The sequence below is a fragment of the Parasteatoda tepidariorum genome, chromosome 12 (assembly GCF_982258835.1).
Source record: "Parasteatoda tepidariorum strain Cologne lab strain chromosome 12, Ptep-v5.0, whole genome shotgun sequence".
Taxonomy (NCBI): Eukaryota; Metazoa; Arthropoda; class Arachnida; order Araneae; family Theridiidae; genus Parasteatoda; species Parasteatoda tepidariorum.
Window position 1 is genome coordinate 29,452,560 of NC_141766.1, and position 66,262 is coordinate 29,518,821.

At 29.6% G+C, this 66,262-nt stretch overlaps 2 protein-coding genes across 2 annotated transcripts; one reads left to right on the top strand and one right to left on the bottom strand.

The window, feature by feature from the left end:
- The first annotated feature begins 30,083 nt into the window (after window positions 1-30,083).
- LOC107450200 (uncharacterized) lies at window positions 30,084-34,447 on the top strand. The gene is made up of 2 exons (XM_016065945.5): window positions 30,084-30,262; window positions 33,533-34,447. The coding sequence occupies exons 1-2, from the start codon at window positions 30,245-30,247 to the stop codon at window positions 34,103-34,105; spliced, it is 591 nt and encodes a 196-aa protein (XP_015921431.1). The 5' UTR covers window positions 30,084-30,244; the 3' UTR covers window positions 34,106-34,447.
- A 5,325-nt stretch (window positions 34,448-39,772) lies between these two features.
- On the bottom strand, window positions 39,773-60,744 carry ReepA (Receptor expression enhancing protein A). Its single transcript, XM_016065946.4, has 9 exons — window positions 60,562-60,744; window positions 58,078-58,150; window positions 56,408-56,487; window positions 55,485-55,605; window positions 51,052-51,165; window positions 47,904-48,024; window positions 47,288-47,390; window positions 43,762-43,870; window positions 39,773-41,872 (listed from the first exon to the last, which is right to left on the bottom strand). Exons 1-9 carry the CDS (start codon window positions 60,591-60,593, stop codon window positions 41,810-41,812), a joined length of 816 nt encoding a protein of 271 aa, XP_015921432.1. The 5' UTR covers window positions 60,594-60,744; the 3' UTR covers window positions 39,773-41,809.
- Window positions 60,745-66,262: the final 5,518 nt, after the last annotated feature.

Below are 66,262 nucleotides of genomic sequence, written 5' to 3' on the forward strand. Positions count from 1 at the left end.
CTAATAAGTTGAATTACAACTCTCACTATTGCGTCACCTTGTAAAATCCATCTTTTCTAACACTTTGTTGTTTAACCAAATGACATTATCTTGTCATTTAACTAAGTATCATTAACTTGTCATTCAACTGAGAATCTTTACTTTATAACCACTTTCCGTCACGTAAATAAATAACAAGCACACTTTTGCGGTGAATTATTTTATGACGTGCCGTTACTTTAAAATCTTCCGTTTCATTACCATTTCTTGTAAATTTGGCCCTGTCCTATTTATTTGACAGTATTCATATTTAATTTATTAAAACAATTACCCAAATGATTTGCTTAAAATTTCATGCTCATTTCTGATCTGTTCAAATTAAGATGAATTTACACTGGGGATTAAATTTTTTGGGTGCATCATCATACCTAATTGAAGATTTTAAAACTGAGGTTAATTTTGTTCAGAAAGCTGCAGATTTTTTCAAAGTGATATTTTATGTTTTTTTTTTTTTGTCTTCATTTACAAGCTTCTAAGAAACATATAGGTTTATACACATGCATAAATACTTGTCTGCTCTTTTTAAAATAACATTTATGAAAAAAAAGAACACATGCCTTTAACCCATCACTACATAAACGGAAACATATTATCACCTTCTTAAAACCACTTCCTACGTAGCAGAGAAGTGGAGACACTTAGTTGTAACTCGAGTGAATTGTAAAAAATCGTGATTAGAAATATATGATTAAATTGCATAAAGACTGTAACTAGTGGAACAGATTGTAAATCTTCGACTCGAAAACAGCTAGGTTCTGTGCAAAAATCACATGCTGCAGAAACAAGACAAAAAATTATTCTAAAATGTTATATTTTCGTTGTTTTCCTCTGCGTGTAAAGCAAATTCGGGCGAGTTTCATTAAAAAGTCCTCCACGAATGCAAATTTCTCCCAAAACTTGATCCAGGAGTTCCCTTGTCTTCTGGATTGGGTCAAAATTACAAGGCTACTGAGTTGAACATTAGTTGTCGTAAACCCATAAAATTGCGTCAGTTGTTCAACGACGGTTATTAAAAAAATAGGAGTAGTTTCAGTTTGTTACAGAATTGAAGGATAAAATCATTGAAACTAGGCATAATATTGATGCTACTGTCTTGGCCAAATATTGGTAAATGGTAAGCAACATAACTCATTTCAAATCTTATATAATCGTGAATATTTTGACTATGATCTGGAGCGACTTTATTTCGATGGGACATTTTTTTCTCAGGGAGGGAATTACTTATCATAAATATGTGCTAGACATCGACTTTCTTAACATATTTGATTTACATTGATTTTCTTTGTGACTAATTATAGCACAATATCAATCTGTCTTTATTTAAATAGGATGCCGTGTACAAATCTATAAAAAAATAATCCCCTTCTAATAAATAATCTGACCAAAAATGATGATAACTTATTTTATAACTAATAAAGGTTAAAAACTTTATTTCAAAGTAAAAGAAGAATAAAACAAATATATTGAAATATAGAAAACGTAATGCATATGCATGTTTCATACAATTTAAAAAGTATTACCCCTTTTATGATTGATTCAAAATGTTCCATTTTAATTTTATTATTATTATTTGCCTTTTATAGGTCAAAATTTAAAATGAAAAATCAAAAGTATTGTATATTAAGGCAATGTATTGCTATAAAAAATATGCATACATTTATCTTTTCTTATATATTCATTAGCTACTAAAGTACAATGAAACACGTTTATAGCAAGATTACAGAAGTCGACACCATTCGCTCGTCAAATGCGAGTTGACCAAAATTATCAAAAATAATAGCTATAACGTACAATAATAAACAAAAAAAAGTGCTTTAAAATGGCTTACTTTTTCAAATTTTTTATTACGCAGATTGAAATAACCTTGGAGCATTTTCGTGATTGAATCTCGTCAATACACAACAACAAAAAGATTATAAAATACAAAAAAGGCAATTTAAAAAAAATATATATATACATATATATATATATATATATATATATATATATATATATATATATATATATATATATATATATATATATATATATATATATATATATATATATATATATATATATATATATATATATATATATATATATATATATATATATATATATATATATATATTGTATATATATATACATTTATATAAAAATATATCAAAAATATAGAAAAATATTAAAAAAAATTAAATTTAAAAATCTAGCTGTGCAATATTATAAAAGTAACTACCATAAGACTATTATAACTATATATTGCTATAACTATAAAACTACTATATATATATATATATATATATATATATATATATATATATATATTTATAAACTACTCTAAAAATTATTATTAAGAATATAAGTCTAAGTTTTTGCATAACAAATTTTAAATTTAAAGAGTTTAAATAGTTTAAATTCAGAGTTAAACGAGTTAAAGGAATTTAAATTTACATAATAGTAATAACATAATATTAATTACATTAAAGATATATATAAAGAGCGTCTTAGTCTAGAATGTGTAAAAATAATAGAGATTTCATCGTATCCAGCTGAAAGAGTATTAACTAAAAAAAATTTTTTTTTAAATAAAGAACAGAATGGAAAACATTTAACTACATAGTATAGAAAAAATATTTTTTAAATGTCATATCCCATATTATTTTTTTCAAATTCTAAATGACATCGAATCTGGAAAATAACCTTTACATAATCATATAATTATGATTCCACATTAATATTTCATTACTATGAGACTATTTTATTCTTTTTTAATCCCGACTTCAACAAGTATCCTTCTTGTATATAGAAATATAATAAGGATAATTGTAAAATCTTATTATATCCTTCTTATAAATACATAGTACATTAAATCATTCGCTCAACAATATATAATTTCGAGTAATAAATCCTGTCATACGATTTCCAAAAAAGTAACACTGTTACTTTTTAGTGCTTTTTTTAATTGCTATTTTTTTCTGTAATACTTACGAAACCTTATAAAAATATCAAGAGTCGTTATTGAAGGAAAGCTACTCTTAACTTTATACGAAAGCTTTGAAAGACTTCAAAAATAATTACATATTATATTTTCATGCAAATTTTACAACATTTAACGATGCAATTGTAAATGACCTTATTCTATTTATACAACTTAAAAGAAATCGCTTGGATTATTTCCTTATTTTTAAGGGAAAATACTTTTAGTTTTTGGATTCTTAAAACCATTCGCAAAACTTTATTTTTAATTTCTTTTAAATTAGTTTAATACTAAAATTAAAATTACAAAAACATTTCATTTGGGTAATATTTTTAAATTTTTGATCTGAAAAGAAATAACTTCGTTAGTGAAAATATTTTATTAGTCAATCGTTAGGATATGTACTGTTTATAAACGTAGAATATCTATATATATCTCATCCTCTGATGTTCGTTTAGATTAATATCGTAATGGTGCGCAATTTTTTTATGCAGCATCGAGACCAGCTGTTTAAAAAAGTATCTCTTCTAAATTAACTTACTTTTTTTACAGTATAAATTTTTTTCTCAGAGTATAAAGAAAAACTAAAAATATGAATTTAAAAGAAATAAATTTTAAAAAATACTAAAAGTAGGAAAAAATACTTTTTTTTAAAAAAAGAATGCAATTGAAATTTAAATCTTCATTATTTATTTTTACGTTTTATGCTTTTTTACTATGCATATTCAATATTTTTTTTTAGTTTTAATGAATAATAAACATGTTTTAAAAATCATCGATTGTTATAATCAATTCTTGAATATTATTAGAATAAATTGATAATTTATTCATTTCCCGGATTATTAAATTTAACTACAATTTATATTTTAAAGCTACTATTGCTATTGCTTTTTTCGCAATTTATAGTTAATTACAAATTATTTATTTCTATTTACTATTTACTTTTTAAACTTTTAATTTTTCATGATGTAGTTTCCATAAGATTAAAAAGACATTGATTGATAAGGCATTGAAAATATATCAATTTTACTTATTTTAAAATATAGGTGAAGTAAGTTAAACAAATAATGCATTATAAAATTATGGATGATAAATAAAAAAAGAAAAAAAAATTATATTATCATTTCAATAGATTTCTTTTTAAAACTAAAATTATAATAAACAATCTTTTTTCAAGCTCCATAATTTTTAATGCAAAACTATAATTTTTACGTTAAAAATTAGTTATTCCTAACATCTTAATAATGTGACACAAAAAAAATTTTGTGTCTCTTTCAAGCATTCCATTTTATAATAAATTATTAACGAAAATTGTACACAAATGACGAAATTGTAAAACTCACTTCTCAATAATTTATTATGGCATAAAATTGAAAAATATATCTCCTCTACTTTCTGGTCTTATAGTATTAGTATATTAAATATAATTCTTGAAAAAAATCTCAAATTAATTATAAAAACATTAAGAAAGCGATGGTATATGGTTCTGCAATCATTATTATAATTTTTTTTTAAGGTGAGAGCTAAAGAAATGAAAATTTTAACTTCCTTATTACAATATTGACACATTTATTCGCCGTTTTTAAAGACCGGACGAACCCTGTATTGGGGTTCAAGGGGTTAATATGTTTCACTTCACTAAAGGCTCCTTATACTAAGCAGACCAGCGTCCTCGGAAAAATAAAAAACTGGTAGTAAAATTTCTAAACGGGGATTTTGAAAACTCACTGTTTTGCTTTTTTAATTTACTATTCTAATCAAACCAAAATACGTCACATATTTTAATATACAGTAGAGTGATTATTCGAGCTCCGATAATCAGAGTTTTCACTTTAACCGAGCTATCAAATATTTTAAGGATTTTTTTTTCTTTGTTCCAGTTTTTTTTTCTTTTCTTTTTGAAACTGCATACTATTCTAATCTAAACTAAACTATGTACTATTCTAATTCTAATATACTATTCTAATCAAACGAAAACACGTCACATATTTTAATATGCAGTAGAGTCGTGATTATTCGAGCTCCGATAATCAGAGTTTTCACTTTAACCGAGCTATCAAATATTTCAAGGATTTCTTTTTTCTTTGTTCTAGTTTTTATTTTATTGAAACTACATACTATTCTAATCTAAACTAAACTACATACTATTCTAATTCTAAGATACTATTCTAATCAAACCGAAATGCGTCACATATTTTAATATACAGTAGAGTCGTGATTATTCGAGCCCCGATTATCAGAGTTTTCACTTTAACCGAGCTATCAAATATTTCAAGGATTTTTTTTTCTTTGATCTAGTTTTTTTTTAAAACTACATACTATTCTAATCTAAACTAAATTACATACTATTCTAATTCTAATATACTATTCTAATCAAACGAAAACACGTCACATATTTTAATATGCAGTAGAGTCGTGATTATTCGAGGTCCGATAATCAGAGTTTTCACTTTTACCGAGCTATCAAATATTTCAAGGATTTTTTTTCCTTGTTCTAGTTTTTATTTTTTTGAAACTACATACTATTCTAATCTAAACTAAACTACATACTATTTTAATTCTAAGATACTATTCTAATCAAACCGAAATGCGTCACATATTTTAATATACAGTAGAGTCGTGATTATTCGAGCCCCGATAATCAGAGTTTTCACTTTAACCGAGCTATCAAATATTCCAAGGATTTTTTTTTCTTTGTTCTAGTTTATTTGTAATTTTTAAAATTACCACCGAAAAAAAAATCTGAATAAGTTTTTTAATTATAATATGAATTGTATGTGGTGTACTAGATTAAATTTTGTATTCGTTAAATATATTACAATTATACCTTCGGCTTAACCGAGTTTTTCGGTTATCCGAGTTAATCAGTACCGTCTTTACTCATGGGCACACCTGGACAGTGCCCGGGGACCCCGGGCACTCAAGGGGTCCTTGAGAATCTTAATTCTTACAAATTGCGCTTAAAAAAAGCTAAGAATAAACAACATTGCTTTATATACTTGTCAAGTTATTTCATGAAATATGCCTCGTTATCTTATGGAATTACTGATTACGGTAATATATATGATACTGGACAGCTTACCTTATGCCATACCTATCAGACATGTCCCTAACTGAGAAAAATGGAAAAATATAATGAGAAATATAAAATTATGACGCATTAAGGAAAATATAATACTACGATTTTTGTGTGGAAGATTAGTAACAAAACTGAGATCGACAATATAATTTAAAAGTTTTGAAAAAAAATAATAACTAACGTAAATGTCATGATTCTAAATTAATATATTACAGATGAGATCTAATTTCTAAATTCTCTACTATTTTATCACACTCAAAATCTGACCAGCTGAGAACGCAGAAAGAAAATCAAACGAAACATGAAAAGAAACATGTAAAGAAAATCAAACGAAACGTGGCTTGCTACCGCCATCTACATTCTAAGTATGTAACTAATGTACAACCCGTGAAACTCGCAGAGCTTGTTTAAATATTATTGGCTGATAATTTTCACATTGGTCTAATGCTTAATAATAATTGGATTTACTCATATAGTTTTTAAAAAGAAAAACATTCTTAGTTTTACGAGAAAGTCTTTTACACCTAACATTGCAACATATTTTAGTATTAATATAACTTTTAAACATACCTACATATTGCAATAAACACGCAAATAATAAAACCGCGTCACTGGAATGAAAATTATACGGCAACAAGAACCTAATAATATTCTACATCTATTTGCTTTTATAAGAGAAAGTGAAAATAATCAACGAGAATTCGTAACATGTTATTCGTCCAGATTACTCAATTCAAGCTCCAGAACTGAGGTCCAGAGCCTTAATTTAAACGGGCACTAACAGGAAGCAAAGAAGGTAAGGAGCTTTTCATGCTCCTATACTTAAATGTTGTTTTGTTCAAAAATAACTGGTATATGTAAAACGTTTAAAATGTAAAAATTATTTAAAACGCGTTAAAAAAAAAAAAAAACTAAAAAGGATTTGCATACTTGCCAACTTTCTCTGCTTCCGAGAATGGATTTTCCTAGTGGTAGTAAAACAATTACTGAAAAACAATTGACAGGGTTCCCAGGATCTGGACAAAATAAATGAGTAGTTGCTAAGTTTTTCAAGTCTACTGAAGAATACTTAGATATGTTTTCCATTTGTGAATTGCAAAATGATTCCCGAGTTATTTTTTGCATTCCTATATATTTCCTTTAAATTAAATATTTATTAAAAGCTTACACCATCTAGATATATCCAACTGTTATTACCATTTTAAAACAATTTCCAGACCGTGGGAACCCTGATCTTACTCAAAAATATATTTATATTATGACCAGGTAGAAATACCTTTCCGTGAAGATTATTATGCTTTTATATATTCGTGGTAATTATTTAGATGCAGGTCAAACTCATTTATGATTATTATCATAGTTCAAAAGGAATAGAATAGCATGAGTTTAGCTACCACTTTAAATTTGAAAATAACATTTTCCGGGAAAAACTGGTAGGGTTGGAAACAATGGATTTGAGACATAATTATTCCTTTTGCCATGGGTGACACAAAAAAGCAAAAGGTGATAACCCGTAAAATTCAAAATTTTATTAAAAAACATTAATATTAGCAATTTTTTCTATCGTATGTTTTTTCAGTTTAATACTGAAGGTAAATGGAAATAATATATTTGTTTTAAATATGAATAATTTGAAATGTTTGTCATAGTGCAAATGCAAAAAAGTGCCAACAAATAAAATTCAAAATTTTGTTAAAAGTAATTAAAATTAGCAATTTTTTTGGCATTTTTTTTTCAGATTACTTTTGAAAGTTAATGCAGAGGATGTTTTTGCTTTATATAAGAATAATTTGAAATGTATACCAAGGTTTTACGATTGAATAATACGATTGAATGATCTAAGAGATGAAAATGAATTGAGTTTCTATCAATATTTTGGTTTCTAGTCACCTGCGGCATACCTGTAATTAAATGTTTTTGCTTACCAAAACCAGACAAACCTTTTGCTCACTAAAACCAGATCGATTGACAATTGAACAATTGACTTGTGACTGTGACATTATCCATCTGCTCGTGCTGTTGCTACTCAGCTTCGAGCACACACAACGTACAATGTATACATTTGACAGCTAAAGGCAACACAAGAGCGACCACGAACTTAATACAACTCTCACTATCATGACTCAAAAGTACGGTGATCTTAATACAGCTCTTCCGGCTTCTCACAAACCGGCTTCTCACAATTAGGCTTCTCACAATTAGGCTCACTTCCGGCTTCTCACAATTAGCCAGTGGTATCAGTTCATTGAATTCTATTACAGCTGTAATTCTGGTAGGAGAGTATTGTAGCATGTTTACCAACACAATTCCAATTCACTAGTATGTAAGACATGTTAATTCTATTCTACGTTGTGGTACCTTTTCATAGATGAAGGTTATCATTGCCGATAACTACGATCCCCACAGGTTGTTAAACTGATGACACTTCACTATGACAACTCCAATTTCGAGTAACATGCACTCGATTCGCCATTTCGAATCTGGACGACAGATAACCAACGCATCTTCGGATGGTTGAACCGTAGATTAATTAACATGAAATCGCTAGAAATTATCGTTGACGATAATAAATGACAAACAGAAAATATCGTCAAAATAATCGTCATAATAATAATTTGCGGCAAAAATTAATGAAAGAGCATAAGTGAAATTTTTAAAAAATATATTTTTCCATTCATTATCGAACAATTAACGATATTATTTTATTTTGATACATATTAACACTGATTTATATCCTTCGCTGCTTGGTAAAAATACTCAACATTGGCGCGCAATTATCCTTATTCTACAAACTTCGCTGTTTAATTCCCTACCAATTGGTTAGAACTTTTGTTTGAGGTCGAGCATTTAGCATCGCTGCAATGTGTTAATAATCACTATTTTTTTTTTTTTTTTCATTTTATATTTCTTAGTTCTACCAGTGATTTTTATACAAAACAACTAATAACTTTAAGAACAGCCGAATAAAATACTCTCGATCTTTGATTCTTAAAGGTATTCTTAAAAGGATCCATAATTGGGATCCAGTATATTAAATAGATTATACTCGGTACACTGTTTGGGGGAATGGAAAACGAGGCAAGTAGCAGTTTTGTACTTAAACCATTTGTTCCTGGTCGCATAGTTAAACGGGACGAAATATTTCCCTACATTTTGTGTCATTAAAACTAAGCAAGTGGTCTCAAGATCTATATTGCAGAATTGCCTACTGCTCCAGATCATCAACTTCTACATTAGAAGGCCTCGATACGGTTTTTCATAAGTAGTCAGCTCAGATTATTTAAAAAGTGAACCAGTTGTGCGCATAAATACGAAATCTATTTTAAAAGTAATTGAGAGAAATTTATCATAGATATATGAGAATTGAATCTGTAGTGGTTGACAATTAAATAAGACAAACTAATCATATTCATAAATTAAACAAATTTTTAGACACATATTTGCTACCGCTTTCTAATTTTTAATAGATTTTCTATTAAATAGCTCTTTGGTAAACTGGTTTACTTCCGCAGTGGTCTGATCAGACTACCTATAATAAACCGTGTGAAGGCTTTCAGTCATAGGGCGTTGTCCAGATTCGACAAAATACGTATTTTATGAAACGATAGAGAGCTTTTCTAAGGCAGACACAGTCCCGTATTAGTCATTTATTGCAAGTAGCAACTCACGAAATATATTTTTTAAAAAAATTTTAAAAATTGCGTCTACTTATAAAATGAATGTTCTCATAGGTAACAAACACAATTTATTAATGTCAAAAATCTAATAATTCATTATAGCATTTACATCATTTATTTCATTTCCAAAACAATAAGTAACTCAATTTAAGAACATTACAAATAAATTTAATTACTTGTATATTTTTCGTACAACCTCATTATCATTGTAATAAAAACAAATTTATGTTAATAAATTTGAACTCTTCGTAACAGCTTTTGATTTATGTGTCAATATTTATTAAGTCAAAAATAAAAAATCTTTTGTTTAAAAAGTAAAACTTATACTTCTCTTTTGAAAAGAAACGCATGTCAAAAGAAAATAAAGGTTTAGTTTATGAAGTGAAATGTACAATAAAGAATGAATTTCTCCTCTTTTCAAATAATATTATACCTCCCACGATGTGTAAGTACAAAAGCTAAAAACGTGAAGTTGCATTAGTTTCACCATAGGGGATTCCTTTTCAAATAATAGCAGGTGTAAAACTATTGTGATTTGTTATTATTCTGATTTTGAAGGAATACAAAACCTTCAAGTTATGTTTTCATAGCTATCGTTCAATTTTAATCTATATTGTTACTAAATAAACTATATCGCATGCGTTAGTTTTTATTTCTAACGTAAGATGAAAGGAATCATTATAAATTACTCAAGGAAAGTTTGATTACACTTTAGTTTAACACATTGCATGCGTTATAAATGTACTTACATAACAGTGTTTAACGCGTTGAACAGGGGTGAAAGCGAGACGGAAAAGAGGAAAGGCTGGTAGTAAAACCATTTCAGTTATAGCTAGTTTAGGGGAGGAGTTTACTTATTCTTTTTTTAAATTTTTCAACAATATCTACTTTATCTTGGAAAAGAAGCAGTTTTATATATATGCCAGAATTATAAAAGAAATCTTGATAGTTACAGATATTTCATTTTTTTTGAAAAAAATGCTGGAATGAAATGTTTTACGTACCAGGTTTTTCTCTTTTCCGTCTTGTTATATAAGGGCTTTCACCCATGGCGTTGAACGCCATGCTAATTTTACATGTCTTGCCCGTCAGGCCACAACTGTAAATATCTGCAAACTAAATTTGCAAATATTAGACAGATTTTGCTAGTTTTTAAAGGGTTTAGCATGACATGTCTGAAAAAAGTGGTGAATTATATAAGCCTACGAATTGTTTAGAAATAGTGGTGGATAAAAACCTATTAAATTGAATTTATTAAACCAAGAATCGCAACAATTAAGTAAATTTTGAATAAATTTTCTGCAATTCCATAAAAGAGTGTAAATTTTATAGTTCTATATCATGTTATACGCTGTCAGTCAGCTGTTTTTCGAGGCCTATGTGAAAGGTCAGTGTCAGCAAGCGGTGGCAAACGCAGCTTAAATGTAATTTCAGTGTCAGCCACCAGTGGCTGACGCGGCCAGAATGGAAAGTCCAGTGTCAGCCACCGATGGCTGACTCGGCGATCAACGTGTTAAATATTATTTTTCGCAATAATACTCCAACAAACACAATTCGGCTGCTATAGATTAAAATCTAAAGAAATGGTAGACAGACTCCCTCAACTTCAATTTCATTTTTTGTCACAGAGTTAGAGCAATGCTGATAGTTTGAATGTCAATTTTAAAAACGTTTTTTGGTCACAGAACCTACTGTAAAATTTTATTTCTCCTAAAAATCAAGAATTTTTGTCTTTTTCTTTTCTTTTTTGTACGAATGTGATGATAGTATACAGCCAAAGTACAGTACGCAAAAAAATTATAAATATAATTTTAAAAAAATTAACGGACCACCATGCATAACCTTTGATCTAAATATCGGATTTTCATGTTCTATGACTCAATCTTAATGGCTCAATGGGGTGGTCTCAAATATGCTAATTAATAAGTACAGATGGTATTTCAAGTTAGGAAAAGACGCAAAAACGTACTTTCTCTGAATAAACCCACCTTTTTTTGACGGATTCGGATTTCTGACCCTTAAAATAATAAGAAACAGCCGCAATCTGGAATCTATGGTCCCAATAGTTTCGTCAGGAAAGCGCTCCAAAGTTTGGGCCCTTAAATGTTAATTTCATCTTTTCAGTATTTCACTGTATCTCGAGAACTCTTTAAATGAATTGAAAAATTGTTATACACAATTATAAAATTCGTTTATCCAAGGATAATTCCATGCAAAAAATAACTTTTAGTAAATATTTTTTTTTTTATTACTTAATTTAAAAATGGTCGGAAACGTTTTGAATTTTAAGGTGTACAATTCTTTGCATCATTTTAAAGAATGTAATTTCATATAACAGAATACTAAATTTGAAAAAAATTGGGTGAATAGCCCTGAGAAATCGAATTTTCAGTATCTGACTTTTTTGAAATTCATTTTCTCAAGAATTATTCTACCAATTTCGCTCAAATTTTGAATTTTTTTTTTAATTTATTTATTTATTTATTTATATGTTGTGTTCTGCAAAATTGAGAAAAACAGTTATTAAGTTTACATTAAATTATTAGAAACATCTACTATCAGAGAATTATAGTTGTTAATCACATAATAAAATATTAGAGAATTCGAGAAATTTTTCTTAATCTCGTAATGAAATACTAAAAACCATGAAAAATTGAACTATAAGTCATTCGATAATATAGAAAATGAAAAAAAGCCAAAACCAATATATTAATAAATAATTAGAAAAACTGATATTAATCGCATAATAAAATATTAAAATGTTAAATATGGCAAAATATTAAATTAAAAATGTAATCTAAAAACCGAAATGGCGCGGGTTCAGGCCTTCTAAACTAATATACATCCCCTTTATTTAACTGAACCTAGATTTCAAAATTATACTCCTGATTAGGTGATGGCAGCGTGTAGTTATCTGCTAAAGTGGATGAAGAATAATGATTTGATTTTAAATAAGAATGATTTATTTTATTCCTTTAACAGCTGCAAACATCCCAATTCTTCACGGCCGATCCACCCTCACCTCATTTCTTACGATCAGACGTGAGTTTAAATTTGTTTATCAGACAACTCTACTTACATTTAATAGTTCATAAGTCAATCTTAACAAAATATATTTCCTTGACAAAACATTTGGATTGTATGTAAACAAATGCATTTCCTAATTAACCTCTAACATGCTACGTGTTTTTTTATAAAATATCTGGTTTCTTTTATCGAAATGTATTTTTGAGTTTAAAAATGATATTTTTATGGCGATCGTGTTTATTTGCTGGCTGTTTGCTTTCGTTGAAATATATGATTTCAACGTACACGCTATTATTTTTTAATAATTATTTTTTCCAAATATATCTCTTTGCCAAAAAATTTAGATTGTATTTTTAATTAATTTAGAAATTTCAATAAAATGTTCGATTTTTTATTAGTTTAAAAATTTCCCAATTAGAAATTTTTTAAAGACTGTACGAACTCTGTAAACATTAATACCGTATCTTTACCACCGTTAGGAAAATTGTTTTCTGAAATTGAAAAATAATTTACCATACCTTCTGACAACTACGGAAATTCCGTAGTCGGAATCCTGATTAAATCTTCCATTTAAAGTTTCGAAAGAAATTTTCTCCCTACCGCGACAGATCAATAATTAAAAAATATGCATATATGATATTTTGGCTAGATCTTAAATGTTTAATCTTTTCCAGACGGGCGAGTCATATATGCATTCTCAGGGTGTCGATAATCAGGATAAAAAAAAGATAAAACTGGTAGTCAAACTATTTTTATATCAGTTAATTTGTGGGCGGGGTAATAATAGTTTGCTTTATTTAATTCACCACTACTTACTTATCCTCTACGTGCCTTTGGGCACTTAAGGCCTCTAGCATATCCCTCCAACGCCTCCTGTCTCCAGCAATAGATCTTGCTTCCTCCCAGCCAGATATTCTACATTCTTTTAATTCGCCCAAAAACATGCGCTGGGTGGTAAGTCTTGGTCTTCCTCTTGTTCTTTTACCACCAGGGGCCCATGTGAGCGCAACAGATGTAATTTTTTCTTTGGGCATTCTAAGAATATGTCCGAGCCAGCTCCATCTTCGTTTTTCAATTTCATCTTCTATTGTTTTTATTTTAGCTTTCTTTAATAGATTTTGACATGATACTTTGTAAGGCCAGAAAGTTTTAAAAATAAATCTTAAGCATTTGTTTTGAAAGTTTTCTAATTTTTTGTATTGTATATAATAGTACTGCTCTAACAATAGCTTTGTAAACAAATATTTTTGTCTTTATTTCAATATTTGACTCTCTCCAAAATTTATGTAATCCCTTAAAACATGTTCTTGCCTTGATTATTCTCTGTCTAATATCTTCACTACTTCCACCTTTTTTTTATCTACAATAGAACCTAAATAGCTAAATGACTCTATGTCATCTATTTCGTGATTTTCGATTTTAATTTTGTCATTTTTCTTTTGATTTATTCTCATTACTTAAGTTTTCTCCTTGTTTATGAATAAACCCACACTATTTGAATATTTGTTGAATTTATCTGTTTTAAGCTGAAGGTCTGTACATTTGGATGAAAAAAGTACGATGTCATCAGCAAAATAAAGGTCTTCTAAAGTAGTTGTGAAATTCCACCTTATTCCTCTTTTTTCATCTTCCAAGCATAATCCAGTCTATCACCAGTATAAATAAAAATCCTGATAAAACACATCCCTGTCTCACGCCAGTTTTTACCAAAAAGAATTCAGTTAATTCTCCATTTACTTCTATACATGCTTTGCTGTTATCATACATATCTTTGATTATGTTAATATATTTTTCTGGTATAATATAAAGTGATAAAATTTTCCATAATTTCTCTCTCTTGACTGAATCAAAGGCTTTACTGAAATCAATGAAGTTTAAATATAAAGAGGTGTTAAATTCTAAGCTTTGCTTAATGATATTTCTAAGTGTGAAGATTTGCTGCATTGTTCCATTTCCAATGCAGAAACCTGCTTGTTCTTCTCTTAAAATTCCATAAATTTCATGTTTTAGTCTATTCAAAATTATCCTTCCAAATATTTTTCCCGGTATGGAAAGTAGGCTAATGCCCCTCCAATTTTCGCATTTTGTTAGATCGCCTTTCTTGGGAATTTTCACTATTACTGCTTCTTTCCATTGTTCTGGTATTCTTTCATTTCTCCAGATTTCATTGAAGAGCTTTTGCAACTGTTTTGTGGTGGTTTCAAAATCTGCCTTAAGCATCTCTGCTACCATTCCATCTCTCCCTGCAGCCTTCTTTGGTTTTGTGGCCCTCATGGCCACTACTTAGTTCGAATAAAAAAAATTATAGTTACACTTCTAACACACTAGGATTGGATGCGTTAGATTTAACACGCTCACGCCAGGAAAAGTGAAAATACTGGTACGGGAAAAGAGAAAATACTGGTAGAAGAACTGTTTCAATATTAGATAATATTCGGGAGGAGTTAATCTATTCTCAACAATAACAATTAACTGTAAGGAAATTAATCACGGCGAAGAAGCAATTCAATATAAAAATTGCATCCGTTAAAAACAATTGGTAGTTATGGATTTTTATTATTCCCGGAAAAAAACTAAACAATGAAATTTATTGTTACCAGTTTTTACTCCGGTGCGCTGCCAAGATGAGACAATCTAGCGTGACCCACCGGTGGGTCACCCCGGCGTGAACGTGTTAAAGTGATAAGTCTGTCAAATTAGCTATGCCCAAACCTAAGCTACCGCTTTTCATTTTTTACTACCTTGATTCTGATTCCGTTCGAATACATTTATGACTAGCCCGTCCCGAAAAGGTTAAGTAGTTTAATTTTTTTTAAAATATTTCCTACTTTAATTGTTTATTTACTACCACTTTGCAAATTATTTTTCAGTGACCGTACGAGTTGGCAGGTAAGTATAAGCCGTGATGGCTCGCTGATAAAAGGCATTGCATTGAGATTGCGAGGAACTGGGGTTTAATCCTCTGATTAACCTTGAAGTCCACCCAGCTTCAAATTGATGGGTACAAGGTTGTGTGAAAATTAAAGCCTTGAAATTTTTTTATCCTTGAGATGACTTTATCATCCCATATGTATCCATTTTTAACTTTTCTCCTATGGTCAGAGGCAAGTTAAGAAGATTAGTTTTTCAGATCAGTCAGCACTTTAAAAATATAAACTGCAATGGCTCGGTGGAAAGGCGGTGATTTTCCATAGTGAGGAACTGATGTTAGATCCTCAGAAGCACCTTGATGTTCACCAGCTTCAGATTAGCGCGTACAAGTTCGTCTAGGAAATAAAGGCGACTTGCAACAATGCTTACTACATTGCCACAATCACGCCGTTCGCCACGAAATTTTGGAGCCTTAACCTCAATGACCTGCCCAGGACGCAGCAGGCTTTTGCGGGATTGCTTTTATCTTAAAAATATGGAACCTTTAGTTATAAATTCATGATAAAAAAAAAACTCCTGATTAAAGGTGCCTTGATAATAATCGGCTAAAAATATCAACAACAGAAAAATAACTGCAAGAAAACATACAAAAGTAAAACTGTGTTCATTAATTCATAAACTAATAGGTTTCTTTTTTTATTAACTTTTTTCTTAATGAAATACGTGATTTAAACAATAGAAACTTGTATTTAAGGATATTCAATTGAAAACCAAACATATATATAACAAAAGTCACGTTCCTTGATTACTTTAAACGCCAGAATCGTTTAGAATGTTTAAACAATGCCAACATCACTTACTTCTAGTACCCCTTTCATTTGAGTTTAATTTTTTTAAAAGGAAGAGATATCTACAACTGTGAATTGGATTCATTCTCAGCATGTCGTCACAGAACACTCAACGGGGTGTCGCGACTTCTTCCCGGGATGCCCTTAGAGTGACACAACTTCCCTTAGACCACCCAAGGTGACGGAGATAACAATAACCGGGGCGCACCCATCAAAAACTTAAAACGGACGAATTACCAATTCCGTTCGGCAGCTTGACATTCTCGATCTTTCGAGAGCTTCGGACTTAAATTTCTTTCTTTAACTGTGTTTTATGATTCCTGAATTCCAGAACTTTTCTTTTTCTTAAATGATGGTCAAAGAGAAATAAAGGACTGTTGATTACTTTAAAGTCGCACCAATGTCCGCAGGGTGTCCTCTGAACTACATGTAGATATCAATTGTTATTTAGTGTCGCTGTTTGAGACATTGGTATTTAAGATCGAATTGAGACACGGTGCACCTGCAGCTGTTGCAAAATGTCGACAATAATACAACTTAAATTCCTTTGAACACCAAAAGCATCAGTTGAAAAACATTACATGGGAACACGATAGTCGTAAACCTCGTCAAAATGGACACAAATGCCAAATATCCGAAGCAAGGACAATCCACTAATCTTAGAACTACAGATATTTGGAGGTCTTAAGAAATAGTTTCTTTAAAAATATCTATTTTTAAACTAGCAATTGTTGTTGAAACTTCGATAAAAAAAGCAATAAATCATTCAATGTTTAATTTTCTAGATTGTTTGCAATAAATATTAAATATAGTTTAAAAGGTCATTGCTTCCATAAAGAAACACTATTTAAGCTAACAATTGTGAAAACACGGTGCTTAAGAAATATTTTATAAAATTAGCTGAGGGATATTTTTTTTCTTGTTGCAGGAGATATTTTTAACGGATATGAGATAATTTTATATCACTGATTTGAAATCTGTAATCAGTTTCTCACTACAAGCTACAGTCTTAACGCAATATGATCATATAAACGAAGTCAGAGTTTTAAAATTTTACCCCTTTCTCTGGTATGTAGGGCATGGAAGTATGAAGGTCGAAGTAATACATTTCAATAAATAAAAAACATAGTTCAAAAGATCACTGCTTTCATAAAGAAACACTATTTTAGTCAACAATTTTAAAAATACGGTGCATAACAAAAATTCAATAAAATTAGCTGATGACCATTTTTTCTCTTGGTGCATGAGATTTTCTACCAGACATTAGATACTTTTGCATCACTGATTTAAAATCTGCAATCAGTTTCTCACTGCAAGCTACAGTTCTTACGCATTTTGATCCTATAAACGAACCCATATTATTCAAAATTTACCCTCTTCTCTTATATGTAGGGCATGGTAGTATGATGTACTATATATTTCGGTTTATGATGCGATAAGTTAAGTAATATCTGCGTTAAGTCATATACTTTTTGTCTTAAGTGTTATTTTCAATGAAGCAGACATGCGTGTATATAAACCTATCTTAGAAACTGCTACATTCAGACAAAAACTGGAAAAAAAAAATAAAAATACCATTTCGAAAAAAAAATCTGTAGCTGTCTGAACAAAACTAATTTCAGAAGTGAAATCCTCACATCCGAATGAGGTAACATAAATTTCAAAAATGCAACAAAAATTTGTTCCCTAGTGCATTGATTAACTTTTTTTATAACAACTACATACCTGCCAACTCTTATGTTCTTTTAAGATACATTTTACAAGAGGTAGTAAAATGCAAATTGAAGTGATATTGCAAGTAGACGTTGAATTCCCATTTGGCTAACACTTACAATGCAATAAAATACCGATTACCTATTTCAGCTTGATTTTCTTGAGTACAAAGCCCGTATGGCTATCTGCTCATTCCTCTAAATTGTTTATATAAGGAGGTAAGAATAGGGGGTGAGATAATTTTACGCCAGTGTAAAAATAAGAACATAATTGAAGATACATTAGAGAAAAATTAAAAATAATACAAAGCGCAAAATATTGCAGTCTGGGATAGATTAAAGTAAACACGAAAATTATTTACAAGGGATAAAACGTTTACATATGTGCATAGAGGATTGAGAATACCTAACAATCACGAAAGGATGCTTGTGAAAAGGATGCTCCCCTTGAATCCCTGCATCACTCCCTCGCCTTCCCGCCTCATCACCTCCTACACCAAAAAGCCTCCACACGGTATTTTATAAATAGTCTGCGCAGACTATTTAACGAATGAACAGTTGTGCGCATGATCCCAAATTTTATTTTAAGAGTAAGTGAGGAAAATTTATCATATATATTTGAGAATTGAATTTGTAGTGCTTGACAAGTAAATAAGAGAAAACAATGATATTCATAAATTAAACATATTTTTAGACATATATTTGCTACCACTTGCTAGATTTTTTATTAAATGGCTCTTTCGTAAACTAGTGTTGTTAATTAGTTGAAGTATTTCGATAGAACTCGCTTATGAAGAAGGCTTTAGCTGGACTAAATTTGGCATTATCATTAATCAAATCGAAATTAAAGATATTATTAAAATTGCACTTAGAGCATCGCGTTGCTTCCTTAATAACACTAACTTTAATTTGTTAATTTTGCAGCTTTTAGTGGAAAATTTTTCTAAAATATATAAAATGAAAGGAAAAATTATACTATTAATTTTTATTTTTTCATTAATAAATTTGATCTAGAATGTTTTTGACCACCACTATACGTATAAACAATTTAAAAAATATATATACGACATTAAAGTCGTGCAGGCAAGATTTCAAAAGCAGCCAATAACAAAGCAAGAGGAGTTCACTCTACGAAAGTGACGTTTGGGTGCGACAGAAGTTGAATTTCTGGCCATAGATGGCGCCATTGGAAAAAAAAGAACAATCGCACCCCTTGCCTCGAGGGCCTTCGTCAACGACATGAGTTAATTTTAATTCTTATTGCACTCTCACTTTAAATATTTTATTTTTTTATATTATATCCGTCGTTAAACAGCAGACCCAATTTTGGGCTTACGACTACTAATGTTCAGCTCCGAAACCTTGTAATTTTGAACCAATCTAGAAGACAAGGAAACTCCTTGATCAGTACCCCCAGAGACATTGATTTGTTATGGGAACATGGAGGACTTTGCGACTCGACACATTTAACGTGCATAAGTCACCATTTACTACATGGGGAGTCTTCGACCGGCTTGGATCGAACGCACGAACTCTAGGACATGGGTCCAGTGGTCTACCAACCAGGCTATCCCAGCCCCTCGCTTTAAATATGTATATATATATATATATATATATATATATATATATATATATATATATATATATATATATATATATATATATATATATATATTCAATGAGCTGCACAATCGGTCTTGCCAATGAGCAGACCTATAGTGCGTTCTCCATAGGTGGTATCCACTCTTTCAGGACCACCACAATGGGTTAGATACCCTTGGTCATGTTAATTTGAACGTCTAATTACTGCCACACTAGATGGCAGCACCGAGACTCTATTTGGATGCTAAAGTGCACTAGGAATTTAATTTTGCCGGAAATGCCAAGAGCCAATAAGGCACTCCAGGGATCTTTTACATGACGCATAATCATCGCTTTAAATATGCGAAGCTAGAATTTCTGAGTTGGTCACGTATGCATACCCTCCAACTGCTACGGAATTTCCGTAGTTTCAGAAATCTTCTTTTCTGACGGTAGCAAAATTAATGTCTTAATATTTAAAAAAAATTAATTTTAGCGTAACTTGTCCACTATTACTTATAAAAGTGCAGGCCATATGGCTAGATTCTTAAGTTCTGATAAAAGTTTTATGAGAGATCCATTTGCTTTAAAAATTTCTACTTTGGTTCGCTACCACTAGAAAGAATTATTTTCAAAATCCTCATAAGTTGGAGGGTATGCGTATGCAATAACTCAAGGAGAGGGATCAACCCCTAAGAATTTGTACAATTCGCATGCCTGCCAACTCATCGCATTTTGAGGAAGAATTTTATATTTAATGTAACAAATTGTCTACATATATATTTGATTCTTGTTTTAACAAATTGAATTTGATATGATTTCAACTACCACTACATTTAAATAATCTAAAACTACATACATTATTCCTGCTATTTATTTTATTGTGTTGATTATGTCGTTGAATGGAAAGTTTCTAGTGACGGGTCCAAATATGAGACCCATGCTGCTTAACACCAGGACTGCTAACTTTTGCGCTTTATGCGCTTTTGCTAACTTTTGCGCTTTTTCCGAACGAGTCATTTAATACAAAATCTAGTTAAAATAGGAAAGTGGTAGCAAATCTATGACTAAAAATTTTCTTTATTTATGAATATTATTGGTTTGCCTCATTCACTTGTCAACCACTACAGATTCAATTCTCAAATATATGTTATAAATTTCTCTCAATTCCTTTAACATACCTGCCAGCTTTTACGCATTTGGCGTAAAATTTTATTTCTATATTTAAAGTGGTAGTAAAATGTATGCTTTCTATATATTCCTGGCATTTATAAACTTAATTTATAATTCTTCTAATCCACCACTAATTTTAAAAAAATTAAGTTTATATATTAAAATGCAATACTGGCGATGAATGATACATAAGCTAGTTCAAATTACACAGTATTTTTCTGCATATAATTGCAATTTATATTCCATTTGACTACCACTGGCGAAAGTCATCCTTGAAAGGATTATAAGTTGGCAGGTATGCTTTTATAAAAGGTTTTGGGTTCATGCGCACAAATGGCTCACTTTTTAAATAGTCTGCGCGGACTACTTATAAAAGACCGTGTGCACATTTTATAAGGCTCAACATAGCTTAACTGTTACTGAGAGGCTTATTACATAATCCTTTTCATTATTTATCGAAGTAGTGGTGAGTCAAAATCCTATAAATCGAATTTACTAAGCCAAGAATCATACATTAAAACATTATCCACAGTCCAGAACAAGTCGGCATCTCTGAAATAAGTTTGTACCTTTTTTCACTTTTGGCGATGAGTATATGATTATAAAGAAAAATTTACTAACGAGATGTCAGCGCCACCTACAATTTGCAAATAACTTGTAGACGAATCTAAAATCGATTAACACGTTGAACGCCGTGTCAGCCATCGGTGGCTTACACTGGTCTTTCCATTTAGGCCGCGTCAACCACCGGTGGCTGACACTGAAATTACATTTAGTCCGCGTCAACCACCGGTGGCTGACACTGAAATTACATTTAGTCCGCGTCAACCACCGGTGGCTGACACTGAAATTACATTTAGGCCGCTTCAACCACCGGTGGCTGACACTGAACTTACATTTAGGCTGCGTCTGCCACCACTTGCTGAAACTGACCTTTCACATAGGCCGCAAAAAACAGCTGGCTGACAGCGTATAACATGATATAGAACTATAAAATTTACACTCTTCTATGGAATTGCAGAAAATGTATTCAAAATTTACTTAATTATTGTGATTCTTGGTTTAATAAATTCAATTTAGTGGATTTTTATCCACCACTATTTTAAAACAATTCGTAGGCTTATATAATTCACCACTTTTGTCAGATATGTCAAGATAAACCATCTAAAAAAATAGCAAAATCTGCTTAATATTTGCACATTTAGTTTGTAGTTATGTACCGTGGCCAGATGGGCAAGTCATGTAAAATTAGCGTGGCGTTCAACGTTTAACCCCTTGGGGACGGGTGATTCAGAAAAGCATTCGTACAAAATCAGAATCAAGTTGCAATTAAATAAAAAACGGTAACTTAAATGTAGTCGTTACTAATTTGACAGACTGACTTTGCTTTTATTTTAATTATTGTTAGTTTAATCATATATATAATCAATGTTAATTCAAAGTATAACTAAATAGTTTTATTTTGAACAAAGTAATGGTGAATTAAATAAATCAAAAAATTATAACTCCGCCCACAAATAAACTGCTAAAGAAATACTTTGATTACCAGTTTTATCTTCTTACCCTGATTGATACGGTTTTTTGCTGTCACGTATTTGTGACAGTCGGCGCGAAAGGGTTAATAAAACCTTTAAATTAAAAATATTATTTTATAACTAAGAAATATATTTTAACTGTCCCTATAAACATTTTAAAAAATAATTCTAATAGCTGTATGCATATTTATTTCATGTAAATACAATTCAGAAATTTGAATTCCAGAAAGAGGAACCAGTTTTAAATGATCATTTTATTATAAATAAGTAAATTTTTCAACTAGACAAAAACCTAGTTTCCGCTTTTATGATAAAAGCTAATTAGATGCGTGAAATTTATCTGATTTTCACGCCTTTTCTTATGAGTACAACTGAAGATTTTAAGGATGACTCATCTTATATGATATTTAAACCCTGAAAACATTTCTTGTATAATCCGTTTAGAAATATAAGAATATTTGGCGCTCCTACATTTGTTTGAAATCAATAAGGAAACAATTTGTTTTCTACGGTTGTTATTTTAATGGCAAAGAAACAGCAATCCAACTATTGTAATGATAATTCGTGTAATATGATAACGTCATAAATTTGAAGTTGCTATTATATTTTTATTAAGCTGAATTCTAAAGCTTTGGTGTCAGGTGTTTTAATGTTTAAAATATGAGTTATTTTTCAATAAATTTTAAGTGATGCGATTTACTAGCTTGATATACTAGATTTTTTTTTGCACTATTCTTTATATTTTGTTGCGTAGATTTATGTCAATTAGAAATTTATATTTTGTTGGAATGTTGTTTTAAAATAATTCTGAGCTCTTGTGTTTCAAAAGAACTCCAAACAGTCAGTTGACAGCTCACGAAATTTTTCATGCTTCATTTTCTACCATAAAATATAAATACAGACCTATGAGATTTGGTGAAAAATTTTACAATTCAACATTTCTTAGCTAGTCCACAATGTTCTAATGCATAGTTGAATGTATAAAAATTAATATTATTGTAATAACATTGTTTATTTAACTAAAACTAATTTACTTCCTGGTATAATTTTCAATAAATTCATTCATTAACCCTTTTGAAGGCCGTGGTAAGTATACTTACCGCCACGTTTTACCACTTTTAATTTAGGTTTCCATTTTCAATAACTTAGCTTTCTTGAAGTGAGTTTGAATAAAATTGGTAACCATTTGTCACTTTTAAAAAACGTATAAAAGTTATAAAATACATAATTCCTTTTGAAGTTTATAGCTTTTAAGGAATTTATTTTATAAATAAAGAAAAATAAAAGTCAGTAAGTTCCCAATAGGTCATGTTAAATATATTTACCACCAAAAAAATGGCATTTTAATAAACTAAATGAGTTTTTTTTTATATATATATCAATTACTGTTCTTAAAACAATTTCAATTCCAAAAATACTTTAATTTACCTTTACTAGAAATAAAGGGCCCGTTAAAGGGTTAAATGAGTTATTCTATAATCATCTATTTGGAAAAGTTATTTTCTTTACATTTATCAAAACTTTTTAAACATCATGTTTAAGAAACCATTTTTACTTAAAAAAATGAATAAATGTATATATATTTTTCTTTTTTACCACTGTTCAGTTATAGGAAAAGAATTTTAAATACATTTCTAAACAAAACTTTAACATTAAAGATACATCAATGCGCAAATCTTGCAAGAACTATATTTGACAAAAATATCAGTATATTATTATAAATGTTATTTTTAATACCACTTGCCAAATTTACAATCACGCCTAATTGGTGAAACCAAGCGAATTTAAGGAAGAGAGTGAGTTTGTTTTTCAGCAGCGTTATATATGGCCGAGAATATGACTTAAACTACACACACACGCGCGTCACAACCCGTTTTAAAAGGTGAACCCATTCATATATCCATTCATTCATTCATAGATCGTAATTGTAACCTGAACCAGAGAATGATCAATTTCCAATTCTGTACTCCCAGAGGTATTAATTTGTTATGGGAACTTGGCGAACTTTTTGACCAGACACATTTAACGTGCACTAGTTACCATTTACTACACGGGGAGTCTTCAGCCGGCTGGGATCGCACTCACGACCTCTCGGACATAGGCCCAAACCCCTACCCACCAGGTTATCCTGGCCCTGATTATTATATATGCATACAATTATTATTCCTTATATAATCATTTTACTCTTTGAATATTAAACAAATAATTAAAAGACAAGTATTAGATATGAGGTGTTTTAAAAACTTAAAAGGGCACATTTCTAAAAGAGAGCAGCTTGTTCTTCTTAGATATAGCGGCCGTTGTGAAAAACATGACAATCCCGAAAAATAGTCAGAAATAAATAAATAATAATAATAAAATAAATAAATAACTGCAATTCTAAATTTGAACAACTTAATTTCCCATAAAAATTCTACTGGGATGAAAATGCGATCAATTGTATAAAAATTGGTTGATTAATTGGTTATGTGAACTTAACATCAACTTTTTAAATTGATCCATTGTATTTCCTAAAGTGAAAAATGTCACAAATCTATCTTCAACATAAAGTCAGCTGTCTGCGCTTCGCAAAGCTAACTTGCTTGTAATATAGAGTATTCAACCTTTGCCAAATTGTCAAACGTTTGCACTCAGTTTCGGGTTCAAATCCTGTCAACATACATCATACATTCTCAGTAGGAGGCCAACCAAGAAATGGATAGGTAAGAACGTTCTTCTTTATTTCGAATTTTCAACAGATGTCTTCTTTTTGACAGTGCGCGATTTTCTTGGTCTTATTTATTTTATAATTTTTTTTTTCAAGTGAACTAACAAAATTTAAAAACTATTCACATTATTAAACTTTTTTGCATTCTTTATAGTTGGCAATCGAAGTTTTAAACTTCACTTTTTTCAGTCACGTCTGCTAAATTATGTCAGAAATGTCCACAGAACTCTGTCGGACATTTTGACACTAGTAAGCATCGTGTTTTAACCACTTTTGCGTAATTGTGTCAGAATATCCATTTTGAAACATTAAATATTTTTAAAGCATAACAATGCCATTCAACTGCATTGGCAGTCATGAACTCGTGTGATTTATTTAAAATATTAACTAGTTATAGTTCCAGAGGCTATAGTTGCCCTGATAAATCAGGACAGAGCATTATTAAAAGTAGTAAAAAAGTTGCTTCATGATTTGTCTGCAGATGAGACAATTGATATATCCGGGACAACCACAAATAATAAAAATTAAAAAAACGCATGTACAGGAAATAGTCTACCTTGTTTTTGTTTTTAAAGAAAACTAGCCGCTAATTTGCGAAAGTCAAAGCAAATCTCTTTTTTAAAATCAAATTTGTATTTTAAAAAAGAGGTCCTGATTTACCAGGACAGAACAATCCCTGTAGTTAGCGGTATAGATATACTGTGAATTACGGATTTCATACTGCAGGATTTTTGCAGGATTATTACGGATACCTTACAACAAGGCGCGATTTCGACTTTTTGCAAGTAGTAAATTGCTAGTGGAAAAAAAAACCTGATAGTTACAGAAAAACTCAGTAGCACAAATTGCTAGTAACTTCTGAGGATCTGAATTTTCGACCGATTTCCCGTCTTTTTTCGCGTAATTTTTCAAATTACGATATTTTTAATACGATGTTATTACGTCACGAAAATTTCAAATTAGAGTTATCACTTCTTGGAGCTCGCGATTAACGACGGTTCCATTGTAAATCCTCATCGTTTTCCGATGATTTTGTTTCGTTTTTCGATGATCTCCACATGTTTCGTTTTCGTTTGTTTCGTTTTTCGAAAACCTCCGACAGTCAATCTAACGGCAAGGGGACTCTAAGCCATGATCCCTGCCACAAATTATTAATTTTCACACTTAAAAATATGAATTTTTTTTATTAATTCAAAATAGTGTAATACTACAAAAAATTAATTTCGTAAAATTCATATTTTTTTGAACTCAAGATTTTAGAAAATAACCAATCGCCAGTGAATTGATTTAAGGTAATAATAACATATCAACAATATCAGCTTTTTTTTTTTTTTTTTAACTAAAACTTTCAAGCAATTTTCGGGAGAAACATGATATTTTGACTACCGAGGCATGTAACTAAATCTATGTAATTCTAAAACTGACAATTGTCCTATTTTTGAAGTTAAAAAAATGACTTTGAAGTAGAAATGTTATCATTAAACATAAATCAATGATCACTTTATTTTTTGGGGTTTTATAAATTCGTCAACAAAGTTAATTATTATTTTAAACATAATTTGAACGTTTGTTTTCCTTTTGAACGATACATAAGCTAATTTGAATGTATATTTTTCAACACGTTGCATGTCATGGGGGTCACCGGTGACCGACACTGAGTTTGTTCGTAGCTCCACGGAGGTCACCAGTGATCAGCGAAGCCAAGATCATTAGAAACACATAATTCGAGTAAATTTTAAATTTTTTTATATAATTATCGTTACTAAAATGGTTTGAAGAAATAAATGCAATATAGAACACACAAAAGTAGTTTTATTCATATACACAGAGATGCCAACTTGCTCCGGATAGCGAATAAATATTTTCAAGTGATAGTTTATTAATTGTTTAATACATTCAATTTAGAAGATTTTTATCCTCAACTATTTCTAAACAATTCGTAGGCTTATATAATTCACCACTTTTTTCAGATATGTCATGCTAAACCTTTTAAAAAACTAGCAAAATCTGTTTAATATTTGCGAATTCAGTTAGTAGTTTACCATTTGGCCAGACAGGCAAGCCATATAAAATCAGCTTTGCATTTAACGTGTTAATGATCTTTTTATTTATTAAAAGAAAGTTGTATTTGCTCACTTTAGTCCCATATAAAAGAGTTGGTGTGAATGCGTTCTAAAACTAATTAATAAATCTATTGTTACTAGATAATACAAGTAGAAACAAAATGAAGCTCATTTTAACCTGAAAAGTTTTTAGCTAATAGTTAAAATAATATTTTTATTAATTAATGCTAAAACCATTGAGCACACTATCTGCAACTTCTCCCATTTTAACGATATATTTTTTCTTGAGTATTAAAAATGGCAGCAAATATTACGCTACATTGCTTAATTTTTTATATAAAAACTTTCATTTAAAATATGTAAAAACAATATATAAAAACTATATATTACCACGATATATATAAAACCTTTTAATTGTGTGGTGAAATGTTTAAATGATGGCATTATTAAAGAAACTTCGTTTACTTTAACTGTTAGAACACTTACACTTTAAATGTTGCACTAGAAATCTACAACTTCCGCATCGGTAAGAATTCAAATATTGTAGTAGCGTTCCTACACTTCTTAAAAAAGTTTATCAGTGGTAACGAAGATGCGGTAAACTTTGATTATTCAATACATTTGTGAGCACTACTATACATCATTTTGTAAAAATAATGCATGTTTTGGTGAAATGTGGGAACTCTGTTAATATCGGCATGTCCAAAATAACCCCCACAAGTTCCGTGGGGTTGATTGTTTGATTTAACTCATTATTGATGAAGTAAAAAAAAAAAATCAAGGGTAATAATTAAAATACGTAATTAACCAATTTCACCCCAGTTACATCAGCTCATCTTGAAGCCCAGGAATCTTACTTTATTCATTTGAATGCTGATTCCGATGTTAACGACATCAGTTCCACCCTACCTCTCCATAACGCGTGGAAATGCATTTTACTCTGATTTGCCACTCGGTCACTGTGATTTTTCTTGTTTTATTTTTCATCTTTTTTCTATCCCGCAGTGGACTGACTGTAAAGACCCAGATGACCAGGGGAACACTGAAATCAAGCATCAGTGACTACGGTCACTAAGCGGGTGGGTGTCCACTTTAATCAGCCTGCGTAGAGACCAAGGGTGCTCGGTAACAATTCTCTGTTTTCCTCATATTTGTTTATTTTTTTAGTTGCTTATTTTTTCAATCAGGTAACGTAATTAACATATTATAGTCTAAAATAATAATTAAAGGGCGAATTAAGAATTTGCTCTTTCACCATAAAAACCTAGTTTTTTAATTTGCAAATTTTATCTTAATTGTTTATCAGCATCAAAAAATTTTTAAAAAAAATTCAATTACTGTTAACCCTTAGCACTTCGATATCGCCTCTGATCATCACTTCCCACAACAGAAAGCCTCAACACGGGATTTTATAAGTAGTCTGCGCAGATTATTTAAAAAGTGAACCAGTTGTGCGCATGAACCCAAAATCTATTTAAAAAGTAATTGAGAGAAATTTATTACATATATTTGAGAATTGAATCTGTAGTGGTTGACAAGTAAATAAGACAAACAAATCATATTCATAAATTAAACAAATTTTTCGACATATATTTGATACCACTTTCTGTTTTCTAATAGATTTTCTATTAATTGGCTCTTTCGTAAACTGATTTACTTTCATAGTGGTCTAATCGGACTACCTATAAGAAACAGTGTGGAGGCTTTCAGTTATAGGAGGCGTTGCTCTGATGCGCCTTCAACAGTCACCACTCTAAAATTATAAATTTGTATACTCTAATAATTAGTTACCACATAATTTTAAGAATTTAAAAAAATGTATAAAAAATACTGTATTATGTATTTTAAATGATTTAGTACTTATATTAATTCAAACAGTATTTTAAAGTACTCGGAGTGCAAAGGGTTAATGAAAGAAAAAATGCAAAGACTTCTTTAATTAAACTTCATTTCTAATTATTTTTTATACAACTTTTGCAAGGACACAAATACTTGAATTTTTAAAAGATTTGAATATAATTCTTCAAAATACGCTAAAATATTTGACACAGAATTTTCTATGGTTGCTCTAGTAAGAAAAATACTGTACCGAGATTGGTAAAAATTCATTTAATAAGCTATTGTGAAAATAATTATATAAAATAACAATTAAAATACCTAATGAATTTCTCTTTTTCGAAAAATTTTAATCACTAATTACAAACTGAATGTTAGCAAAAGTACGTTCTTTACTGAAAAAGTAATAAACTAAAATATCAATTAAAATATCGTATCATTTCGTCTTTTTCAAAGAGTTTTTATCTCTTCTGACAAGGTGAATATTTGTTAGTAAGATTAACTGTTTATTGAAAAAATAATAAATTATAACGTCAATTAAAATACCCTATCATTTCAACTTTTTCAAAAAAAATTTCTCTCTTCTCACATGATAAATATTCTTTAGTAAGATTAACACTTTATTGAAAAAATAATAAACTATAACGTCAACCTAAAAACCTTATCATTTCAACTTTTTCTAAGAATTATAGTATTTTCCTACGAAGTGAATATTTGGAAAAAATGTCAACTTTTTATTGAAACAAAAATTCAATGTGTCAAAAGCTTTTCACAACAAGATAAAAATAAATATGATAAAGAGGTCATTAGGAGGCAATGAATATTGTTTTTAACAAATTATGTCCTTCAAAACTATACACATTGCGTTACGCTTTATCATTGTAAATGCAACTCCAACATATTGAAGGTAAAAAAATGTCAGGTCATGATATTTTAATTTCAAACAATGTATTTCTAGATAACTAAAAGTAGATCATGCAGGCACCCGCATAGAAAAGCTAACCTTAATATGTTTGTAAACCATGAGTAGATTCATCCATAAAAGCATAACTTCCCTGACAGCATATTTATTTTGAATTGTGCAAAAGCAAAAAAAGAGAATTCGTAATTTTGCTTCGAATCACTAAACAAAAAACGATGATTTGGAAAGTCCATGTAAGTATTTTTTTTTCTATCATCCCCTTTATATACTACATCAAGGTTATCAGTTAAATATGTTTACTATCAAATGAAAGAATGTCTTTTTGTTAAATCTCAGTTTTTCAACAGTTTTATTATAAAAATGAAACATATATCTATAATGAAAGGAAATAAAACCAAACCAAAAAATTGCGAACAAAAAATAATTTTTTCTGTGAAAAGTATAAGGCAACTGTATACCTGCTGACTTTTTTGGATTTCATGAAAAATTTTATTTTTATATTTAACCCTTCGAGGCAAAATTTTTATTAAACATATATTTCATACCTTTTTCGGTATTCGTTTTGACTTAGGTCAAAATAAATGAAAAATATTGTATTTAGCATGTCAAAAATTTATGGTAGGGAAATACAGCAGCATAAAACACCAGTGACTTTTTCTGCGTTGAAAGTAAAATCCTACAAACACGACTCACTTTCAAACAATTATTTTTCAAACCTGCAGTTATTCAGATCTTAGGGAAAGAGTTGATCACCATAGAAATTTATTTAAATAATTGATAAATTTTTGAATATGAATGAAAAAAAATTTTCAGAACTACTTTCTGGAGATTTTATATTTTCTTACAAATATATTTCCGATTTTTTTAGCAACTATTAAACAGTTTTTGATAATGAAAAAATACCTAAATACATTTTTACTTGTAATTTGAATGTCAGAAAGAAAACATATAAAAGGAACACCGGTGTCCCATCTGCATCAAAGGGTTAATGTGGTAGCAAATTTTTTCATTCATGCTTGATCCTTGTTTTAACAAGTTTGATTAAACATACTTTTAATTGCCACTTCATTTAAGCTTAAAAATACATAAAGGTGACCAGCTACCTAAGTTACAGCAAAAAGGTAAATTAGGTAGTTGCCTACAATACTTCATTTAAGTTTAAAAATGCATGAAGGTGACCAGTTAGTTAAGTTACAGCAAAAAGGTAAATTAGGTAGTTGCCTACAATATCACTTAATAATTATTTCGACTATCACTGAAATGTCTTTTTTGAAGGGCGTAAAGTATGCAAATATGGTATGGCAGGTATGCAAATATGTCGATAATGATATTTTTAATAAAGATGAATGTAAAAACAGTAGCTCAAGTAAGAAAAGTAATAAGTTATAATCCAGTGAAAAGAATAAGTGCTTAACTTTATATAAAATTTATCGACTTAGCATTATAGCACGGAATTTAACACACGCTGGTAACTATTCCAAAAACAGGACTGCCAACTGAACTGTAATATTGATTGAAATTGATTATTTTTAAAATCACATCAAAGAGATGAATCAATAATTGTGAAAGTACTAAAGTACACCTTACATCAGTGTTTCCCAAACTTATGACTTTTGTGTACCACTAATAAAAAAATTAATGCATTTTTAACTATAAAAAAATTGCACAAAAATTCAAAATCACAACTGGCTGTTGACACCACTGATTATTAACTGTTAAGTCTGCATAAAAATGGTCAACAGAAAAATACGTAATCGTAAATTTTCATGACTAACTTTGTTTTTAAATAAAAAATTTTGAAATTTTCGTTTGTTTCAAAGTATTTCTTAGAAGAACGATTACTCCCTCTAAGCTGTTCCCGTGTAAAACACTGCCTTACATGATTTGTTACTGCATTTGCATAAAATAATAAATAAACGTAAGACGCCTGATTTCATCATCACAATATAAAATTGATAATTGAGTTTCTTTTTCATAAAATGACTGAATTCCCCAAAAAAGGATAAAACAATGAATCGTTTCAATGTCTCTTCTAAGGGTAATTCTTACTATGAGTTTAGATGCAAACAATATTTCTTAGTATGATTTAAAATCTACTATTGTTTAATGTTGTTATTGTTTACTATTATTTTTACCCTAAATTTACTTATTGGAAAAACTCTTACATCTCATAGTTTCTGTAAGATTTTATTTTAACCAACGAATTACTGAATGTATCTCACAATTTCAAAAATAAAAATGACAGACATTTCCAAGAAAATACATTATTTGATTGATGTAACTAATAAATCTCTAAGTCGGAATTTTAAATGATACCTTTTCCAATAATATTAAATGTCGTGAAATCAATTACAGAAATATTAAAAAAGAAGTCTTATTTGAGTTTTCTTTATTTTATTTAAAAAGGTTGATAATCTGTAAGAATTTAAAGACAATACAAAATTATAAAAATTTATTTATAAGTATGTGCGATGAAAAAAAAAATATTATAATTGAAAGGTTTTAGATACTAAAATTAATACTCACATTTCTTCTTAAATTGATTTTTTTTATGCAAGATCTTAACAGTTAACACTGAATAACAGCCGAACATACCGAAACTCTGTATGCTAGAAATTCTTTTTCTTTTTTTTTCAAAAACGATGTCTCGAAAAATTTGAAATGTGGCTTATCATTACACGGTCGAAAGATACGTTTTATAAATGCAAATAAATTAACAAATAATAAAATTATAATTGTTTTTTGCAACTTAGAAAAAATTACCACGTAATTAACCCTGACCGCTACATAAAATTTAATAACTGTTTAAAAAAAATAGTCTTATTTTGGCTGTGAACTTTCAAAGGACAGTCAACGTCAATAGTTGAAGGCATTAACCCCTCCTGGACGGGTGGAATGATAAGGCGCTGCCCCTGACCCGCACGCTCAGAATTTATACGTACTAATACGAGATGTAATACGAAGGCATCAAATTGAGATCCCAGTCCGTATGATTTTGGGCATCACCTCCTACATCAGAAAGCCTCCACACGGTTTTTTTATTATTCTGCGCAGACTATTTAAAAAGTGAACCAGTTGTGTGCTTGAACACAAATTCTATTTTGAAAGTACTTGAGAGAAATTTATCATACATATTGAGTGGTTGAAAAGTAAATAAGACAAACCAATCATATTTATAAATAAAACCAATTTTTAGACATATATTTGCTACCACTTTCACATTTTTACTAGATTTTCTATTAAATGGCTCTGTCGTAAACTGGTTTACCTTCATAGTGGCCAGATCGGACTACTTATAAAAAACCATGTGGAGGCTTTTAGTTATAGGAGGCGTTGTCTTGGGACGCTATAGTCAGAAAGACTCGTTTCACACATGATACCGTAGGCCGTCAAGAGAGACTCTCACGATCACGTATATGTGATCAGTCCTGAAGGGGTTAAGGCTGTATATTTAAATTAATGTAAAAATATATTTAATTACTTAAACTTTCATTTACTTCTAGATGCATTTCATGCTGCTGCTATTATCTCTTACATACGTTTTTTGTGAAGATGAAAGCACTCCGTCAGTTCTAAATTCTGAAATTGAAGAAGAGCAACAATTAGGTCCTGAAGAGGCAGTGAACATAGTTCTTTCTGATAATACCAATGATAATGAACCAATTGATATGCCTAAACCATCTAAAAAACCATCCAGGCATCATTCAAAAAATCGCAATCACGAAATGCTCAAACCTGATAGAAGTGCAGTTTATGATGTTGTGAACGAACCCTGCTTTTCACCTGGCTGTAGAGGTGGTTATGGCCCATTTGATGCAGGACAGGGTGGTTACCGTTGGCAATCGAGAGGAAACCGAATGGTACCTTATCCAAATCAATTTTACGATCCAAGGAGAAGAGGTATGTATCCTCCTTCAGATTATTACCAAGATGGTTATTATGGTTACGGACCAAGAGATCAGGATTATGGGTATGGCTCACGAGGATCGATTGGTTACCAAGGTAGATATGGAAGTGGCTTTGGAGGATATACTCCACAGGCAGGAGGATATTATGGTAATCGTATTTTAGGTTAAAGTACTAAAACGTGATGACTGATAAGTTTTGTGTGAAGAAGGTAAGGCATTCTTCAAGAGATATTCTGCTAAAAATCATCGAAGGGAATACTTGAAAGAGTTCCAGGAACATCCACAAAAGTAAAATAAACTTTTTAATGATCTTGAACTCTTTGTTAATTTGCAGATTTTGAAATGTTTATATTTGAGATTCCAGTATCACTTAAAAATCTATTTAAAAAAAATCTATTTTGAATTTGTTTTTATTTATATTCATTATTACAAAAAAAAGTACTATACTTCAACAATTAAACAATATTATACTCTATATATATGTACCTGAAAAAAAAAATTTACGAAATCATTACATGTAAAAAAATAAAATAAAGTAAATTTTTAAAAAAAAATTTCTTTTTTTATTACATGCACTGTTTACAATCACAATTAATTACATATTAATAATTACAATTTGATTACAATTTTTTAGTTATTTATATTAAGCCTACCTTTTTTCTCAAATTTGCAGTAAAAAAAAACTATATCATAAAATTTATTATTTTTACCAATGTTTGAAAAGCGCCTTACATAATTTGATTTCGTACGATTTTACTAAATTTACAACTTTTACCATTTAAAAACGTAATAAAAATTATGTTTTTTGATTTAAAAAAAAATAGGAATAATACACCTTTTTCATAAGTTTGGAAGATAAGAAAAAAATTGGGAGACACCACTAAAAATAGAATTAGCACCGATGCAATACCAGCACAATGATAGGTAAAAGGCTAAAATAATTCCGGCCAATACGTTTGAGTTTTATAAAGTAATTAGTGATGCATAGTCTCTGTCTTGTTAGATACTAACGGTCTCATAAAAAACATAAAGCATTAACCTCCTTTTATAATCTCTTTATTCTCATAAATCAAACACAAAAATCATAAAAGCTGCTTACAATAAAATAAACACAAAAAATACTAAAAAGAAACCAGATTAAATCTAAAAATAAAATATCCATAAAATTATAAAGGAATTTCCAAAATCACAAAAGGGAAGAAATAAAATAAAGCACAGCAACTACTGACATACTCTGCATCATAAAAGAATATGCCAAGATCACAGTCAGTATTTTACAATATATAACAAGGTAACAAAATATACAGATTAGTTAGATATATACAGAGACAATATCAGAAAATTAAGTTAGTCTCTCTCATTCTAGCTTGCATTCGGAAACATGAATAGTTTAAATGTGTATAGTATGCAAGTTAAATATAAAATTGCTTACTAACAACAATAAAACGCAATAAATAAAATAAAAATAATACTTTTTTTTTTATAAATTATTGAATAGAAACTTTTCTACACTCCTTTTGAATTTCTTTAGAGAAATGAAACATATTTGTAATTTATTTTGCCAGCTATTTTAGAAATAAAAAACATTTAAACTTTATCATATCTTAAAGAGAGACACTAAATGATTTAAATATTTTCATTTTATCTTATTAATTTTTGAATAAATTTGATCAGTTTAGAATTCAGTTTGATGTTTGAAGTATTTTCAAAATTACAAAGTGAAATATAGAGCTGCAGGTAACTGAATTTGATGTTATCAAAATATGTCATAAACAAGGGTTTGAGCCAAATATTGAGACATGGCATCGATAGTTTAAATCTAATAAATTCCAAGAGAATATTTCGTTCAGTTATTTATGATACTTTTAATTGTTAAAGTGCTGAGCCCGCAGAAAAAATCAAACTAAAATTTCCCTGCAAGAATCCTATTTTCTCTAAGAATAAAATGGAGGAATTAAAATTCGATAGTTATTGCCATTTAAGCATTTAATTATTTGGCTCTGTTATTTGGTTATGAGAATTTTTTAAATACCATATTTGCTATCCTGACAATACTGCATATACTGACAAGCTTATCTGACGTCAGTGTTAATTATTATTTATTAAAGATAATACCAATATTATAAAGTTAACATCTATCAATGCATGTAATCAAATATGGCAACATAAAAGAATCAATGCAATATCTTGAAAATAAATAGTTAAAGAACTTATACCCTTTATATTAAAAATTATCATTCATAATAAATCAAACCGTTAAAATGCCTTTATATCAAATCTAAACTATTAATAAAGCTCTAGCACGGCTGGGTGATAAGTTTATAAAGTGATAAGGTTAAAGGAACTTTTAAATAAAGACATTTAATGGTTTTGATTACATTTGACAACTCTATATTTCCTTGTAATCTAAAAGTGATTTTCTTGATCAAACCACAATTCCATCGGGTAAGGGAATTTTAGAGAGATCCAATTTATTCCAAATAAAAAAGTTTAACTGATTTTTTTAATCATCCACTTAGTTTTAATTATAAAAAGAATAAACAGATGTCATTTTAAAATTGAGCTCAATTTTCACCCTTTCATTTTCCAAAGGTCAAATTAACTAATGTCATCCACTATAAAAATACAACATTACAAATATAATCAAAAAGTACAAATATTAAGACAATCTATTAAAACAGAATATAGTACTTATTCAAAGCACAAAAGAAAGTGTAATATTTTTCACTGCAACTAAACTAAAACATTGTTGTCCTACTAGTCATGCAATAAATTATTCTAAGCTACCAACAGCTAGGGAGGAAAATATAAAAACTTTTAAGCTTGGGATTTCTTTACAGTATCATAAAACTTTCATCTTAGAAAAGTTTCATGAGATTACTGACAAAAACATGTTAAATTAGCCTTTAGATTTTAAATAGCTGGTTATTTCCAGTTTGCAATACCATATCTTTCTCTTTTTTTTTTTCAATTGAGGTTAAAAAATTAATATTTTTTATTGCTTCCATTTTTTTTTTTTTTTACATTTTTACGTGGTAGTAAAATAAACAAAACATTTTAGAAGCAACTAGTTTTTTTTTTTCTTTCTTTTAAAGTCTTTTTCCAGCATTTGAGGGCATAATTGGCTGATTATTTGGCATTTTATACATTTAAATCTTTTACATAAAGTGACAGTCAATTCTTTAAGCAAAATTCATTAAACCAAGAATAAAATGCTTATGCATAAAAAAAATCTTTAAGTATTGCTTTATAAGCAATATTTTCTAACATTTTGTCTAATCTGAATAAAATAAAAAAAGATAAAACATGAATGCAAAGTTAAAAAGAATAATTTTTTTTAACATTAAAATTTCAATAAATTTTTTTGTATGTTTGCTTAAAAATTATCTGTAGATATTTTTACTACAGTTTTAAGCACTAACTTCAGTTGTTACATTTTTAAAACTAAAATAGGTAATCACCGGTTTGACACTCGATTTGATATTGGATTTGTATTAACTTCACTGAGCCATAGAAGTCAGTTTTCAGAAAGTCTGTATTTATTATTGACCATCATAGTCAAATACAAATCACAAAAAAAAAAAAAAATTACTATCTACAATTCTATTTATAAATAATAAAAAAAGAAATGAAACATTAAGGATAAACATAAACAATAAAACCTTTGCTGGTATTGTATGAACATTCTCCGCTAATTCCTCATTATACAATTATATGTTTAATATATTATACATGGCTCAACTCATTCTATCATAACTGCTTAGAATTTTATATAAAAAGACTAAAATTGCAAAAAATAATACAGTACAATATAAGAAAATGAAATATTAGAATATGTTGAAAAATATAACCTCTAAGCTCTTTTAGATAGGAATATTATCAATATATAGTTATTGGGTTGAATGAACAAAACAAAAATACTGATAATTCAACTATGCTAATGTAAAATATTAAATGGATGAGCATAGTCATAGTAATATTTTATAGTTTATAAAATAATATACAATATTGAAACATACAATATTGAAACATACAATATTGAAACATACAATATTGAAATTCTTTAAAAAAAAAAACATTAATATCTCTTATGCACCAGAATTAAAATTTCCAAGATAGTGAAATTTTACAATTGAAATATTAAATTTTTCACCATAAGAATTTATCCATAATATTTTAAAGTGGTATAAGTCTATCCTTTTTTCATATTTCATGATACTTAGGGGTCTGTATTTGAATCAATTTATGAAGTAGTAGCGAATGCTAATTATTTGGTTGAACCTATTAAGAAATCATACTCCAAAAATTAATGATCTCAACATAGAATAATCATAGATATCAAAAGAAAATATCTATAATCTTATTTATATCATTTATTTTTCATACCCTTAAATCATTTATTTTACTAAAATGGACTTAAACCACTTTAAAAAATGACTCAATTAGTAAAAACTAAACAAATCCTTTAAATTTATATTATGATTAAAGAAGTAATGTTTAATTTTTTTAGAAAAAAAACCTATAAGTTATAGATGTTAATAAATAATTATATTTTAAGTACTTATATTTTTAAAAAAAATTTCAATTTAAATTGACATATTGAAAATTCATAGTTATTAAAACTGCAACTTTAAAACTCCACTCGGGCATTTTTTCTGGCTGCACTACTGTATACTATTGAGAACAGAAATTGAGTACAAGCACACAAAAGTTGAGAATAAATATCAGCAATTTAAAATAGCTGAATGAAAAATAAATTATATGCACTTATTAAATAGAAAATTAAAAGAGAAAATAATCTAAGAATGGGATACAAAGTAAATAATTCAAATGAAAATATTACAATATAAACGTATCAAAAGATACACCAATTCAATGATTAATCATATTCAAAAGAATATGCAGTATAAATAAAAGTTAAAATGGCAAATATATATTTAAAAAACCAAATATTGAATAGACTACGAACAATAAAAAAGAACATAAATATCCTAAAATAATAAATATATGTATGTTAATATATGTGCTTAACATATATACACCATATATGTTTTTTTTAATAGCTGTTACAAACATCAAAATGTAAGCATTCATAATTTATTTAACAAATGCATAATATAAAAAATAATCTGGCTATTTTTAATAAACTAAAACATCATTTTCAAAAAATCTTGATACATCAATTTTAATTATTACATAAAAATAGAATGTATAATCAAACACTAATTTCGCAACAAAAACAATTTAAATTTTTAAAAGTACGGTGTTAATTATTATTTAATGAAAACGTTTTAAATTTATAGCTCATTTTTAAAATAAATCTCCTTAGAAAAATCACAGTTTGCTTATTTTTGAACTAATTAAAACAATTAAGATTGATTAAACAAATTAAACCAATAATAAATTATTGTTACCCACAAGATCAATAAAATTTCAGCAATGATTTAAATGATTGTAAAAGAACAACACAAGCATAAAATATCTAAAAATTATAATTTCTTAACTCATAAAAATAAATTAGAGATCACTATAGAAAAAAAACATTATAATTAATGGAAGGGGAAAAGATGGAATGGGATAAAGAGTCATTTGGCACGCTTTCAAAAAATGATGTAATGCATCGAATGGTAAAAATTAAAATGATACATTAAAATACAAATCCGCCTAGAATCACTTTTACAAATTATGTAAAACAATAATTATCTTGTAAAAATAAAAACAAGTATTTTAAACTCTATAGCCTAAAAATGGTCTAGAGGAATTTGAAAAAAAATTTCATATAGTCAACAATAAAAATCAAAGTGAATGCATTCAAGTAATAAATTCATCATTTGGTTTATTTTTTTCTAAAGTCAATGTAGAAAAAAAATATGAAGAGTAATGTAGAACAGCTAGAATAAAAAACGAAAACAAAAAAGGAAAACATTCAATTTAACATATAAAGAGCAGTTGTTCAAATGGTTTCTCTAGAAGCTGGATAATTTTGCAAAAAATATATATTAATATAATAGATACATTCGTAAATAAAAATAGATACATTAAAGTTTATTTATTTGAGTAGGACCTTTTAGCTCAAGGCTAATATTAATCAAGAGTTAAAGGTTAAAACACAAAATCAACAGCATGCCTAAACACCACTAACAAAAGCTTTTTCTTTAACACTACATACTCTTAAATAAATAAAATAGATCTCTTATAATAGTAAATGATTAGCACATCATTGAAATGAAAAAAGAACAAATTAATAAAAGAAATAAAATAAATTTGATAAACTATTTGGTCGATGATTCTAGTGAATTCATAAAAGGAACACCTAGCAATTTGTGATTTTTTTAGCTCGCAGCTTACATTTTTTTTTTTACTCTACTAGCTACCAAAACATTTAGTTTTAAAACTCGAAAGAAAAGGCAATATTTTTTGTAACTACGTCTAATAAAACATAATCATATTATGAAATTATAATTTTGAAAAAAAAAAATTCTTGGCATATGGCAAAATCAACCACTTAACTTTCAAATATGAGCGTCAAACAAATATAACAATAAATAAATAAACAATCACAACCTGATTGAATTTGTAAAGAAAAGGATTCATTAATAAATAAAATTTAAAATAAGCATTTGTTATAGCATTTAAGAAAATTTTGGAAAAGGTTTTACGAATATTCAATTTGATATTATCTAACTACAAGCATATTTCACCTATAAACTTTTCCTTCTGAACAAAACAAAACAACAAAAATGGCCAATTGCATTATAAATTCAAACTTAGGTGAAAATTTTATAAGAAAAGTTTCAGTTTAACAACTGGAACTGGAAGGATAAACAAAAAAATTATGCACAAACTTATACCACATTCGATATAAAATAAAAATACTGTTTTTCAAAACTGTAAATCACATTTATATTTTAGGGAGCAGATAGTAAGTGTTTTGAAGGAAAACATCTCCCAATTAAAACTATATCAAACAAAAAAACTAAACACTAAAATTAGTACAGCAGCATACAAAAGGGCCTCACTTAAGACATTTTTAAAAACTTGTCTAAATCTTAAATACCAATGAGCCTTTGGAATAGGAAAATGAAAAAAATGACAAAAGATGGAACAATTTTGCACATAAAGAAAAACAAACTACCAATAATACTATGATAAGCAGTAGTATTCATAAGTTTAACAAATATTTAATTTCTACAACTAAACAAATGAATTTTTAATATATACAATAAATCAAAAAAACATTTTTTAAACATTAAGATATCAGCTTGTTGAATTGCTCTAAAATATCTCAATATTTGACAAATTAAAATATGATTATCAAACTTTACTTTCAGTAAATCATGAAAGACATAAAATAAAAACACTTCAAAACAATTTTCATTTCAACACATAACATGTGTCACAAAAAAAGCAAAAATAATAAACAAATGCATTGCATATTGCAAGCTGGAAATGTTCATAACAATGCATGAAAACAACCAGGCAACCCAGTGTGAATACAAACTTGACAATGGGAAAGTATTAACAACCAAGTATTAGTATCCTCAACTAAACTCTACATAAATATATAAATTGCAACTAAACCAAAATACCAATGTCGTTATAAACTCTTCCTAAAAAAGAAGAGAAAAAAGCTTTGGTTAATCTCTAAATTCAACAAAAGCATTAATGGTTGGGGTTTTTCACACATGAAAACCTATTACTAAAATTAAATACCAGGGTTCATCCCTGTTATTCAGATTGCAACTACCATGTATATTATATGTAAGCTTATTCTTAACTAAGGCAAGGAAAGAAAGATCATTTTCAAATAACCTAAAAGAATAAGGCATAATGGTGACATGAAACAATAGCAGGATATATGAGCAAAGCACATCATAATGGTTTTCTTCTTGTTTTTGATTTGCTTGTCCGTGGAAGTGTTGCATAACTTGAGACCTGATTTTTTTAAAGAAAAAAAATATTAAGACAAACATGTAGGTTCACTCACTTTTTAGAAAAATATGATAAGAAAATAAAATTGATTGATGTTCCATAAAACAAACAAAACTTGATGCATTTTCTATGAACAAGCTTATGCCTTATTTAAAAAAAAAATCAGACTCTTGACTATCTATTTACAAATCTGGAAAAATGGCCTTAACAGTTTAATCCTGAGATAAGTCAATAATTTAAATTTTTTATTGTTTTTACAATTTGCCTACTTCACTATTCCATTTTTAGCTATGCAAATCAAAAATATTTTGCACAAAATATAAAAACTTAACTACCTAATGATAACTTAATACAAAAAAAATTAACAATTAATTAACATCTGTATACTTAATTTTAAAATGATTAAATATATTTTAAATTATAGGGTACAGTAACTTTTACAGCATGATAAACTGCATTGACATAATTTTAAATAAAAAAAATCCTACATTTGAAACAAAACTGTCAAATAGTTATCAGGAAATAACTTTTTATAAAATATCATTGTTTGTAATTTAAAATATATTATTTCAAAAAAAATAATTTATTTGGAAATATTTAAGTGAACTATTACTAATTTTGACATAAATAATAACTTTGTTTAATATGTCTTAAACATTCTTAAATAGAGGGTGTTTCATAAATACTGCCCTTAAATATATATATTTTTAAAATCTCTATATACTTTATAAACCTAAAAAAATCAAAATTAGGAACCACAAAATATTGTAAAAAATTAACAAATTAGAAGGTTGCAGGAGTTTCCAATAACCCCAATGAGATTGCTGCATTAAAGACAAGTTACTGCCATTCATGAGATGTGCTTTCATAATTCTGGTAACACCACTTTAAGAAAAACATAGTAATTTACTCCATTAAAATGGCTGAACAGTACATAGCAGTATAGTTCAATAAGTGTTATATCAATTCTATTTACCCATGCGTTTATACTAAATTGCTCTTGTGATTAAAAAGGATATGCAACATGTGATTAAAAATCGGCCCAAAACTGGTTATTATAGGAATTAAAAAAATTTGTTACATCACTTTGATTACTTTTGTGAGAGAATGAATAATCAGGTTAGGATTTTAAAATAATGCATTCAAATTAATTTTTGGTTTGAAGCAATAAATTTTTTTTCTGCTTGGAATACCATAAATCAAATACCAATTTTCCGATATTTGTGTTTTTGTCGCATCTATCTTAAATCAAATGCACGTCAACACTATCTTAAAATACTTTATCGTGAATCAAAGTCAAAATTACAAAAATATTGTTTTTAAGGAGTAAGGTAGGCAGGTACTTCATTTACGTTGCACTAGAGCTGGACAATGGGCTATTGGCGAAGCTGTGGGAAACATTCTTGAGAATGATCCGCAGACATGACATCATAATTTTGATCCTTTGCTGAGGGGACATTGGTAACAACAAATGGAGAACAGTTGCATCAAATAGATAAAGTTCATCAAAACAGATCAAGAAAGGCTTGGCAGGGAATCAGAGAAATACTACTAAACTAAATTTACTTAGAAAGAATTTTTTCTTATACAATAAACAAATTCTATCCAAATATCATGCTCAAAAAAAAAAATTTTATTTCGAAAAAGTATTAAATAAATAATTAATTTCAAAGCGACAAAAATCATTTAAAAAATGGTCCGCTTTATTTACTGACTCAAGTTAATCAATAAAGAGAACTATTTTTATGTAGAAATCTAAAAAAAAAATTTTCTCGCAAAAATGGGCTAATAAATAGAAATATATAAGTCACATATTAAAATAAATGCATTTACAGTATGAAATACAACAAATAATAAAATAAGGGAGAAAAGATTTAGTCAATATTACTTACCTCCTCATAAGAATTTTGTTTTGAAAGAACTTTGGTCTTAGTCTGAGCACCTCTGACACTCCTAACAGCACGAATGCTTCGCCTAGTGGTAACCCCACTTTGTGGAGAGCTAAAGAACGTTAATAATATTTTTAGCTTTCATTATACAGTAAACTATCTAAGACATTTAAATATTTCAACAAAAAATATTTATTATAAAATGCTTGGTATTTCTTAACTTACCATACACCTTTTTAAATATTTTTATTCTTGTTATAAAAAGTATGAATAAAAAAATTTTACATCAAATTGTCCTTCGTCATTTTAAATCCATAAAGTCAGGATTAAAATATAAAAGCCATAACCAATAATATTATAAGGCATAACTTCAACTATCCGAGGCCGTTGCAAATCATTTTTTGCAAAACATCTTAGTTCTGCAAAGAAGGATCAAAATAAAAAGCAATTAAGCTTTCAAAAAAACTTATGAGCCTCAACAGAAACAAGCATGCTCCTGCTTAACTGATGATCATTCGGACAACTTTTTAAAAACAGTAATGTCAAATATGACTCAAGAATGTGATAAACTTGTAAACAAAAACAGTATAGTGTTCACATTAAGTTCTTGAATATTGTTATTATTTTGCTCTTTAGAATGATATTGCGTTTTTAGAAAGTATTTTGCTGTTTTAGCATGCAGCGTTTCCTATTAAATTCTTGAATGATATTATGATTTAGTTTTCTTCAGAAACTGACACTATTTATTGTTTGTTTTCCTTAATTTTTTTTTCCTTGACCTGCAGCAAGTTAACTTCAGTTAGCTTGCAACAAGCTTAAAGTTGTACTGGTCTATATAGGATTTAAGTAATCATCAAGGACTTCATATAGTTCTGTTTTATCTTGTAATTAAATTATATAAATATGCTTTCACAACAATAAAAACTTTTCAAAGATAAACTTGTCATATTGAAATTTAATTTGTGCCATGTTTTACTATATATATCATAGAATTATTTAAAAAAAGGTTATAGTTTTGTAGTCTTACTGGAATTCTAGACTTGGCATCATATTTCAAAAAATAAGGAGAACATTCTTTCTTGAATTTGTAAAAACTATATGAAGTTGCGAGAGAATTGGATTTGATTGAACTACTAAAAATGGTGCATCTTCTGTTGACATGACCTTAATAAATCAAATGCAAGATAAAGTCTTTTTTACTTTTGTTATGATACAGAAGAAAATCGTCTGCACAAAACAATATTTATTATTCTTTCATCAGTTTCTTTAAATACAAACAGAAAGACATATATTTGTTGATTTTTAAGATAGCATTTTTATTGAAATTTATTAGCAAAATAATAAGTTTTATTTGCCTTTTTTAGACTACTTAAGGCAAGCAAAAAGAAGGCCTGGCAATGCCATTTTAAGAGTTGGCGAAGTTAATATACGATCACAGAAGGAATAAATCATCCATTTGGCGCGCACTTGGACGCAAACATGCTCACCCCATAAGAATAATTGTTTGTTTTTTTACTTGCAACAGAGTATAGCCTAGCTAGCATTTCCACTTCCTCTAAAAGTTGCATTTATTCAATTTTTATAAGTTTGTAAAAAATTAACAACTATTTCTAAATCAAACCAAAATATATTTCACAATAACTATGAACCAAAATATCTTTCATAATAGTAAATAATTGATAATATACAATGCGTTTTTTATAGTTTTCCATTACTTCTAGCACTATTCCATGATTCCGAAATTTTTTTCTTATTAAATCTAAGAAACAATATTTAAAAAATCCTGGATAAAAAAAGCACATTCCAATAAATTTATAATTTTGGATCAAACTAAATATTCTATTTTGCTAATTAAATATGGAATCTCATTAAATGTGAGCTTGTTATGCAAGGAGTGGACAAAATAATGGAAACACTTCTATGCAAAAAAAAAATTTCATATTTCTCAAGAAATACTTAAAGAATCATTTTTAAACTTCAAAAGCATTTAGATCATGCGATTTCTTATGCTTGTCAATGAAGTTTAAAGCTTTTTAGAGGTTTGAGGGACCAACAATAAAGTACAAATGGAAAAGTGTTTTTGAACACCTTATGTCCTTATGTACACCTTAAAAATGTAGCAATAAATTTGTAACTTATAACAATTACTTTGGTTATTATATGCAATAATTGCACAAAATTTCATAATAAATATTTATGAATACTTAAATATTTATAAAGTATGGACATTTTTATAAAAAAAAATTTTATTTTATTTTATTTTTTTTTTTTTTTGCTATAACTTCAAAAATATTCGATAAAATTTTTTAAAAATTTTAGAGCAGTTCAAAATTCCAAAACTTTTGCTGAAAACTTTGAAGAAAAATTTTTTTGAAAACTGTGCAATATAATAGCAATTACAGTTGTTCCCTTAGACTGCACATGCACAGAAAAAATTTAACATTTCTTTTTAAAAAAAGTTTGAAGTGAAACGTATTGTACATGAATGAAAAAAATTGGATTTGAATGTCTTAAAAATTTTAAAAGTTTCAAGCAATTTTCTAAGTAGTTTTAGTACTTTTTAAATAAAATTCAAAACTAGAAGGGGTAATAAATGATAATACCTTACAATAAATGTTCATACACCGAAATATGATTGTATAAGGAAAGGAAACATGCAAAAGAAAAGATACTTTTACAAGGGATGATCCCCAATAATGCCAGTGTCATTTTTAATAAATCTTGTTTAATAGTACAAAATAAAATTTGTGGAAAACCCCTTACGATTTTGAGTTTTCTATTGAAAAGTAAAAGAAACTACTTAGAAAATAGTTTGAAACTTAATAAATTTTGCAATTTTTAAATCCAACTTTTTTTTTATTAGTTGCCAAATACAATTCACTGCAAAATTAAGGAAAAAAAAATTTTTTTTCCTGCGCATGCTCAGTATAAAAGAACTATTTAAATTACTCATATCACAAGCAGTTTTAAACAGTTTTTTTCTCAAATTTTAAAGCAATTATTTTTTAATTGCTCCAAAAATTTCGTTTTATTTTATTGAATATTTCTAAAGTTACAGCAAAAAAAATAAGAAAGAAAAAAAATGTAAAACATTTTAAAAACGTCCATAAATATTTAATCTAAGTTTAAAAAATTTTGTGTAATTATTACATATTATGTCCAAAATCATTGTCCCAAGTTACAAATTTATTGCTACATTTTTTGGCACAGGGTGTTTAAAAACACTATTTTCGGTTTGTCAAACCTCTAAAAGCTTTACGCTTCATTGATAAGTATGAGAAATTGAATATCGTACTAAACACTTCTAAATTTATAAAATGATTCTCTCAGTATATATTGAGAAAGATCAAAAAATGTGTTTGTATAGAAGTGCTTCCATTATTTTGTCCAACCCCTGTATGTAGGTTCTACTATAGTAAGAATGATTTTCAAATTCCAAAATGCTTTAAAAAAAACATAACAGATAAAATAAAATAAAAGATATACGATAACCATAATTTAAATAAAAACTTTTATTAGTATTACTCACGTTTGCTCCTTAGATAATTTCTCTTCTTCAGACAACAGTCCTTCCGATAACCAGCGATGTCGCAATGGTTTATTACGTTCATCAGATCCACTGTCAGTCTCATCTGCAACAAATAATCATTGTTATTAGCATATCAAGTTATTTTCATAAAGAGACTCGTCATTAAAACAAAATTTAAAGATATCAAATTCGTGAAGGCACACATTTTTTAAAAATTATTTTTGTGAAAATATTGATTTTGTTGCTTGATTTATGTGAAATTACCCATTTTGCTTCCAGGACAATTGTAATATGTTGATAGATGGTAGTAAAATTGAAATGTTTTTTTATATTAATATTTAGTTAACATTCTTTTGGTTGACTGGTTGTGTCAGTAGTTAATCCAGCTTTATGATTATAATCAACAGTTTAAATGTGTTTAGAAAGCAAAGCCAAAAATTGTAGAAGAATGGAAGTAACAGGTATGATTACATGACTTGCAAATTAAAACCATTTGAAATAATTATTTAAAGTAGTTTTAATTTACAATATTAATATATTGCTAATGTTATAAGATAAAATTGAAGAAATTGTAACAGTATAGTAATAACAGAAATTTAAACATAAAAGTGCATACCTATTAAATTATTATTGACAGTAGAACTAGCAGAAAAATGCTGAGAAGCACCACTTGCATCTTCAACAAGATCACTCATGCTATAACTCTTTCGCAAATGCTGAACCAAAGTTTCTTGGCCCTGAAAATAACAAAAATTGATAATAAAAAACAGTTAACAAAAATTAGCATTATACTTTTATATAAACACTTAATGTAAGTTAGTAAAGTAAAGTTAGTAAGTTAGTTAGTACTCTCAAAATTGCCTTAACAGTAATTCTGAAAATATTGAAATTTATAATGTAACACTAATAAATATAATAAGTTAATGTGCAAATTTCTGTAATCCAGTACACCTTATTTAAATATTAAATGTTGCTGCTACGCTAGTTGCTGTGGTTTTAATAGCTTTTAGAACTGATTGGAAAAAAAACTTCAGGTACTTTCTAATTACCATAACTACTAGATATTTGCATTGATACAATAAATTATTACAATAATTTTACAAGACAACAATTAAATCAATTAGCATAATAAAACAAATAGCAATGTATAAATCAACAGCTAGCTCTACAAATAAAAAAAATAAGTTCGAAAATAAAGTTTTATGAAATTTCTTTTCATATAGTTGAACTCTTCCATGAAACATAATTTTTCAATTCATATGCTTCTTAAAATAATTTCCCAAAACCTAGAAACAGTATGCTAAAACTTCTATATAAAGGATTTATATACATTAAATTGGTGAAAATGTTTATTCTTGATTCAAAACATGCAGGCCCCGCCCTAAGGAATTGAAATTATTAGCCAGTAAATTAGGCAAATAGCAAAAGTATTAGCCAAAGGCCAGTCTTAGCATTTTTTTACGATTAATTTTTTTTCCATTGAAAACTTCAAATCAAATTACAAATTTACTATAAATTGAACATTTTATAAAATGCAAATTCAAATCAAGAGCCATTTTACAGTTAGGGAGAAATAAATGAGCAATGAATGGGATATACGATAAAAAATGTAAATGTTTTATCATCTGTGAGGAAAATGAATAAGAATAGGTTGAGGTTAATTTTTTATAACTTCTCAGACAGGAGCAATAATATAAGAACAAACCTGAAGCAAAATTTGGTGTGTTTCTTTTAGATTTTGACTATCTTTGAAGCATATTTATTTCATTTTAAATAAAATGTTTCATTCAAATCTTATTTTTTTAATAAAAGAAATTTTACTGCCTCACTTATTTTTTACTGCCACAATGTAATCACTGAGAAAACAAAGAATCACTGTAGAAGATAAGTTGTTTGAATCATTTGATACTGCTTTATAGGTTCCTATACAACTCTAAAAGATTTTTTCGAAATTTAAGAGGGGGGGGGGGTTAACACGATCATTGCCAGTCAAGTGCTGGTGGTTACTCTTTATCTATCATTGAAAAGTGGCAATCTATAAAGATAAAATCAAAGTTAAATTTCCTTGTTATAGAAAGCACTTTAGTTTTTAATTTCTACAATAAGTTTATATTAATAAACAATATGTTATTGCCATGAGAAAACATATTTTCTGAAAATATAGTCAGTTGATAATATGCATCAAGCTATCATTTAATTAGCTTTATTGATACAAACTGTATGAAAAATTTTCCTCACATGATACTGCGTGACCAGGCATCGAATGTGTTAATTTGAATTTTACGTTTCTTTTTCATTGTTTGAATAATCTCTCTCATTGCTTAGATAATCTGGATTTAATATAATTCTTATTAGTTATGTGACATATCTTACGAAAATTAATATATTCAGACAAAAAATACAAGATTTGAACCAAAAAAAATTCATATTGACACAATTTTCAGGAGCGAGGGGAATCTATATTTTTCTTGTTGGTAAAAATAAACGTTCACCAATACTTTCTCCAAAAAGTAATTTGTTTTGCCGAAATTTCAATTTTATCTCACTTGGAGAACTGGCAAATACTTAGCCCGGGGCTTGAATATGCCTAGAGAAATTTAACAGAGAGAGTAAATTACATTCAACATTTAATTAAAAACCTAATTTCTAACTAAAAATTTTGAAAGTTAAATGCAAATTTAATTTAACTACACAGTTAAAGCAGAAAAAGTAATATAATTACATGCCCTTTAATTAAATAAACAGTAAAATCAAATACTTTAATACAATATTTAGTAAAAAAGAGAAAGAAAAAAAATTCAATCAGCAAGCATAAAAAATATTGTATTTTGATAAAAACCAATATGCAATCTGACATATTTTCTTATATACTATAAACCTTGCATTTTAATATATTAATCTTGGCAAAAGTATACAGGGTTTCCCAGGATTATTGGGACAAATTTCAAGGGGAGGTAGGGGACATCACAAAGGTTCAGATTTGCATAGCAACCCAGGGTCTGAAACATCTTTGTTCACTGCTAGGTGGTATTGTTTACAAAAGCATTGAAGGAAAAAGACCTGCATTGCCTCCGTACATCATGCATGCATATCTGCCAGCTTAATATATCTAAAAGGTTGCATACTCCTTTACGGGTGATGACAGCTCAAATGACTGCAGCAATGCAAGTCTATTTTCTCCAATACACTTGTGAAGGCTGGGATACCCTGGTCGGTAGGGCACTGGGCCCATATCCAAGAGGTCGTGGGTTCGATCCTCGCCGGCCGAAGACTCCCCGTGTAGTAAATGGTGACTGATGCACGTTAAATCTGTCGAGTCTCAAAGTCCTCTATGTTCCTACAACAAATCAATACCTCTGGGGGTACTGATCCAGGAGTTTCCTTGTCTTCCGGATTGGTTCAAAATTACAAGGCTACGGAGTTGAACGTAAGTAGTCGTAAACCCATGAAATTGGGTCGGCTGTTCAACGACGGTTATAAAATAAAATTAAAATACACTTGTGAACAATAACACCTAGAGGCAAATGAAGATGTTTCAGGCCATGAGTTGGTATGCAAATCTGAATCCTTGAGATGTCCCCTACCTCACCTTAAATTTTGTCTCAATAATCCTCGTGAAGCCTGAACAGTTAAACTTATGTTTATTATTATTTGGGACAGGACTTTTCCCCGATCTTTTACTTCTTTTCAAAAGGATTTAATTTTTTATATATATGTATATATAAAATACAAATAAATTATCAGAAAATTAAAAAAAATAATACCTTTAATGCTGTTTGCATAACAACAGCAGTTGCATAACTTAGTCCTTTGGTCCCAAGCTGTAAAACAGTGTTGTAACCCTGATCACGAGCTTTGGCAATGTAATCATCTATTTCCTGTCGGACAAAAAAAATTATGGAACAAACAAAAAAAATATATAATTCAGGAGATTACTTAATGAAGGTGCATAATATATAAAAACAAAAAAAATAATAGAATTTGCATTACTACTGTATGATACAAAATATAAACTCATGTTTGTGAAAATTGCAACACCATGAAGGACTTACGCGAGTGAGCTGAAATTTTCAGGAAATACAAACTAGAGCATGATATGCAAATGATTAGAATTTCAGACCTGTAGCGCATGCGTATGCTGAGCAGCGCCCTCTGAACGGCGGATGGATACGAATAAATAGACGGCTGTAGCCAAGCGAGTATGGTTATCGGTGGTTAACTGCTAGCGGTAAACGTTAGCTTAGTCGTTACTTATGCCTATTCCATGAAAGAGAGTGAGATTTCAACAACTTACGGAGTTTAAACAGGGGAGAATCATCGGCCTTCGTGAAGCTGGATTATCTCATCATGCAGTAGCCGCTCATGTGCAGCGTAACAGCAGCACAGTGATGCGCGTTTGAAAGCAGTGGATGGACGAGTGTCGGACAACTCGGGAATCCGGGAGTGGACCCTGAAATGTCACGCCAGCTCGCGATGATAGACACATGTTCGGTGTTGCGCTAACGGACCGCACGGCTCTCTCTAGACAACTGGCAGCACGGTGGTCAATAGCTACAGGTGTTTCATTGTGTGCTTTATCAATTCGTAGACATCTGCTGCAGCGTGACTGCGCGCAAAGACTCCTTTATTCAGGATCCCCCTCACGCTAAACCTTCGCCGCCTGCGGCTGCAATGGGCCAGCCAGCATAGGGACTGGCATGCTGATTGGCAGCGTGTCGTGTTTTCTGACGAATCTCGCTGCAATTTGTGGTACCATGATGGCTGCATTCGTGTCAGACGCTATGCCGGTGAACGTCATCTTCCGGAGTGCGTTATCGAACGCCGCAGTGGACGAACACCCGGAGTTATGGTCTGGGGTGCCATAGCATATCATGGAAGATCTCAATTGCTACGAATTGTGGGTAATCTGAACAGCAACCGGTACATCAGTGAAGTTCTACAGCCCCAAGCTGTTCCCTTCCTTCAAGCCTTGCCAGGTGCTGTATTTCAACAGGACAATGCCTGCCCTCATATTGCTAGGACTGTTCAATCCTTCCTTGCATAGCGACAGGTACAACTTCTTCCTTGGCCGGCGTATTCCCCGGATATGTCGCTGATTGAACATGTGTGGGATTTCGTTGGTCGGCGTCTCGCTTGTGATCCTCGTCCTGTTGCTTCTATAGGCGAACTTTGGGTACGCATGCAAACAGTATGGATTTCTCTTCCTCAGACAGACATTCAAAGTTTGCTTGACTCCCTGCCACGTCGTGTAGCACCACTTATTGCGGAGCGTGGTGGCTACACAAAATACTGATTTCGATCTCTTGTTATCGTTGGTTTGCTTTGAAAGTTTAATCATTTATTTGTACTACTACCACTCAACTGTGTATTAAATTTCATTCAATTATGACGATTCCTTCATGGTGTTGCAATTTTCACAAACAGGAGTTTACATATGTATAAGCTATGATAACTCAGAAATTAAAGGTTTAGTTAAGTCCCTCAGAAGTTAAATCCCTAGTCTTTTACAGTCATAGTAAAAAACAAGGGATCAATCCGCACAGGCAACTTAAAGCTTACTCAGCTTCAGATCTATGGGTACCCATTTAGAGGCCATTTGTTTGGAAAGTAAAGGCAGCTTGTAGGCAATGCTGACCACATTATCACAATTTCATATATAACTGTGGAGCAATGACCTCCACGACATTGTCTCAGAACGGGCTGTTATGGGAATGGTTTACTCTTAAAGGTATATGAATATATGTATGGCACAGTGTTTTACCTTAGACAGTAAGTACCTTAAGCCAATGCAAATATTTATGCCACTTAGCGAAGAAAGTTTGTATTCGGAACATGTTGTGACCAATTCAAGTTTTCCAGGCATGTGATGAAGACCTTTTTTTGATTTTCCAGTTACTAAGTAAATTTTTTATTCAATTTAATTTGGTAATAAGATATTATCTACATTTGAAAACAGAAGTAAGGATGAAAATGATTAAAACTTAATTTTCTATACAATGAAATACCAACTTATTAAGAAAAATAACTTCTTAGACTGACAAAATAAAAAAAAATAAAAGCATATAGCGTTTATACCGGTGTATAAGTAGACTTTTTAAAACCTTACAATTTTAATCAGAGAATCGACTTATATACCAATAATAAAGCCAGACATTCCTTGATTCAATAATATTGAGGCATTATGAACAATGAGATAGATATGATTAACTTTGTATCAGTTTACCCTTTTCAAAAACTATTTTTAATATGCTATATACAATATTTTACATTTTTTTCACAGCATATTTTCATTACATATAAAGTTTTTTTTTTTTTTAGAAACAATACTTCAAATTACATTCACAAAAGAAATTAAGAATAAGAAAGATTTAGCTAATTTATTCAAGAGTAGTTCAAAAATGTAAAGAACATCATCAGTGTCTGATTAAAAACATTAGCAACATACCGATCCCATTCTGCAATGGATTTTTTTTCCCTCGTCAATTTTAAATTTTCATATTTGATTTTTTCAACGGCTTATACATCCAACATACCAGAAATTTTTTATCTCATAGGGGTGGACTTATACACTGGGATATACAGTACTTCTACCTTTAAAGCAGTGTTACTATAGTATTTAGGACAGGTCCCAGATATGCGCAACTGGTGTTTCCGAACCCCAGTTTGCACAATTAAATATATTTCCCTATGCAGGGTTGCCACAGAAAAAATGAACAAAATAGTTGCTTTTAGTAGCCTAAAGCATGAAAATAGTAGCCAAAAACTAGGAAAATAGTTGCCTAATAAGAACAAAAATTCATCAAAAATATGGCTAAAATTTTGTTAATGACTTAATTGTCATATACCATCATTTATTCAGTCAAGTTGGTGGCAAATATAATTTTCATATAAATGTTTATATATATATATATATATATATATATATATATATATATATATATATATATATATATATATATATATATATATATATGAAAAGTGATTACTGAAATTCGAAATTCATGAATTTTTTTTTTTTTAAATAAAAAAAAATATCTAGAATTTTTTAGCAATAATCATTGAAAAGGTGATCGAGAAATGAAATAGACTTACAATGGAATTTGTGCAGATTGAACGAATTAAAAAGTGAAGACTCAAATTTGCTTATCAAAATTTTTAAAATTTTTTATTTTTTAAGAAAAAAAAAGTTCAGTGTGTTCAGGAACTATCTAGCGGGGCGCAGATTTTTCACCAATTTATGCTTGAAAAAAAAACATCTCTAGGAGTACAGAAAAGTCTCCCAATAGTCTCCTTTTCTTGAAAATAGTTGCTTTTTTAGCCTTTTCAGGCAAAAAAAAGTTGCCATAGTCGCCTCATGCCAAAAATAGTTGCATTTTAGTCGCCTACAACCCTGCTATGGCAACCCTGCTATGGATAAAGACAAAACAAAAAAGTACTTGAAACATTCCAATAGAACATTATCTACTATAATGTTAATGAATAATTTGATTTATTCAGCTACTTGAAAACTATATTAAAAATTAGTTTTAAATTAATGAATATTTAACATTAATCAACAATTCAGAAAACAAAAACTCAAAATGAGCATTACCAAGATGTAACATCTAATGGTGCAAAATTGTTCAATAGTTCAAACACCATATTCCAATTTTCCTTACTTTAAAACCCAAAATTTTGAAGTGTATGACGATATTTGTATACAAAAAGATTATATTGACTGAAATATATATATACATAGCTTCTCGCTAAAAATATTCAAGTATTTTGAATTATGATATTCTGTATAAAAAAAATTTAAGAATTAAAATTAGTCCAAAGAACGAGTTTTCTCTACTTATATATTTCCTGAAAAAAATGTAAAATGGTAAAATAAAGTGCTTTAAAAACATTTTTTTTGAATTCTTATTATACTTAGAAAACTATAAAACTCTCAATTCTTATTAGGTTATAGACATTATTCTTATTTAAAAGACAACAGATAACCAAACATTTTCAGTTGAAAGGAATTCTAATAGCGATAATAGCCGAACAGTAAATTAACCCTTAAAGAAATAGAAGTAACATGATATTTTCCCTGTTTGAAAAATTTTAAACAGGGAATAACAATTTATACGGGGATTGACAAAATAAAAAATGAAAGTAGCCGATTGAAATCATATCAACTTTCAACAATTGCATTTTGAAATCATTTCATTACCTTCTCTCGTTTGGTGAGCTGAGGATGGACAAATCGCCTATACAAAACACTTGAGCCTCTTGTAGCTGGTGATAGTAACCAAAGTACAAATAAGATTTTCATTTCATAATAAAATGGAAGCCTACAAAATACACAAAATAGAAAACAATTGCAAATTACCTATACATCAACACAGAAAAATAACTCAAAAGTGTTAAAATTTATACCCTTAATACAATATTGTTTAAAAGTTTTTAAATACTATGTATTAACTAACAAACGTTTATATGACTAAAAAGTAATCTTTATATCTGTACACTTCCAATTATCTAAGGATAATGTCTAAGGATTATAATTTTCAGAGTATATAATATTTGTTGCATGAAATTTTTAGGAACTTTAGCTAGAACAATACAGAAAAATCATGGAGGCAATAAATCAATATATTGTTCAAATGGGAATCATTTATCAATTACATAATTAAATAAAATTTTTATTAAATATGTATATAATATATTTTTTGAAATAATTCATAAAGATTTAATAATTTTAAAAACCTTTAAATGATTGATTTTTACTCAATAGTTCAAATTAGAAAAAAAGAAGTTCTACACCCAATAAACTATCAAAAAAAAAAAAAAAAAACTATTAACTTCAAAAATGAATGACACTTAATAAATGAATATTGTGGTTGTTAGAGAAATCTATAAAAGGGTATTATATGTTAGAGAAAAAAAAGAGAGCAGTGTTACTTTATACAAGTGTTACCAGTGAAAGTTAGACTAAAAAAAAACTTAATATATTCCGTACAGAAATAACAAGGTCACTAAGCACATTTTTTCTAAGCATTTTTTAAGAGAAAAGTATTTGTAAAATAGCTTAAATATTTTATAAAATATGCATAAATATTGAAAAATAAAAATAAAAAAGCTAAAAGAACTTACCAAAAAGAAACTAATATGTCTGCAAATGTCTCTACACAAGTGAACAATGCAAATATAATCCAATACATCATCCATTTGACCTACAATTTCATTGAATCAGATATCAAAAGTATTACAAAATAATGATAAATTATTTAAGTTTCTATGCATGCTATAAGCAAACACAAATTTACCAAAATCAAAATATACAGAAAAATAGACAATAACAACAACAACAATTTTTATTTTGACAAAAATCTATGAATCACTGACAACTGACATTTATTTAATGGCTGATATATCTCTGTTGCTATCTAGTAGCTTATAAAAAAAATGTTTTTCTGGTAATCTCATTAAAATTTTACTAGTGATGTATAGCAGATACCAAGATACCTGATCCAATTTGAAATGATGGTACAATATAACAGCATAAGTGCAAAATAGGTAATACTACCTCAAATGTTTATTTACTGCAGTAATTTTATCATTGAAATGTTCATTTAATAATGAAATTTACTGCAATATAATATTTTTCAGACAAGCAAATTATTGTAAATATAGATCAGGGATTTCCAACTTAATGAGGCCGAGGGCCACAATTAAAAACACAAATCAAATGGAGGGCCGCAATTTTATTAAAATTTTATGTAGGACTCTTTTATATTTGAAGGAACGTTAAATATTACTGTCAGATTTTTACCAAGTTGTACAAAGCAAAAGTATTGAATTACAAATTAAAATAAGAAGTAGATTTTTAAAAATATTTAAATGCATATTAAGAAATTTGGGCTACAATAACTTTAATGTGCACCTATGTATTAAACAATTAATGTACAACAAATATCTAATTGTTAAGATATAAAACTTTAAAAAGGTTGGTATTCAAACTTACATAGTTGCAGACAAAATGTTCAATGACAAAACTGATGTTTGTCTGCTGCAACCACCAGAGAATGGATATTTACATTTTAAATTTAAAATTTATAAATGTGAGTGAGTAAATATTTTCTTCCAAAATGAGTGGTTTCAAAAAGTAAAATAGGAGAATTTCTTCCAGAAAATTTCTGACACACATATGCTAAATTATATTCACGAAATACAAAAAAATGAAATGAAAAATAGCAACCAACATACACAATTATTTTTGTATTTGAATAAATATTTTCTTGGATACAAAACCTGAGAAATAATTTTTTTTTGCACCGTTGGTCTGTTAAATTTCACAGAAACGAAGAAATTAGGTTTTTATTAACGAGAAAAGTATTTTAAACCCATACAGATTTTTTACGAAAATTGTCCGCAAAAAAATGACAACTAATATATTTTAGTTCGCGGGCCACAAGAAAAAGCTTCGAGGGCCGGATGCGGCTCCCGGGCAGCCAGTTGGAAACCACTGACATAGATGAAACAAACAGAAAATGATAAATTTAAAAAGAAAAATAATTAGATCCAAATAAGACAAAATACAGCATCTTAGAAAATAACTTTTCACAAAAAATAAAAACATGACAAAAAAAATAGAATCGATACTATTTGCAAAACAAAAAATAAAAATCTGCAAATCAACTTTTCATTATAATATCATACATTATTAGCAGAAGAAGATACACAGTTTGAATATTCTTTTCAATAACCTTTCTCTTTTACTACGAAACAACTTTACAAGACAACATAATACAAAATGTACTCACATATTCTTTCACATTTTTAGTCTTCACAGCTTTATATGATGCATAAGCAGGATAAAGTGTGCCAAATACCAAACTGTAAGAATAAATTAGACAAATATTAAACTATAAAACAACATAGGCAAAAAAATATAACTTAATAAGCAATGCCTTTCAGAAAAGCTATAAGAAGTTCAAACTAAAAAATCTAAAAAGCTGACTAAAAAATCAACAGTTAACTTTTAACACATTTTTTTTATCGTGCTCTTAAATTTAAAAAAATTATAGTATAGTATCAAAGACATCTTTGAATTTTACTGTAAAAATTCTGAAACTGCTTAGTTAAGTATTAAATAAGAACAACTACAACTGTAACAAAAAAACTTTTTTAATGTAATATTTTGTTTGCATCCCACACTTGTCGTTGCATGGTCACTTAAAGTAGTTTAAGAAATAAATTTAATGGTATTCTAATTTTTTACTGTTTTTTCTTACATTTTATAACACTTTTTCCCAAACTGATTTAAATCAAACTAAGTATGTAAGATGAATAATTTGCAAATCATTTAACTTCAGATAGTAATGAAACTAAAAAAAAAAAACTTGTCATTCAATGAAAATTCCGCTATCACCAAAATTGGCATGTACCCCAAACAATTTAGTAACCTAATCATGATATGAAACTCAGCTTCATCAGTGTCATAATGAATAAAGTGGATTCCTATTTCATACCTCTTTAGATGGAACTTTTTAGACATTTATAAAATGAGTTAACTCCTTTTATAAATGTAACAATCCATGATTAGGCAGCACAAGACTGCACAATCCACTATTGTTACATGCAAGGCTTAAATGTGACCTGAGATAACCATCTTTTTTTATAGGTTGCAGTGTAATACTACCAGTCAAAGTAAGTTGTTTATGTCAGCATCAGAATCATTAGATATGAATTTTGTGTTTACTCTATGTAAATTGTTTGCTATCCTAACTTAAATTATTAATATTAAACACCAATATTATTAAATGAGATTCCTGAATCATAAATTAATATGTTTTAAGTTTAAAAAGTGAAAATTCACATACCATTCTGATTATGCTTATACTACCATTATATAACCTTTTTATTATGTCTTTGACTTTTCTTTTATCTATGTATATGCCTTAGTACTTATAAGGAGGATATCTTTCTTAATTAATAATGTTGTTGAACGAAATTCAAGACATTTTCTCAGCTTAGCAAGTTTACACAGCTGAACTCTGGCTAAGAAATCATTAGTTAAAGATAAAAGAGTAATTATGATTGTTTGAACAACTGATTGTAAATGTTTTCATTGAGTACCGAAATATCTTGTTTATCAAATTGCTTCAATTGCATGAAATGCAGACTAATAGATTTCTAATGTCAGAGCTCTGCATAATTTCTTCTGAAATATCACATGAAGAGTGAAAACTTCATTTATAGCCATGCATAATAATTCTGAATGCAGTTATACAAGTACAGCTGCACTTAAATCATACACAACCAGAAAAATAGCTTTACATTTAGAAATTCAGTATCAAACATGTGGAGATACAAGTTCAGTTAGAAAAATGTGATATAACTATAAATATTAAAATAAAGCGTAATGTACAGACTAGAAATGTTTTTTTCTCCATTTACTTGCTTTGAAAAGAGAAAAAAAGTTACTTTGAATAAAACAGTTTAATTTAATTGATAATACAGAAAAAATTTAACTAAATGCTCAACTGAAAGATTTTTGTATCATGATCTGCATCAAAATAATCGGTAAGTCTTGGGAACTTCTATGCAGCAGCTCCGAAGAAAATATTAAAAATACATCACAGAAAGAGACCAACTTGAAAGGGGATATGCCAACTACTATCGCCAAATTTATTACAAACGAGAAAAAAAATTTAAAAAAAACATTTAAAGGTTTGCCCAGGAGGTGGCTACGAGTTATACCATTCAAGTTGGTGCCTTTCTGTGACGTTTTTCATTTCTTTAGTTTCTTGCTGGCCGATGCCCGAAAGTTTCCAAAACTTGGCAGTCATTCTGCCACAGATCACGATAGGGAAATCTTCCCACATTTCAAATTTTTTATTAGTGAGAACTATGTTCTATTACTTCAAGATATTTTTATTGTATAAAGTAAACGATCGATGCTAGACTCAACATTACGCAATACCTATATAAAGATCAAATTAGAAAAGTTTAAGCTTATTGTGTAAACAACAAAGCTTATAGTATAATCTCTTAACAATTAATATTTGAACCACTAATATTTTTCAAGAGATTGAAACGCTATGACGAAATGTATCGAACCATTAAATATACGTCGTATTAAATTTTTTGAAAGCAAAAGTTTAAAGACAAAAGAATGAATGCGAGAAATTAATAAAATATTTTTTATCTATAATGTAATTCAAGCAATTTAAAAATAATGCAAATTTAAAAGTAACGTTTAAGTACAGAGAAACACTAAAAATTAAAGAAACTCATATTCTTACATAACAAGTCTAGAGACAAGAGCAGACGCCATTTAATTTAATATTATGAAAAAAATAAACATTCGGTAATCGAAGAATAGTCGTTAGAATTTATTAATTCGTCCTTAAAGTTCATTCCCTACATAGATCAAATCGACACTCACACACAACGAACATCAAAACAAATAAATAAACATCATGAAGAGTTGAGTGTAAAGAAGAACTCAGGAAGGAAAAAAAGCAGAACAGTCTCCGTAGCCGTAGAATTTAACCCTAAAAGGCCATTTTTGCTGTATGATATAGATGGTGTTTTCTGCACTAGGGAACGCTGCAAGCTCCATACCGCCTATACTTCTTCTGGGTTAGTGGTCCCGTAGTGGACTGATCGCCGAAGTCAAGCATCACTGGCTACGGTCAGTGTGCGGGTGGGTGACCACTTGGATCAGTCTGCGTAGGGACCGAGGGTGTGCGGTATTGGTCCTCGTTAAACTGTGCTACCGTAATGTGCTCGACTTCGCGCGCAGGTCGTCGGGCTACCGAAGCGGGGGTGCCATCCCCTCCGCAGAGGATCAAAATTGTGATGGCATGTCTTCGGATCATCCTTCGGGATGTTTCCCAGACCGTCGCCAATAGCCCATTGTGCAGCTCTAGTGCGACGTAAATTAACAACAACAACAACAACTTCTGGGTTAGTGTTTCCGGTGTATTTTAAAGCCATTTGGATCACAACGTAATCATTGTGTTTCGAGATTTTTGCAAACGTGGTATTTGATTACTTATTACCTGTGTTTACAATGCTAACAATACTTGTGTTTACAATGCTAAAGGTGCTAAGATGGTGTACAGCTTGCAACAAGAACAAACATTAATAAACAAATGGAAAGAGACCAAATCAGGACTGCCAAAAAAGCGAGCTAATGGCCGTTGAAGGAAAATAAGAATCTGATTGATTAATATATTCTCCCTTAAAAAAAAATTCACTAATCAGGTTCTCCCTTTCTCTCAGCTCAGTAGTGATCGGATAAGTACGTGATATCTCTTTGGATGCGATGGAAAAAGGGTGAAATGATATCCATGAGAAAAATTTCTTACTGAAATAGGGCTATAACATTGATCAAATACCTTCACCAAAAACAAAAGAAAGGTTAATATATATGAAAGTTAACAACAAAATAATTAACTTAAACTTATTAATGATAAATTAAAACTGCACACATTAAATGAAGAATATTGAATCACACATTTGCTTGCCCATTCACAATAAAACCATATATAGATTAAACATCATCAAATCCCATCTTAGTTCCTCTTTTTTTCTTTACAAACCTATCATTTACTTACACTGTTCTCTTAGAATGAGCTGTTAATGGCAGCCACTACTTTTTGCCGCAATTACGCACAAATTCAATTAAATTTTTTAAAAAAATTACCAAGAAGAAAACTGGGTCTCAACGTCAGGCTTGCGGTCATCATAGCCTACTGAATGCTCGAGCTAAAAGGAGATTTGCCAGAGTTGTCCAGTCCAGCAGAAGAGCAACAGCGGGGAATCGATGACCTGTTCGAAACCCTCTGCTGTCAGCCCTGAACAAAAGCAGACGTTTCCAGTTTGAGAAGGAGCATAATAATTAGACAGTAGATGACTGGAAAAGGGTCATGTGTCTGATGAATCGCATTTTTAATCACACCATGAAGATGGCAGGGTTCGGATATGGCGAAAACAGCACTAAATCATAGACCCCCAACTGCATTGCCATAACATTTCAAGCTGGTGAAAGCAATGTTATGGTTTGGGAGATGTTTTCTGGCATTGCATGGGTCTTTTGATTCCTGTGGAACGACGTTTGAAGGGTATTTAAGTGTTATCGTAGATCAAGTACATCCTGTTATGTTAATGGTGTTCCCCACCAAGGACGGATACTTTTAGCAGGGCAATGCTTCTTGTCATAGAGTTCATATAGTCGTCAAATTATTGGAAGAACATGACGGTGACTTTACCTTGCTTCGTTGGCCTACGCAATCACCAGATGTCAATCCAATTGAGAATTTGTGGAATGAGATTAACCGGGGCATCAGATCCAATCTGACGGAATTTAAGAGTGCAGATCATCAGATATGGGGTCAAATTCCTTGTACCATTGTCTCATGGAATCTATGCCTAGAATTCGAGCAGTATTACGGGCTAAAGGTGGTTCAAGAGTGTATTGAGGGATTGGTCATAATAATTTGGCCACTCAGCAAATATATATATATATATATATATATATATATATATATATATATATATATATATATATATATATATATATATATATATATATATATATATATATATATATATATATATAATCTATGCAAGGGGTTGGACAAAAATATAGAAAAAATTTCATACTAACTCTATATAAACAATCTTTCTTTTTACAGAAATGTTGTCCTTTTCACCTATGCAAAATCTGCGTCGATCAAAATCCGCAAAAAAAATAAAAAAACTTTTTTTTCAATACCACTGGAGTTCAAAAAAACATTCAAATATAGATATTGCAATCCTGTAGAATGATTTCAGATTTGCTGGTATTAAAGCTAGAGAAAAGGTTATTAAATTCCTTTCCTCATTTTGGTCTATCCAAATTTTGCATGGGTAATAATGACGTTTCTAAAAGCCTCAAGCATGACTTTATGTGTTGTGTCAACAGTTTTGCCATGTAAAATCTTCCAAAACTTTTGTCGTGAAAAGAAAGACTGTTTACATAGAGTTTGTTGTAAAGAAGTGTTTTCATAATTTTGTCTAATCCCTGGAATTTATAACCGTCATTGAACCGCAGACCCAAGGAGAGGAAGACCACGAGAACTTCCCACGTTTAGCCTGACGGCAAAGTGACTGTAACCCATGATCCGTCTACTACTGAGGATATTTCACGTCAGCACTGTGATGGTTGCAAGCCTGATGAGGAATTCGTGTCGACCAGGTATTTTATAACCGACGTTGAAAAGGTGACCCAATGTTTTTTGGCACTACTAATGAACAACTCCGTAGCCTTACAACCTTTTGAAAGTAATCCAGAAGACAAGGGAACTCCAGGATAAAGAATTGGGAGAAATATGCCCTCGTGGAGGACTTTTTGATGGAAATAACCCGCATTTGCGTTACATAGAGAGGAAAACCACAAAATCCTCCCACAGTTAGCCTGATGGCAAGGGAACCCTAACCCATGATCTGTCTACCACTGAGGATATTTTACGTCAGCTCCGTGGTCGGTGCAGGCCGGACCAGTCATCACTGGGATTCGAACCTCATTGGAAGGCGAACGCTCTATCCCCTGAGCCATCGCAGCTCTATAGACCAGATATTTTATTTTATAACCGTAGTTGAACAGCCGACCCAATTTTTGGTTTACGACTACTAATGTTCAACTCTGTAGCCTTGTAACTTTGAACTCAATCCAGAAGACAAGGGAACTCCTGAAACAGTACCCCCCAGAGGTATGATTTGCTATGGGGACATGCAGAACTTTGTGACACGACAGATTTAACGTGCATCAGTCACCATTTACTACACAGAGAGTCTTCGGCCTGTGGGGATCGAGCCAACGAAATCTTGGACATGTGTCCAGGGCCCTACCAAGCAGGCATCGACCAGGTTTTGGTATATTATTTTATAACCGTCATTGAACAGGCGACCCAATTTTGGGTTTACGACTACTAATGTTCAACTCCATAGCCTTGTAATTTTGAACCAATCCAGAAGGCAAGGAAACTTCTGGATCAACACCCCCAGAGGTATAATTTTTTATGGGAACATGGAGGACTTTGTGACTCGACAGATTTAGCGTGCATCAGTCACCATTTACTAAACGGGGAGACTTCAGCCGGAGGGGATCGAACTCACGACCTCTTGGACATGGATTCAATGCACATAAAATCTGTCGGGGTCACAAAGTCCTCTAAGTTCACAAACAAATAAATTCTTTTAGGGGTACTGAATTGAAGATTGTATTCTGGTTCCGGTTAAAACTATGATCTGTCGATGAATAAATAGATGCATGAATGAATCCGTTTGCTAAACCGAGCTGTGATGTGTGTGTGGCTGACGTCGTTCTCTTGGCCATAGATGGCGCCACTGAAAAACAAGAGACACACCCTCTGCTTTAAATTCGCTTGGTTTCACCAAGCAGGCTTGCTGGTTTTGGTAAGTGGCATTAGAAATAACAACATGTATGTATGTATACATATATATACACTGGTCGACAAAATTAAGAGATGGAAGACATTTTCCCAAATATCTCAAAAAATACTGAATATAAATAAATGAAATTTGGTATGGATATAGCTAATTTCATGATAATAAAGTATGCAAAACAAAAATGAAAGTGCCATTCACTGGCAAGACCTATTGTCAATAAATCCAATGTAGTCTGAACTTAAGGATAAAAGAAGACAATAAAAGTGAGGCTTGTAAAGTGTGTGTTGCCTCTAGTATGCTGTATGGTCACCCCCAACAGACAGACAGCAAGCACAACGAGTATGCATGCTGTTAATAAGGGAGTTAAGGAGGACTTGCGGAAGACCCTCCCATTCTTCCACCAGAGCAATTTATAACTCCAGAATGGTTCTGGGGAGAGGTTGGCGCATCGCAATAGCTCTCCCAAGAGCATCCCAAGCATGTTTAATAGGATTCAAATGAATGGATTGGCTGGCCAATCCATTCGTTGAATATCCTCGCTTTCCAGATACTCATCAACCATGAGAGCCCTATGTGGTCGCGCATTGGCGTCCATAAAAATGAACTCAGGGCTAACAGCGCCCCTGAAAAGACGCACATAGGGCTCTAGGACCTCCTGCCTGTACCTTTGGGCATTCACGGATCCATTGTCAAACACATGGAGCGGTGTGAGAGTATCTTGCATGATCCATGCCCAAACCATGAGTACTCCACCAGCATAATGGTCCCTTTCGATAATGTTGCTGGGATGGTATCGGGTTCCAGGTTCCCCCCATATGAATAACTGTCCAGAAATAGCGTCATAGAAATATGTGAAAATGCTTTCCATCTCTTAATTTTGACCACCAGCGTATATATATATATTGTATATATACATATATACATTTTTTCAAAACATTTAAGTATAAATGCTTTAAAAAAAAATCATTTTTTCTTAGAACTGATAACTTTAAAACAATCATGTTACACAAAACCATTGCAATATTAAACTAAATTTAAACAAAAAGCATATATAACTCATATGTTGCAGGTAATATAATAAAGATTAGTTCTTTTGTATCACATGAAATTTCAGTAGGAGCGCCTAAATGAGTATCGTTTCAAAATAACAAATCTGTTTAAATTTGCGATGAACTTGATTAATATTTAAAATCTCTTAATAAAATGAAAGATGATAATCTGTTGTATATGATTCATAATTTCAAAAAAGCTATTTATTTCTCTAATGATGAAACAAAGAGCATAAGGGAAACTTTCCAAAAAGTGGAACCTAACACTGATCTTTTGTAGGGGACATAAAAGTAACATTATGAGAATATTTGGCTGTATTTAAATTAAAATAAAACTGCATATTAAATAAAATATAAAAATTGACACACTTAATGCAATGAATGTAAAATAAAAAGCAAAACTTAAGGTTGTTGTTCAACTATTAACTATAGTAATATATCCGAAAAAACTAAATTATTTTTAAAAAATTATCTGCCTTAAATAAAGCTATACGAA

What these genes read in the sequence shown, in the direction of transcription:
- ReepA (XM_016065946.4), bottom strand. Translation starts at nt 60,593, where the DNA reads ATGGCGTCTGCTCTTGTCTCTAGACTTGTTAT. An exon ending in CTTGTCTCTAGACTTGTTAT is followed by an intron (nt 58,151 to 60,561) that starts GTAAGAATATGA and finishes TTATTCTTACAG; the next exon opens with TTTGGTATTTGGCACACTTT. An exon ending in AACAAAATTCTTATGAGGAG is followed by an intron (nt 41,873 to 43,761) that starts GTAAGTAATATT and finishes TAAAAAAATCAG; the next exon opens with GTCTCAAGTTATGCAACACT.